The following is a 72,089-nucleotide window of genomic DNA, read 5'->3' as shown; positions in this document are numbered from 1 at the left end:
AAAAAATGACGATATGATTGAAGGTCGGCTACTGCTTCGGCTGGCGTGAGTCCATATTCCTGATGGACTTCAATAAAGACGCGTTGGAGTTGTTCTGGAGATGTCGGCAGTCCTTCGGATGCGAGAAGCATTCTTATACTGGTTGGTGTCATTCCTTCTACGCATACAGATGATGGTTGGTCCTTCATGTATGCGAGATATAGGCGTGTAATATGCATTACTTTTGGATCGCGGAGTCTAGCCTTCAAAAAGCGATCGTCGCCATTCGATGATTGCTGCGTAAGTCGGACGATTGGTGGACGCATGGGGTCAAGTTCAAATTGGCTGTCTTGCGGTGCTGATTGTATGCTGGCGTTGCTGGCAGGAGCCGGTGCAGAATTTTCATTGTTAGTTGCATTTTTTTCTGTCCGATATGGGTTGATAGTTTCGCCTTTTTGGAAATTTATAAATTTTGATGTTATGTCTGAATTCGGCGGCCCAGCAAATTGAACGCGTGCAGCTGCCAGGAGGTCTTTGTCCGAGGGTAGTGGTTGTTTTGGCATTTCAGCAATTTGAGTTTTCTTTGAGTTGCAGGCGAAATGGTTTATTCCGTGTTTATAGGTGTTGTTACTTATGCTGATAGGGTTTGAGTTTCCCTGCTGACGTTTGCGTTGCTGCATACGTTTACGAGCGGCCTTTTCTGCTTGCTTTTCCTGCATGCGTCTTTTACGCTGTCTGGCGTCATATTCAGTCCAGTCGCGTTTCCATACTTTTTTATTGCCAATTAGGCGCCAGCCTGATGTGAAATTTGGAGTACGGTGTTCTTCTGAGTCCGATTCTGGAAGTGGCAATGAAAGGCGAAGTTCTTCAGCCAGACTGGGATGATTGTCTGTTTTTGGCTGGAGTAAATTCGATTATTTGAGCGCTTTTAATTCATTGATTAGTTCCTGCGCCGTTGTACTGCAGTTTGTTTTCTTATTTTGTATAGCTTCTAATTGGTGTTCCATATTGTCAATTTTTGATTCTATATTAGTAAATGCTTTTTCCAGGTGCTGTTGTATGTTCTTTGTGTGCTGCCGATTTTCTTTGCTAATGTCCGATATGTCCGATATGGAGTCATGGCCAAGTTCGCCGAACAGCGTCGAAATGCGATTTATGGTTTTTGCCGACGCATTGTTTGTGTTGATATTTACTTTTTTAATTTCCGTCTTCAATTCAGAAAGCAGTGTATTGATACTGTCCAGTGTGTCGTGCGTTACAGTCAGTTTAGTAAGTTGACTGATTATTGAATGATTTGATTTGATTTGTGATTCAATACTTTCTGTTAAAATTTTCTGGTGCTGGATGAGCTTCTTCAGTTGGAGTTGGTCCATGAATTGTTCCTGGCATTCTATGCATAAGGGCAGCATAAATGAACGCAGTAGTTCTTCTTGGTTTCTACGGGTTCCTACGCAGGCAGCGTGGAAGTGCCTTTTGCATATTCCTTCGCATTTCCACAGGAAACGGTTGTCGGTCGAAGTACAGTTGGTTATGCCACACTTTTCCATAGCACTGATTAAAAATTGTTACGCGGCGAGTACGAATTGTCGAGAAATGGTTAGATACACGCGGTAGCGCGACGGTCAAAGATTGTTTATAAATAAATAAATTGTTGCTTACGTGCACTCGCGACGCCGTCAAGGTGTAAAAAAAAAATACAAGTTAATTGCAGAGCGAAATGAAAACGCGTCCGCGCCCGATGACTGTTCGTGGCGAAAAAAAAGGGACAGCTGTCACATTTTTTCGTAAATCGCGGTTCAACCTAACCGAAATTTCAGCTTAAAATATTACCGAGCTATCACTAACGGATATTTTGTGCCAAAATTTCAGTTAGATGAACCGATATTTACGACAAAATATGACAGCTGTCATTATTTTCTAACTGAGCACTCAATGGTGCAGTTCTCGTCAAAAACTACCGAGACCAGGTAATAAATTTTAAGGGATCAGAGCTTATTAATGTTCCTCGTGATTCTGATGCAGATTGACTGGATATGATGTTTCCCTATGGAGGTATTCTTGGAGGTTTTCGAATAAATTAAGTTAATCTAGGGGGGGGGGTCCACTATAGGAAATGGGACAACTATATGTCAAATTCGACGCGATGTAAACTACATCAGAATGCTGCGTTGATGAGAGTGCACTTATTGCAATAATTTTTTTAATAGAGTAAAACTACCTTGGATGGTCTACATCACATACAGTTTGACTGTTATTTATTAAAACGTAAAAATCGCGAAAGTTCGAGATAATGATCTCTGAAGCTGCACAACCGATTTAAACAAAATTAGTTTTAAAAGAACGGGCTACCTAAAAAACTCTTAACTTTTGATTTTTATAAAGATTGGATATGTGGTTCAAAAGTTATGGAAAGAAACGTGTTCTGGAGACTATTTAATCTCACTCATTTTCTCAGAGATGGCTGGACCGATTTTCATAAAATCAGTGTCATATAGAAAGTCTAGTTGCTCCGTAAGACTCTATTGATTTTTTTTGCAATCGGACTTTTACTTTGCCTGTTGTGGTCAAGAATGTGAAATCCAGCTATGAAAAGAAATATATTCCGAAGACTACTTAAGCTCTCTCACTTTCCTCTGAGATGGCTGAACCGATTTTCACAAATATAGTGTCTAATGAAAGGTCTAGTTGCTACATAACACCCTATCGAATTTTAATGTAATCGGACTGTAACTTCGTTTGTAATGTATCAAAATGTGAAAATCACGAAACTTCATTATCTCAGAAACTACACAACCGATTTGAACAATACTGATATCAGATAAACGGTAGTTAAGGGTTAACTGATGAATTTTATAATGAATGGACACGTGGTTCAAAAGTTGTGAAAAGGAAGTTAGATTTGAAATAGAAAAAAAATCCTACTATAAATAATCGAATCTAAAATGATGTTTTATCGAATGATAGTCAAGTTTATATATAATAGAGTGGGGTGTTGTTATGTGGATAAAATGAAACTTGATAGTACAAATCCAGAACCAAGTTTTTGTTTGTTATATTTGGGGCTCCAAACAATCCTAAATAAATTGGAAGTCGATTTGTTTTGTCTCTGCTTGGCGCATTGCGTTTCAAATTTGTATGAAAATTTGTATGGGGAAACCTACTTTTTTGCATTTTCATTTCTAGAGACCTGAAAATGGCTTAAGCCATAAGTTTTATGACTTTAAAAGGTAAGTATTTTGATACTAAACAACTTTACCAAAGACTCTAAGGAGTTAGGATGTAATTTTGTCGAATTGAATGCAGAAAATATTTTTTTCTGCCGACACTACCACTGTATCGGTGTCAGTCAGATTTTCATCAGAAGTTACCTCTGAAATATGGTGTAGATCCTATCTGCGCCTAGAATATTGACCTACATTTGTTTGCTTGGTCCAACTGAGTGTTCAGACTCGTTACGACATGAAACTTATGATGGCAATTCTTTGAACAGTCCTAACTTTTTTAGGGACATCCTAACTCTTCTGTGTCTTCGGCTAAGTTGTTAAGCACCTAAATTACTATACTTTAACGCAATGTATTCAAGCATTACTGAGCTTTCTAGAAAGGAAAATGCAAAGAAGTAAGTTTCCCCCTACAAATTTCCATACAAATTTGAAATTCAATGCGCCAAGCGGAGACAAAGCCAACCGACTTGCAATAAGTTTAGGATCGTGTGGGATTCCAAATGGAATCAAAAAAACTTGGTTCTGGAAAATCGATCAATTTGCCCCACCCTTATAATCGAGTCCACCCTAAATATGTGTACAGTGACGTTCTGATTGTACGACGTTCGAAAAAAAAAATTGCGTCATATATAACATACTTATTTCATGTTATTTGCATGTGTTAATGAATGTTCATATGTGTTTGAATGTTATGTTTTAAATGTTCGGTATAGTTTCACTGCTGGCTACCAATTTGTTGTTTAGAGTGATAAATAAATCCAGCAATTATTATCAAGGTGTTTTTTTTTCTGAAAATTGAAGCGTTCGTGTAAATCTATTTAAACAAATAACAAGTTAGAATGAGAAAGGCTGGGTCTCACCGCTAGGTGGATTAAACTGGGTTTTCTCATAATTTTCAGATAAAACTCTTCAAAAGACCTATAAATTCATTTAGTCAAGTATTGAAATATTGCAAAGCGGGACTCATGACGAAAATTTACATAAGAAAAATCCTTGATATTGTATCGGGGGGCTGAAATATTGGCATTTTTATATGTGATAAAAGCTAAGCATATTTACAAAATGCCTCCAAGCTAAACATATTTATTAATAGTATATATATTAATTTAGCTAATTTATGAGGTCAATTAAAGGAAATGCTAATTTTTTTCTTAAGAAAGCATTCCACTGAGGAGTATTATGCGGTTGGTTTTGGGAGGGGAGAGGGGTTTATTCAGCTGTTTATGGCAATATGTACTCATAACCACAAACTTGTGAAAATGTTGTATATTATTTACGTTCTGTTTGGTCACTAGATTGTTTATTATCTGTGTTTAGGGTTAAAAAGTATTTTTTTTTTTCATCAAATTTCAGTTGCACATGTCAGTCAGCTTCCAATAACTGTCCCAGTAGAAGTAATATCATATAAATCAGTTGACTTTGGCATCTTCTTAAACCAAACTCGGCTGCAATAAACATTCTCCACTCATCCGAAATGTCACAGCACCGTCAAACTGGCGAATACAGAACACACAACACGTTCAAATAAAAATGAGTAATAACAAACAACATGCCGGCCTGCGTGTCAAAAAGTGCCTCCACTCCATTCACGCGGATTAATCCCCTTCTGGGTGACAAACTTCTCTTTGCTATCGGTTAAGCGCTGCACAGACGACGACAGAAAAGAAACGCTGCTTTTTCATTCCTCTGCGAAGGTGGATGTATATTTTTTGGATAAATTCCAACATGTATCTTCGTCTGTACAACGCTTCCGTGCTGGAGGATGTCGCTATGCATATCAACGCGATCGACGCCGGTCCTTCTACCAGCGGCAGCGTTGTTCGTGCGATCGCGGTTACTAACAAGTGTCAACGTTAATCTTCTCAACTGCTTCGCACCCTGGCATTCAGCTGCAAGCTTGTCGATTGTTCGCTGTCTGTTTGCTGTAGATGCATCGAATCCGCAGGTTTCCGAGTCAGACCGAACGCACATGTTCACCGATGGGTTCTAGGAAATACGACCCCTGTCAAGTCAACGATTTTTGTGTCATCATTTGGCGGCGGCGGCGTAGGAAGTAACAAGCGCATCCGATCCAGAGGAAAGTGGCACGAATGACGACAGTCTGTCTCGGAAGAACGGTCGTCATTTATGCGTATGGTGTTTCCTCGGTTTCCCAGCTAAGCTGTCTATGGGTTTTTGTGGCACATTAGTTTCCACCAGCTGATGGCGAGACCGAGCAAAACAAAGCGGAGAATTGCGTTTCTCAACGGAAAACTTATGGCATATCCAATTACCTAATCGTTTTGTAAGAGTCTTGTGATTGTTTTCGTTCAGTTTTACAAAACAGAGGGAGTTCAGAGGGAGAAAAAATAGGATTTCGACTGTTTATTTAGCACTGAACTAACAAACTCTCATGTATCGGTTCGGTAACTTGTTCTGGGGAAATTTATGACAATGCAACCGTTGTCGGCCTGTTAGCGAAGAGAAAGTATTGGGTTGACACTTCCTGCTAGAGACGGGTCGGTTAATGTGATAAATCTTCGCTAAACTGCGTAGGAATAATCTACAGGCCAATAGTTGTGATGGTGTTTGATGTAATTTTAACTTAGTTTGACTAAATAAGTTCTTTTTAAGATAGTACAAGTACGCAGAATGAACTGACAAATACATTGTACAATGTACTTCTGATATATTATTAGTAGTAATAAAATGAAAATAAAACTTTATATAGAACTTACGCTGTGTTATTTAAAATTTTCAAACGATTGACGTTAGCAAATTTTTCAAAACTGCATTTCACGGCTGTCTCTTACTTGTTTTTTTTGATACACTCATCAAAATCAAAAATAAAAAAAAAATCCCATCAAAAAATTTCTTCCGTAGATTGACTAACTTTCGTTATAATAGAACCGTGAGAGTATAATTTCACCTGCATTATCTTAAAGTAAGAATCGAGAAAATCGTTTATTGCACTGTGGAAAGCAATAATTTATAGTGCCGCTCGTCCGATTGACATAATAGTCATGCATGTGGCTGAAGCTATCGAACATCACTTCCATAAATCATCACGATACGGGTGCTGACCAATTAGGACAGTCGCCTGGGACAGTCCCCCGAGTTCGGCTGGAGAGCACGTGTGTGGCGTGCGGACTTCGGGCCACCGCCCATGATTGATGACAAATCGTCTCCTGCGGATCGAAGCGTTGAAACACGGAAGAGCGAGCGAGAGAGGATGTCGTATAATTTAATAATAATCGTTAAATAAAAGTTAATGATAAATGCTTTATTGATTGGGCTCCCCTCCGAATCTACCCTTTATACGGGCTCCGCATCCCCCCGCACGGGTTCCGATCGAACATCAATCGAGACAACATTGATCGAAAAATTATGATGCGGTGATGACCGTGACGATCGCACACCGTGCCCCCGCGCCTGGCGGGTGATCGGTCCTGTCGCAGTCGGCCAGTCGTTGGCGATCAACAAAACGATTGACTGAATTTTAATCGCACACTGGCCACAGCTCGGCTAATGAAATAGGTTGTTGTTTGGGACGCTACACGGACGATCCGTCCGTGTAGCGTGTGTGATATGATACCTTCTGGATCTGAGGGTTGTAAAATATGTATTGCTGCGGAATAAAAGATTAATCGAATCAAGAGCTTGTGGGTTTTACCCACAACAAGGCGTAAACAACGCGACGGTGTCTGCTTCTAAGATGCAGAAGAGGCGTAAGTTGCGAGCCATGTTTATGTTTTGTTTATAAAAAAAATCACAGGAGGGTTGTGTGCAAAGCCACGACCGCAAGGTTGAAGTAGAATACTTTTACACAGCTCTACTTACGGCTGTACATTAACCTACGGCCGGCGAATCGGTTCGCGCCGCTTTTCGCGTTTAGCCTGGCCTAATGCGCACGGCCAACACAATAGAAAGGTGTTTTCATATGAAAATTAGACATGGCATTACTGGAGTAAGTGTTGGCAAATGCATCTACCGCTAATACCGCCGCTATCGTAAGAGAGCGCGTCGTTTCCTGTGGGGAATAATATCAACAACAAAAAATGACGCGCGTCTAAGAACACCTGAACTGTTTCGCCATGCCGCTTCCATTTACTTCCTTATAACATCGGCCTCATGGAAGTACCGGCTGCACCTACCGCTGAGGCTGTTACCATACTGCTACTGGCACCCTAAGCTATTGACTCTTCAAATTAAGTGTTTTATTTGTCCTCAAAAGAACAATTGTTCAATCCCATATCGGATATGATGCAATCGCATCTGTGTAATATTACCGACAGTAATATTCTTCTGAACAAAATGATCCAACTTTTCCATTAGAGAAAGTGCTGGCTGATGTACCGCAAAAATCTCGCCCGATCGCTTGCGTTGGCGTTCAGCCTGACAGAGGCCTGAGACGTGGTGACCAACCACAGGGCACGTGATTTGTTTAATTTGAAGGCAGCCACAGGCGCAACCCGCTGCTATCTTTTGTTACTGCTGAGTGCTGATATCTGCTGCTACTGCTGTCAACGTTGTGGACGGTCCATCCAGCTCACCATCCGACTGATGAATGTAGCTAGTTTTCTCAAAAAAACTCTTTTATAGCCGAAAGGTGCTACGAAATAGGCCACGCCTTTCTTTTCAGTTGTACCATTTTCTAATGTTCTTTAGACGAATTATTCCACAATTCGCATTTGATTTTTGTATCCAGCGAATAAACACCGATGGTGCTCTCACACACGCAACGATTCAACCCCTAACCGTAATGCGGCTTATAACATCAAGCGATTTCGTTTGCTCGCTGTTGCGTGTTGCATCATGTTGCAACTTCGCAGGTGCGAGACGACGAAATTCTGTTCCTGCTGATTGATTGAATCGATTTCATATTAGCTCTGCATAGTCGAACTAACTGCTTCTAACGTTGCGTTCTAACAGGGTAGTTTGTTATTCAAAGTCGGTTATGTTGATCGCAGCCTTTGCGCTGTTCCTACAGTGGGGGGTTTACTAAATAAAGTAAAAATTAGACAACTACAACAGAATTTGATTGCATCCCGCACAGAATGTCTGCTTGTGTTGATGCCAGAAAACTATTAACCTTCAATTACTTGTTTAGTTGCCTTGAAAAAGGCATTTTGCGGTTCATAATCGGTTGCTGATCGCAACCTTTGAGCTGTCCTAACAGTGGGGGAATTAAGATGCACGGACAACATGCACTGTATGAATTAGACGGGCGCGACAGATTTAAATTGCTAGGATCCAACACAGAATGCTTGCTTGCGTTGTCAAAAATTATTAACTTGCAATGACTTGTTTATTTGCCTTGAAAAGGCATTTTGATGTTTAAAATTGGATTTCCTGATGGCAATCTTCATGCTGCCCCAACACGGGGGGAATAATGGCAGTCTGGCGAGATACGCTGAGAAGAACCGCGTTGCTCCTGAGACGTGGTGACCAACCACAGGGCTGAGCTGCTGCTAAGGCAGGACGACTGCTGTTGTCGCTGTCTAGAACTATTACGAGCGGCTTCGACTGAAACAGGCTCTTATATAGGCCAAATAGCATGTTTTCAATTGCAAGGTATATGATTCTGTCGACCGTGCTTGGGAAGCAATCCTATAATGACCAATCAGAGGTCGAATTTTTCGTTTTGACAAAGCTTGACTATTTTCAATAGTACAATAGTGTGAATAATAAAATTGCAATTATCTTCATTTGGGAAGAATCTTAGAAGATTTTCCAATCTATTGCTGCAAGAACGAAGGAAATCCATCTAATACTAACCGATTTATCAGCATTCGAAATTGGACATATTTTTCACTTTTTTCGGTTTTAGATTTTTATTTCACATCCCTATGTAGCCGAACTTCCTGAGAGAAGTATTCTACTTCAAAAAATTCAAAATCGTGATGCAGTTTGTTGTTTGCAGTGAAAGATGTGTAACGATTCAATTTATGCTATTTGATGTTTATTTTTGATCTTTATCGAAAGTTCTGTCAAAAATGTATTTTCGAAAGTAACATTTTAGTGGAGTATTATGAGAGATAACACGTGTTTTAGAAGACGTTTCCGTTGTTTTTGCAATTCAAAAGTAGAAAGAAAGGGAAATCTGTGCATAAACATAAACGTTTGATGACCATTAGACTAGTTCAACCTTTCCAAACCAAGCAAATCGCCTGGGCAAGCTACATATCGATTGTCTACCGAACGAACATCACTCTAGTGTTATTTTTCTTTTCAACCGAATAAATAGTCAATTTCAATTGCTATTCTAGCATTTCAATAAATGAATGTATGCTAAACAAGCGGAAACTCTAGGGAATAAGTAATCACTCTTGCAACTCTATTTTATGCAGACATCGATAGACCTGCGGATGTCCTACATTCGACTGCACGAACGGTTAACATCGGACTGCATCAGAATGTCTAAACGTGGCAGCATATTTTGTGGAATAGAATCCATAACAACAACAGTAACCAAAACAGGATGAGGTGCTCCGAATTTTTCCACTGGGCGTCCGATTGAGGTAAAATTATTCAACCGGATTTTAGAAAACAAATCGGTGTGTGGCAGAATAAAATGTGCATCATTTATGAATTGAAAACTAGTTTGCATAGTGCTGCTGCCCAACTCAGTAGAGATCAAAATAAGAGTACAGTGCCCAAAATGAGTAGTAAACATATAGATACTACCGTGGAATTGCACGATGAAGGAAGTAAAGAAATGGTTTTAATGTATGCCAATTCCAATAAACAACTTAAACATTAGTTCACATGAAGTGATTGCAAAAAAATCATACATATTTCACGTGAGAGATTTTTGACGGTCCACCTATTTAAATTCTAAAACAAATCAATGGACCGTGGACATTTCAAAAACCCACTGAAGCCTCTCCAAAACTGTTCACGTGAAAAGTGGTTGGTTCTTTATCGACCATCACGGATTTGATTTAATACGCCCTCTGTTGATGAAAAAACTATTTTCAATTGAAATTTATTTACACGGTTTAGGTTTAGATATTGAGAACGTCGCTTTTTTGAGTCGTATGTATATTCGGAATTTTTTTTTAACTGTTTTGCTATCATTTTCCTCGATTTTTAACAACCTATAATGAAAAAGATCTGTAATTTCTTATAGAAGACGCGAGTGCACTTTGACAATTCCATCTCCAAAATTAAATGAATATGTGAGTGAAAAACAAAATTTCTAATTTTTCAACATCCCACGAATAGTTTGAAACCGACTGACTTCCCAACACTTACGGCTGGCAAAGCTTGCGGCAGAGCAGGCCCTATTGCTGGTATCGCAGGGTCGGCTAGCTACCGGGTAACCAAGGATTACGCGGATAAAGTACAAAAACCAAGAACTTTCACTTTTCTTATTATATTTCGTGTAAGGGTGGCGTGTGGGTGTGTAATCACAATTGATGGTGTGGCGTGTAATATTTACTCACTACTTTTGCTGCTTAGGCTGCGCAGGAGTCCTCTCGACTGCGCAACCCGATTCCGAACGGGTACGAGGCGGCAAGCGGATGGCGGATAGCGGGAACCCAGTTATCTCGAACGTTGATCTCAAATGTTGCAGGCGTTCTTCCCTCCTTGACGCAATCGGCCTGACCGCGGCTGACCGCAATGGCCAGCACCGAGAGGGGACCCTCCTTAACGATTAGGACATATTGTCCGAGGGTGTCGATGCTCCTTTACGGGTTAGGCGCGGAACCTTTCCAAGTTCGCGGGCCGAACCGTGTGCTGCGCAGTTCTCCTGTAGCTGCGGGCCAATCTGCAAACGCACTACCGATAGCCCCAAGGGGGGGGGGGGGTTCCAATCGTTGGTCTAACTCACTGCTGAACAGCACACGGACGCCTGGTGTATAAAAAAAGCTCCCGAGTCTGCAAGTCCACTTCCTTTTATAGTCAGACAGTCCGCCAGTTCCCTCCAATAGTTTTGCGCTTAATTTAACTCTTCATTTTTGAAGCAGTTTGCGCCATACTTGGTCCCGCCTCATCGACCAAACAGCGATTTGTATTGTTGCAGCGGTAGTTGTCCCTAACTTATGTGCTTATGTTCTGTATTGGAGAGAAACGTGAAGGCTCGAAACACACGAATAAATAATGACATCAAATAAAAACTAAGAATTGTAACCAACGGTTACAAGTTTTTACCTTCGCCGAGATTATTTTTAATTTATATTCTAAATCATATTTAACTATGCTGTTAGGAATTGTCACACTATTTTTCACAGCCATGTTGCCATATAAGTTTTTTTTATTTCGACACAAAACATTTATGTCACGTTCAAGTAAATTTATATTTCGAAATGGAATGAAAAACAATTACTCTGTTTTATTATCATTCCGGCTCTTTTTTTATCGCAGACCGATAGCTCATTTAAAAAGTGCAATTTTGACTAATTTCGTATGACAAACTTGAGATCCTTGAGTAGTACAGAAACTTTGTCGAAGAGAGCATTTCTAAGAATCAAAGGTAATTTCATAATTGAGCTGAGAATGTGCCCGGTTATGACTCTGCATTTGCTTGATGAGAAACAGAGAAACGTTGAATGAGAAATAAGGAATACAAAATGAGACTTGAGACACAAAGAATGAGAGCAGATATATGAGAAATGCGAAATTGCAAATGAGAAATGGGAAAAAGAAACAAGACACAAGACACAAGAAATGAGGATTGAAGAATGAGAAATAAAATATGTTATGTAAGAAACAAGAAAAGTGAAATAAGTTTTGAGAAATTGTAATAAGGAATGAGCAATAAAAAATATATAAAATAAGAAATTAAAAAAGTTACGTGAAGAAATTATAAATGAGAAATAAATAATGCGAAATAAGAAACCGGCAATAAGAAAAGTGAAGTGAGTTATGAGAAATCGGAATAAAAAATGATGAATGAGCAATGAGAAATTAGAAATGGGGAATGATAAAAGATGAATAAAATGAAAAATAAAAAATATGATAAAGAGAAATAAAAATCAGAATTGATAAATGAGAAATGATATATTAATATAAGCTAGAAAAAAACGAGAAAAAAAACGATTTTGTTTCTCAAAATTGTGACATCAGAAATGGAAAACCGGAATGAGATACGGAAAATGCGAAATGAGGAATGAAGAATTAGAAAAAAAAAATTAGAATTGAGAAATGGAAATTAAGTAAGTAAACATGAGATTGATTTTATTTCTCGAAAATGAAAAATTATATATGAGAAGTCGGAACAACAAACAAATAAAAGAAATAAAAAGAAGAAAAAATGAAACATCGGAAATGTGAAAAAAAGATAAATTAGAAATTAGGAATGAGAAATGAAAAATTAAGAATTAGAGACAGGCTTTGTTTTGCTCATCTTCATCTTAAAGAGGAAACAGTTTTCTTCCGTCTTAACAAATATGAGCTTACATTCAATGTGCATCACACCATCTGCTGTAGAGAGAGCGCACAGTAATAGTTTCTCTGACGATAAAAATGCTTCTAATTTGACAGAGCAAAAACCCAGTGAAACTCTTGTAAATTGCTCATCCGCGCACGCAAGAAAAGTGAAATAAACTGCTCGGCGATCAACTGAGCATTGCGTTACCGTTCTCATCGCTCTGGAGTGCGGCAAAAACAGTATAAAATCGAACTTTCTGCAGAATACGCACCCATGGTGAGTTGTGCATCTTTCTATAATATTAAATTCGAAACGGTTAGAATGTGGCTTCAATGTAAACCTAAATGGCCAACTTTTCTTCTAGTAAAGGAGAAGCTAACAAAAACTACTCCCTCTTAAACTGAGAGAGCAAACAAATGTTTACCCCTGACACGCGATGATTAAGAGTGAAAAGAAACTCTGCGACTTAAATACTCTACGCCTAAATGTGGATAATTACTCACTCTGTGTGAGAGAAAGTCTAGTTCTTCAAGGGGTTTGGCAGGTAGAAAAGAAAATTTGAGCAAAAATCAAAAGAACGGAAGAAGCCTGATTAGAAATGCCTAATAAGAAATGAGAAATCAGAAATAAGAAATAAAAGATAAGATATAAAAACCTAAATTAATCCACCTACGGTCAGACCCAGCCTTTCTCATTCAAACTTTTATTTGTAAAAATAGATTTACATGAACGCTTCAATCCAATAAATGTATATTCACTCTTTAGGTTCTAAAATATTGATGTTGTAATCTATACATATAAAAATGTAGTCCGGTCTGTCAGTCTGTTTGATCCATATAGGCTCGAAAACTACCAACCGAACGACGTGAAAATTTTTATGTAGGGGTTTTTGGTCCCGATAAAGGTTCCTATGATAGTTTGAGACCCCTCCCTCTTCTGGAAAGGAGGGGTCCAATACAAATGAAACATACATTTCTGCACAACTCAAGAACAAACCAAGCAAATGAGAACAAGAACAAACCAAGCAAATTTGGCCTGTGGATGTTTTAAAAGGTAATAAATATGTCCATAATGGTTCAACGCCCCTCCCTCTTATGGAAGCACATGTTTCTGCACACATTTCTGCACGCGAACTAATTAACTAAATGGAACCATATTTGGCAGGTGAATGTTTTTAGTGGTAACAAATATGTTCCATAATCGAGCTCAGGCAACATTTTGGATTGTAAGATGGCAACTTCCGGTTTCTGGAAAACAGCCAAAAATGGACTATTTCCACCCAATATAATAATATCCGGATAAAGAAAGATACACAGGAGCTAAATTCGACCACAGATACAATTTTGAATTCTGAGATGGCGACTTCCGGTTTCGGAAAAAACAGCGGCAAACGACCAAATACCACCCAATATGGGTATTTTCGGAATCGTAATGATGCACTGGAACAACAAATCGACTTCAGACACCATTATGAATTGTAGGATGGCAACTTGTGGTTTCTGGAAAACAGCCAAAAATGGCCGATTTCCGTCTAACATGAGTATCTCCGGATCTATAATGATACACAGCAGCTTAAATCGACCACAGACCCCATTTTGGATTCTAGGTTGGCGACTTCCGGTTCCTGGGAAACAGCGCAAAAAGATGATCGAATTACACCCAATATGGGTGTTTCTTCAACCAGAATGACGCTCAGAGGCCAGAAATTATTTTAAATACCATTTTGAAATCCAAGATGGCGACTTCCGGTTTGTGAAAAACAGCCTAAAATTTTGAATTGCTAAATGGCAACTTATAGGAAACAGTCGAAAATGACCAAATAATACTCAACATGGATATTTCCGTAATCGAGATGATGCATAGAAACCTAACATTGACCCAACAAAGACGACCACTGTTAGTTTCTGGAAAACAACCAAAATAACTAAATACCTCCCAATATGAGTATTTCCGGTGTCAGATTGATGCCAGAAAATTTGCTGAAAATGACCGAATATCACCCAATATGAATATATTCAGAATTAGGGCGCCAAAAGCCAAAAGTCGAAGATTTTGTCATTTCGATAAAACCAATCATTTCAAACGATTTGTCTTTTGACCTTGATCATATTCTATGGCCGATTCGTCGTGCATTTGCAGACATTAAACACATCGCAAGGAATCATTTAAATTATGTTGAGACCACATATATCAATCAAAGCAGGGATAGTTTTGAATAGCCTTTGAATTTCTTTTCTTTCCATAACTTTTGAGCCACATATCAAATTGTTATGAAGTTTGTTATTTGTAAGTTTGAGAAATGACTTGTTCGTATGACACTAGTTATGTTCAAATAAGTCATGTAATCTTTGAAATAATAGGCTTTCGTTGTTTTATTAACAATTTAATACATTACGGTGGCTTAAGTTCAATTATAATCAAATGAAATGGGAACGTATAGGGCAGCCAAACTTTGAAACCACGTGTTCAATCATAATTCATCAGTTAACCCTTAACTAGCCCGCTCATCTGATATCAATATTGATCAAATCGGTTGTGTAGTTTCTGAGATAATGAAGTTTCGTGATTTTCACATTTCGGTACTTTACAGACGAAGTTTCGATTACAGTAAAATTCAATAGGGTGTTACGAGGCAGCTTGACTTATTAGTTGACACTAATTTTGTAGAAATCGGGTCAGCCATCACTGAGAAAAGTGAGTAAGTTCAAGTAGTCTTCGGAATATGTTCCTTTTCATAGCTGGATTTCACATTTTTAAACATAACAGGAAAAGTAATAGTCTGATTGCAAAACAAATCAATAGGGTCTTATGGGGCAACTAGACCTTCCATTTGACACTGATTTAATGAAAATCAGTTCAGCCATCTCTGAGAAACATGAGTTAGATTAAGTAGTCTTCAAAACACGTTTCTTGTTATAACTTCTGAACCACAAGTTCAATCTTTATGAAATTCAAAAGTTAAGGGTATTTTAGGTAGCCCGTTCATTTGAAATCAATCTTGTTTAAATCGGTTGTGTAGTTTTTGAGATAATGATGTTTCATGATTTTTACATTTTGAACCATAACCTCTAATCTAATAATCCGATTACAATGAAATTTAATAGGGTCTTATAGCACAACGAGACCTTTCATTTGCAATTAATTTCGTGAAAATCGGTCCTGCCATCTCTGAGAAAAGTAAGTGAGAATAAAAATCTGCACATACACACACATACACACACACACACACACATACATACATACATACATACATACATAAGTTACGAACGCGATTGAGAAGCTAAAAGCCCAACAACAACAAATCGCAGCAACCCTGGCTGCGATGGAAGTTTAACAACAACAATAACAACAACAACAACGTGCTACGATTATTCGCACTCCGCGAGTTGTATCGAGAGCAAGTACAGTTGAAGCCACCTGTAATTCTTGCGTTAAATGCTTTGCCACGCCAACCAACCCGGCGCGATCATCAATAACAAAACCTTCCACTCTGCAGCAGAACTCAGCGTACTACCTATCGATGCGATAGCACCGAGAGTGCCGATTTAGCAGAATGGGCATAATGACCCTTGGACAGCTACGACGACGACGACGGCGACGACGACAATCGCGAGCAGTGTAGCATTTTATAAGTAAAATAAATCATTATTGTTTTAACTCGTAAACGTAGCAGGTCGTCCTCACGTCAATCCGAACATTAATTGTTGCAAGCTTATAACTGGCGAAGTCGGTTTAAGAACTGTGTTTGATTTCGTTCACGTGTGTTTGTTCCTGTCAGCAGTGCTTCTCCGAGGGAATATCGGAATCGCCAAGGACGCCATCGACGGTTTATCGAAGGATTGAGGACAAACCCGTAGAGACGACACCAAACACAATCACTACCTCCAACTCAGACGAGAGAACATCGTCTTTTTGTAAGTAATTTTTTTTTAACTAAAACTAGTTTTACCCTAATCGGTGCTAGAATTAAGACCGAGTGTGTATCAATTGCGCGTGTGCGGTTGTGAATAAATAAATCAGCCAGAAATAGTAACGAAAGTTTCTAATTTTTCTAAAATTTAATTTCATCAAAAAAGTTAATGCTAACACGCAAAATGTCTGAAATGGCAGAAAAAATAAGTGAACTCGAGCGCCTGGTCGAACAACAGTCTTTGCAACTCGAAAGGCTGCAGAATGCGTCGCAAAGATCAATACCTGTCTCGCAACCGAGAGACAATTTCGATCTCACCAGGGTTCCGGACGTGATTAAAATGATCCCGGAATACAGCGGTGTCGAAAAAGAATTGCCAGCGTGGCTGGACTCCGTAGAGAGAAAACTCGAGTGCGCAAAACGATTAGTGCCGGCAGACAAAACTCCTTTAATGTTGCCAATTTGGGAATCAGTTATTAGGGACAAAATAAGCGGAAAAGCTAATGAGGCTTTATTATTAAGCAACACAGATTGCACTTGGGACGCGATTAAAAAGAAATTAAAAGATCGTTTTGGAGACAAACAAGACTTATCCACTCTTTTAAACAAAATCCCTTATTTGCAACAGAAAAATCTTAGTGTAGAAAATTTTTATCACCAGTGTGATGCAGTATTATCCGGAATTAGAGCGAAAGTTATGCTTGATGATAAATTGAAAACTTGTGCGGTGAGCATCATGGAAACTTATGAGACCATGGTAACAAATGCCTATGTCGACGGACTGGACGATTCAATATCGTCATTAACGAGAACAAGTAGACCTACCAGCCTGTATTCTGCCTATCAGAATGCGTTAGACCAAGACAATGCTTACAAGAGACGAAAAGAAAGGACCAGGAAATCAAATTATATGAATCCGAGTAATGCTCGATATCAACCAAATTTGACGCAAAACCAATACGGGGCAGCAAGACGTCAAGTTGTAGCAAATAGGCCATATTTCCAACAACAACCACCAGTTAATAACGTCCCCGTACCGAAATTATTTAACCCAAATAATCAGTCCGGATCACGGTTCCCTCCCATTAAGCAGGAAAAAGCACTTCCTCCCAATTTTCGTCAGACTAAATCAAACTATTATAATAATAACCCACAAATAAATATGCATTGCGAATATTTTAATCCACAACATGAAGAATACACAGAAGAAGGAAATAAACCAGAGTATCTCGGAGAAGAGCTAAATTTTCCTCCGGAATTAGAGCAACAAGAGATAGAATGAGTTTTCTTCCTTACCTGGAGATTCTCTCCAAGTCCAGTCCTCCGCTTAAGCTTCTGATCGATACAGGAGCTAACCAAAACTATATTTCCCCAGAGTTCGTACCCCTAAAATCAGTGCGACTGGGTCCCTCTCACAAAGTTAAAAATTTAATTGGCTCTTACAATATAGAACAGTACACACTCTTCAACCCTTTTTCTAAACAATGTAAGGACGTTGCCTGTCAAAAATTCTACTTATTCAAATTCCACAGGTTCTTTGACGGCCTAATTGGTATGCAAACCCTACACGAGTTAGGATGCATCGTGGACGCATCAACTAATAGTATCATATTGGACAACACCGTCATACCTCTAAAAAAAAAGTTTCCCGATTCGTTACAGTTGAATTTTCAAGAATCATCACATACTATTCAACAAATCCCTATGCCTGATAACTCAGGAGATTTCTTCGTTGAAAATGACTTGAGAATTAATCCCAATATTTTTGTTCCGTCTGGATTATACAGCATCGAGCAAGGTAAAGCGAACTTGCTTTTTGTCAATGTGAACCGGGAACCCACAATAGCAACCATCGACTATGGAAGCATATTGGCCGAGGTAAACAATTTCGAGAGAGTAACTTTTCCATCTAAATATCCTTCCGAAGCAACCAAAGTAATTTGGCGGATTGAAGACGAGGTGCGATCTGATCACTTGAACGTAGAGGAACGCTCTAAATTAATCCAGATACTCCGAAAATTTCCCAAGGTTTTCTATAAAGAAAACGATAGCCTTTCCTTCACCAATATCGTTAAACATTCGATAAATACTTGCGATGAAATACCAATATATACTAAAAATTATAGATACCCTTTCATACACAAGGAAGAAGTGCAGAAACAAATCAGCAAAATGCTTAGCCAAGGCATCATCAGACCGAGTACATCGCCGTGGGCTTCCCCCATATGGATTGTACCGAAAAAGGCCGATGCATCAGGCAAGCAAAAGTGGCGGCTGGTCGTCGACTATAGGAAGTTGAATGCCAAAACTGTAGACGATAAATATCCTCTGCCGAATATTACAGAAATATTGGATAAATTGGGCAAGTGCCAATATTTTAGTACATTAGACCTAGCCTCTGGCTTCCATCAAATTGAAGTGAACCCCAGAGATGTACCGAAAACTGCATTTCAAGTTGAACATGGCTTATACGAATACCTGCGTATGCCATTCGGTCTTAAGAACGCACCGGCTACCTTCCAGCGTGTTATGGACCATGTGCTCAGAGAGCTTATTGGAAAATGTTGTCTAATTTACATGGACGACATTATTGTTTTTTCAACCTCCCTCCAGGAGCACATAGAGAATTTAGAAAAAATTCTAAAAGCTATTGAAAAGGTGAATCTTAAATTACAACTTGACAAATGCGAGTTTCTCAAGAAAGAAGTCGCTTTTTTAGGCCACATAGTCACAGACCAGGGTGTTAAACCAAACCCCGATAAAATTGAAAGTATTAAAAAATGGCCCTTGCCAAAAAATCAAAAAGAACTCAAAGGATTTCTTGGAATTCTGGGATACTATCGGAGGTTTATCCGCGATTTTGCCAAGATTACTAAGCCCCTTACAGCTCAACTACGTAAAGGAGAAGTGGTCGAGCATACACCAGTATTCGTTAAAACTTTTGAGAAGTGCAAGGAATTGCTCACGCAAAGCGACATCCTCCAATATCCTGATTTCAATTTACCTTTCGTCTTAACCACAGATGCAAGTAATTTTGCCCTCGGAGCAGTTCTATCCCAAGGCAGTGTAGGAAGAGACAGACCAGTTGCTTTTGCGTCTAGAACACTAACTAAGACCGAAGAGAGGTACTCCGCCATAGAAAAAGAGCTTCTGGCGATTGTCTGGGCGACGCAGTACTTCCGACCCTACTTGTTTGGAAGGAAATTTACCTTATATACAGATCACCAGCCACTAACCTATGCACTGAACCTGAAGTCGCCTAACACCAGGTTGGTTAAGTGGAGATTGAGGCTTCTAGAATACGATTTCGAAATCAAGCATCGCCCAGGGAAGCAAAACGTGGTAGCTGATGCCCTTTCCAGAATTACCCACGAGGTTAACGCGAACGAAGAGGATTCTACGGACGAGAATTCCTTGTATTCCGCCAACTCAGGTCCGCCAAACCTCATTGAATGTACTGAGCGACCATTAAATTTTTTTCATAACCAAATTATTCTCAAAATAGGAGAGGATGAGTCAGAAGTATTCGAAACTGTTTTCCCAAAGGTTTATCGTCGAACAATAACTAAACTTCACTTCGAAGTCCCTGCCCTAATTAAGATATTCAAAGACTACATGGATACAAAAAAACAAAATTGCATAATGTGTCCCGAAACAATGTTAACTTCAGTTCAAGAAGTCTATAGAGATTACTTCAGTAGATACAGAATATTTCGAGCAAAAATATCTCGGAGCATATTAATCGATATCCCTGACGAAGTTGAACAAAACCTACTAATTGAACAAACCCATGAAACTTCACATCGGGGAATCAAAGAAAATCAAGCAGAAATTCTGAGAAGGTATTATTTTCCCAGAATGAAAGCAAAAATTAGAAAATATGTGCTTTTGTGTGAGACGTGTAACAAAATGAAATACGAAAGGAAGCCCTATCGCATCCGACTAGGGGAGACGCCTATTCCTAAGAAACCATTGGAAATTGTCCATATGGACGTTTTCATATCACAGCCGTGTATATTTCTCTCAGCTGTCGATAAATTCTCAAGGTTTGGAACTTTAATCCCTGTTAAATCCAGGTCTATTCCGGATATAAGAAGAGCGCTTATCAAATACCTGTCACTTTATGGGCAACCAGGTTTAATCGTTTCCGATAATGAACCAGCCTTAAAATCAATTGAAGTTCGTGGAATGCTAAATGACTTGAACATCCAACAGTATTTCACACCAGTGAATAATAGCGAGACAAATGGTATAGTTGAACGTTTTCATTCAACTTTGATCGAAATCTTTCGGTGTAATAGGCCGAAGTATGACTATCTCTCTCTTAAAGAAATGTTCCAACTAGCCTGCACGCTGTACAATAATGCTATCCATTCGTCTATCAATTTGAAACCACGTGAAGCATTTTTTGGAGTCAAAGACGGAGAGGAGAGACCTCTCGACCAAATTGAGTTAATAAGAGTCCGTAATGAATTTTATGATAAAATTACTGCCACTAACAAAGAAACACAGGTTAAACAGCACATGTATCACAATGCTACAAGAGAAGACCCACCAGTTCTCGAAGAAGATCAACCTATTCTCGTTAAGTGCCAAGGTATCAAATCGAAACGGAGGGATCGATTCGAACTGAAAATTGTAGATAACGATGGACACCAAACGCTCCACGACCAGGACGGGAAAAAGATTCATAAATCAAACCTACACCGGATTAGGAATTAATATTCTCTATTCTTCTTTTCAGACATTGAAACCGCAAACCAGTTACGATATACCGTTCTCACTCTATATCATACAACTGGCTAACATAAAAGATGAAAAGATATCACACAGATCATCTCACTTCAATGGTAGACAAACCTAACTCTCTGGAACGGAATAATAATAATAAAAAAAAAAATGTTTGTGCCCTATAATAAAACCTTCTCCTCTTACCATTTTAGGTTAAAAAGTAAACTTTCCATTGGCAGCTTGCCACCCTACGTCTAAGTACTTTTACACGTCTGTTACATCGAGCCTAATACAACTCTCACCTTCAGGTACCTTTGAATGCCTAGATATAGAAAAAAAAGTAAATTACCATTGTATGTAGATTTAATAAACAAAACGAATGACTAACTCCAACTAACACTAATTATAATATTGAAGGCAAATTTATGATCGTATCCTTTAATTTAATCAATCAAAATTAGACGCTCACGAACGAAAGCAATTATACGTTTTAAATTACAGGAAAATGCTACGAAGCTTACTGAAAACATGGTTCCTCTTGTCGATTCCAGTATACTGTAGTTCAGAATTAGATATTGTTAACCTTCATAATAACCCAATCGTTCTTATCAAACAAAACAACTGTAAATTACAAACCGGAACCATTAAAATTATTCATCCAATCAATCTACATCAAATCGAAGAGAGCATAGAACTACTGACTACAAAATTTTATACACAACTAACCCCAACTAACCCAATGAACGAGGTTGTTAAATATCGGATCAAGAAGCTGTATTCATCCCTCTACGCGTTGAAACCGCAACAAGCGCATCGACACAAGAGATGGGACTCATTAGGCGCTGCGTGGAAGTGGATTGCCGGATCGCCCGATGCACAAGATCTACAGATCATTAACTCTACAATGAATGATATCATCGATCAAAATAACCAGCAATACAGAGTTAACGAAAACATCAACAACCGGATTTCGAAACTAACGCAAGCAATCAATCAAATAGCCAGCGCTCTAAACCCCCAGAATGGATTGGACGTTATGCAAGCAATTACCACAATGTTGAACATGGACGTCATTAATGAACTCCTCGACAATATCCAGGAAGCAATCACCCTCAGCAGAATTTCCGTTATTAACAACAAAATTTTATCAACACGAGAAATAAACGTGATCAAAACCGCTCTTCAAGACCAAGGAGTGAAGATAAATTTTCCGGACGAAGCCCTACAGTTTGTTACTCCAAAAATTGCCGTGAAAGAAGGAGACTTGTTGTACATACTCCATGTTCCAGAATTGGAAAACGCAACATCTACAATTGTGAGGATATACCCGCTGATCGTAAATAATCAAATGATAAAATCGTACCCAAGCCACATTATACGGCGTGGGCCAAAACTTTTCGAAACAGATAAGCCCGAAGACTTCGTACAGAGATCATTCCACACTAAAGAATTCGAAGATAAATGTATTAGACCACTAATACTGGGAAAACAATCACATTGTACCTCAGTTCACAAAAATGAAACTACCCAACAGCTAATAAACGAAAACACCTTATTAATTTCAAACGCTAAAAATCACACACTAGAATCCAATTGTGGACCCGATAATAGAACCATCACTGGCAATTTCATCATCAAGTTCGCGAACTGTACGATTAAATTCAATAACCATAAATTTCATAATTCGGAAACCATGGTGGATACAGAAATCCTGCATGGAGCATTCCACAATATTTTGATCAATTGGACCATTCAAAACCAACCTAATATAAAGGAAATCCACGACACAGCCATCAACAATAGAAGGAAGTTAGACCACGTTTATTTGCAACAAAGTAGCCTTCGCTTCAATCTATGGATAACGTTTGGAGGAATATCTCTTTCGACAGCGATTTGCTTCATTATAATAATCCTTATTCTGAGAAACATCAATCCTTGCCTAATGTTCAATTTTAGGAAAAAGCAGCAACCAAATGTCGACCCGGGACGGCTCGAACTTGAGGAGGGGGTAGTTACGAACGCGATTGAGAAGCTAAAAGCCCAACAACAACAAATCGCAGCAACCCTGGCTGCGATGGAAGTTTAACAACAACAATAACAACAACAACAACGTGCTACGATTATTCGCACTCCGCGAGTTGTATCGAGAGCAAGTACAGTTGAAGCCACCTGTAATTCTTGCGTTAAATGCTTTGCCACGCCAACCAACCCGGCGCGATCATCAATAACAAAACCTTCCACTCTGCAGCAGAACTCAGCGTACTACCTATCGATGCGATAGCACCGAGAGTGCCGATTTAGCAGAATGGGCATAATAATAAGCAACGAATTCGAATGAGAAATCAGGAATGTATAACAAGAAAATAACAAAGGAGAAATTAAATCGGGATATCATAGATGAGAGATAAGATATATGAAATGAGGAACAACAAAGAGGAAGGGTGAATGGAGTAATGAGAAATTAAAAAATGCAAAATGAGCAATGAGAAACCAGTAATAAGAAATAAAAAATAAGCTATGAAAAATGAGGAAAGGATATTTGACATAAATAAGAGCAATAAAAAATAAAAACGAGAAAAGAAAAATGATAAAGCAGGAATAAGAAATAAAATAAGAAAGGAAAATTTAAAATTAAAGATATTAGAAATTAGAACTGAGAAATTTAAAATTATAAATGAAAAATAAAGAAATGAGAAATGAGATATCAGGAATAAGTAATACAAAATAAGTAATTAGAAATGAGAAATGAAAATGAGAAATAAAACCAGGAAAAAAGAAAAGAGGAACAGCGTTGTTAAACTCGCTCGCAAAAAGCATGCGATACTCCAAGTGGCGTTCTCGCCGCTACCGAAATCTCACACTAGAGATACTCCTGTCGTACTGTTTCTCATTCTCTTTTCCTTTTTTCATTTCACACTACCGAGCGTTGATGCTTGCGAGTTTTCTCATAGGCCGACACGCACTCTCGCTCGCGTACTTTCCCACTCGCGTGTACCTCCCTTTCTCGCGAGCACAACCGTCAAGACGCATTATGACGATACGGAGTGACAAGGTACGACAAAGCGGAGTGGCGAAAAAAATATTTCGATGGGTAGGCAGGGATGCCACATATACAGATTTTTCAGTACTTATACAGATTTTTGCGTATTTTTTATGCAGATATCTGTATATACAGATTACAGATTTTCTGGAAATAGTACAGAACTATACAGATTTTTTTTTTGATTTTCGTGGATCGCGAAACAAACTTTTCGATATAGTTGAAATTCGAAAAAGAACTCAAATGCTATTGAGCGTATTGGAGGTTTCATTATATTTATATGTTACGCATAAACGTGTGCATAATTGTGTTTTTTATTTTAAGGGATATGTCCAGTACATATGCAGATATTTATACAGATTGAAATACCACCAAGGTGATTTTCTGAGATTCGAAATACAGTTGAAATTGTGGCATCACTGCGAGTAGGTGGTCAAATATCATACACGTTCAAGCATGCGATTCTATATAGATTTATCACCCCACTTTCGCTCGTCGGTGCACGATGCAAAACTGCTTGGCATCAGTTTAGCGATGGACAAGCCGCATGCGTGAGTCGGTGAACAAAGCATTTTCGTTTTCGGGCACATTTTTTCAAGCACTCCTAGTTAAGTACTCTTATTCGAGTACTCGCGTATTTGGCGTGAGTAAAAAAGCAAAAGAGAATTCGCGAGCGGCTGTATGCTGGCTGCTGCTCTGGCAAATGCATGGATAATAAAGAGTTTCTCGAAAGTGTGTGTGCGAACGACTGGAGAAGCGTAGCACACATCTCAGTCTCGAGCAGAAAGGAGTGGATATGTTTTGCTTCTCGCTCGTTTAGCAACGCTGAAGAGGAATCAGAGATAAAAAATGAAAATGAGAAACGAATGCGAATGAGAAATTAAGAGAATGAATAATAAGAAAAGACAGATGAGAAATAATACCTAGAAATCAAAAATGAGAAATAATATATGAGGAATGAGAAACCAGGTATAAAAATGGTGAATGGAGTTATAAGAAATTGCAATAACAAATCAAGAATAAACAGTGAGAAATGAGTGATAAGAAATAAAAAATAAACTATGAAAAATGACAAATGAAATATGGCGTCGTACACAAATTAGGTAACGCATGAAGGGGGGAGGAGGGTTGAGTCTACTTTACTTATTGTTACGTAGGGGGGAGGGGGGTAGTAGAGACAGTTACGTAACTTTGATGTTTGCTCGAAATTGAAAAATTTCGGAGGAGGGTCAGACTGATCAGCGTTACGTAAATTTAGGAGGTGGGAAGGGGGTCTAAAATCTAGATTTTAGCGTTACGTAATTTGTGTACGACGCCTATTTAACATGAGAATGTGAAATTAAAAATAAGAAAGAAAAAATGAGAAACTGAAACTGAAAAATGAAAACTAAGAACTGAGAAAAGAAAAATTAAACACAGGAACGAATTTGTTTCTTGAAAATAAAAATCGGAACCAGATATGAAAGATTCAGAATGAGGAATGAACAACAAGAAAAAAAAACTGAGTTTTGAAAAACGAGAAAAGAAAAATCAGGAATACACAATAAGAAAACCTAAATTAATTCACCTAGCGGTCAGACCAAGCCTTTCTCATTCAAATTTGTTATTTGTAAAAATAGATTTACATGAACGCTTCAATCCAATAAATGTGTATTCATTTTTTTGGTTTTAAAATAATGATGTGATAATAGAAGTATAAAATATGAAATTTGACGCAATGTAAATGCTCAAGAAATAGCGAAATAAAAGAAATGACTCTTAATTTAGAATAATTCAATCACGAGCGATACCGGGAACATTCAAATGGTACGTTACCACATATAAATTATATTGTGGCCACATATATTGATCAAAGCAGGTATAGTTTTAACCCTCTAGTGCCCAACGCCGCCATTTGGCGGGCTTCAGTCGAAGCTCCGAAAAGTTTTAATAAATACTTAATGGTTGGTAATACTTAATAATGGTTTATAATGATTTTATCGAAGTCCGTTTAGAAATTAATTTGGGCACTAGAGAGTTAAATAGCTTTTGAATTTCTTTTCTTTTCATAACTTCAGAACCACACATCAAATTGTTATGAAGTTTGTTATTTGTAAGTTTGAGAGATGACTCGTTCGTATGACACTAGTTATGTTCAAATAAGTCGTGTAATCTTTGAGATAATAGAATTTCGTTGTTTTATTAACAATTCAATATATAACGGATGCTTAAGTTCGATTATAATCAAATGAAATGGGAACGTATAGGGCAGCCGAACTATGAAACCACGTGTTTAATCATAATTCATCAGTCAACCCTTAACTAGCCCGTTCATCTGATAATACTATTGATCAAATCGGTTTTGTTGTTACTGAGATAATGAAGTTTCGTGATTTTCACATTTCGGTACATTACAGACGAAGTTACAGTTCGATTACAGTAAAATTCGATAGGATGTTATGAGTCAGCTAGACCTATCATTTGACACTAATTTCGTGAAAATCGGTTCAGCCATCTCTGAGAAAAGTGATGAGTGAGTTTTTGTATTCTTCGGAATATGTTTCTTTTCATTGCTAAATTTCACATTTTTAAACATAACAGGCAAAGTAATAGTCCGATTGAAAAAAAATCAATAGGTTCTTATAGGGTAACTAGACCTTTCATATGACACTGATTTTGTGGAAATCGGTCCAGCCATCTCTGAGAAACATGAGTGAAATTAAACAGTCTTCAGAAGACGTTTCTTTTCATAACCTGATTTTTACATTTTGATACATAACCTCTAAACTAAAAATCCGATTACAATGAAATTTAATAGGGTCTTATGGGGCAACTAGAACTTTCATTTGCATATAATTTTATTAAAATCGGTCCTGCCATCTCTGAGAAAAGTAAGCGAAAATAAAAATCTGCACATACACACACACACACACACACACACACACACACACATACATACATACATACATACATACATATATACAGAAAATGCTCAGCTCGTCGAACTGAGTCGAGTGATATATGCCATTCGGCCCTTTGGAGCACTTTCATATCTTCGGTTTTGCAAGTGATTACTATACCTTTCTAGGAGAAAGGCAAAAAGTTAAAAAAATTAATAATTAGGAGTAAAATATTCGTGCTGAAGAAATAGCGAAATAAAAGAAATGACTTTGAATTTCGTACACTTCAATCACGACCAATACCGGGAACGTACGAATAGCACAATACCACATTTAAATTTGTTGAGGCCATATGTTTTGATCAAAGCAGTTACAGTTTTAAATAGTCTTTGAATTTCATTTCTTTTCATAACTTTTGAACCACATATCAAATTGCTATGAAATTTCTTACTTGTGAGTTCCAGAGACAACCCGGGGGAACCTATAGGAAAGCCAAACTTTTCATTTGACACTAAGATTGTTAAATTTAGTCCAGCCATTTTTGGGAAAACGAGTGAATTTGAAAAGTCACCGGAACATGTTTATTTTCACAATTTTTGAACCACGTGTTTAATCACTATAAAATTCATCAATGACCCTTTAACTATCCCGTTCATTTGATACCAATATTGTTCAAATCGGTTGTGTACTTTCTGAGATAATAAAGTTTCGTGATTTTCATATTTTGATACATTACAGACAAAGTAAGAGACCGATTACATTGAAATTCAATAGGGTGTTATGAGGCAGCTAGACCTTTCATTTGACACTAATTTCGTGGAAATCGGTTCAGCCATCTCTGAGAAAAGTGAGTGAGTTTAAGTAGTCTTCGGAATATGTTTCTTTTCAAAGCTGGATTTCACATTTTTAAACATAACAGGCAAAGTAATAGTCCAATTGCAAAAAAAAATCAATGGGGTCTTATGGGGTAACTAGACCTTCCAAATGACACTGATTTTGTGGAAATCGATCCAGCCATCTCTGAGAAACATGAGTGAGATCAAACTCTCTCCAGAACACGTTTCTTTAAATAACTTCTGAACCACACGTTCAGTCTTCATGAAACTCAAAAGTTAATGGTTTTTTAAGAAGCACGTACATTTTAAACCAATTTTGTTAAAATCGGTTGAGTAGTTTCTGAGTTAATGATATTTCGTGATTTTCACATTTTTAAACATAACCTCTAAACTAAAAATCCGATTGCAATTAAATTTAATAGGGTCTTATGGGGCAACTAGACCTTTCATTTTCAATTGATTTCATGAAGATCGGTCCAGCCATCTCTGAGAAAATCGAGTGAGATTTGGAGAGCGTTACATACACACACATACACACACACATACACACACACATACACACACACATACACACACACACATACAGAAAATGCTCAGCTCGTCAAACTATGTCGATTGATATACGAGATTCGATCCTTTGGAGCACTTTTATACCTTTGTTTTTTCCAGTGATTGCTATACCATTCTAGGAGAAAGGCAAAATGGAAAAAACAAGAAATTATAAATAATGAATGAGAAATAAATAACGCGAAATGACAAACGGGAAATAAGTAAAGTGAAATGAGAAAAGGGAATGTGGGATGATAAAAGACGAACAGAAAGAAAAAAATTAAGGAAATAAGAAAAATTGAATGAAAAAGAAGAAACGTGAATTGAGAATTGAGATATAAAATACAAGAAATGATAAGCGAAAAATGAGACATGAGAACGATATAGTTTATCAAAAATGAGAAATTGGAACGAGAACACACTTCACAAATAAACTTTAGAATAAGGTATTAAAAAGCAGGAACGAATTATAGTGAAAATGAGATGTGGAAAAAAAAAGAAATGAGAAAAACAAAATGTGAAATGAGAAATAGAAGAAGTGAAATGAGAAATAAAAAATAGAAACAAAATGAAAAAAAAATATAAGTAATGGAAAACCAGCATGTGATTAAAAATTAGAGATGAGAAATTGAAAATTTGAAATGAAAAATGAAAAACGATATGAGGAACGAAAAAGGAGAATCAAGATGAGCAAAACCAAAGATGACTAGAACAAGATAACTGACTTCCAGCTTTTTCCAGCTTTACATTTGCCCACGACACCTTTACAACGGTTACTGCTGCCATCTGATCATTTAAATGCGCATAAAACTAATTATCAGCAAAATCGTTTTATCGTGCATAAACCGCCAGATGAAAATGAAAACTAGATGGCACCACCATATAAGGATATTGAAAATTAGATGGCAAGACCATACAAGGATATTGAATAAAAAAGCTTCACCTTTCGCCACCTTGCCGTCATCATCAAATCACCAGTATACAAGTTAGTTCGACTTTCGTTCACGCTCAGCGACAATCGTGTCCAAGGAATACTGAAAAAGTCAGGCATCTTGTTCTAGTCATCTTCGGCAAAACGAAGCTGGATGAGAAATCAGGAAAGAATAATAAGAAAGATTAATGAGAAATAAAAATCTGGAAATCATGAATAAAAGATAAAATATGCGAAATGAGAAACGTGAAATAAGAAAAGCGAATGAAATTTTTAGACACATGAATAAAAATTTAGGAACGAGTAATGAAAAATAAAAAACAAAGATGAGGAATGGGATATTTGTCATGCGAGTGTGAAAATAAAAAGGTGAACGAGTAGAAAAAGAAATGAGAAATGAAAATTAAGTAAAAAGAAATAAAAATATGAACATTAGAAAGTATTTCTTTCTCAAAAATGAGCAGTCAAGAATGAGAAGTCGAAACGAAAACCGAAAAATGAATACAATGAGAAATGAGGAATCAGGAATGGATTATAAAACAAGCAAAACGGCGTTATGAAAACCAAGAAATGACAAATAAAATACGTGAAATGAGGAAAGAAAAAAACATGAGTTAAATGAGTTATGAGAAACCGAAAGATATGAAACATAAAATAATAGAAATGCGAAACAAAAATGTGAAATTAGAAATTAGAAATGAGAAACGAGGGATGAGGAATAAGAAATAAAAATTGAGAAATAAGCAATGGGAAACAGAGAGGAGAAATAAGAAACACTACCGAGAAAAGAAAAATGTGGAAACACATATGAAAAATGAGAATGAGAAACAAATATGAATTAGATATGAGAAATCAAGAATGAAGGATAATAAAAGTAAAATTAGATATGAAAAACAAGAAATAAGGAATGAAAGAGGAGGAATAAGAAACGAGAAACAAAAAAAGAGAAAATAAGAGAAACTAGACTGAGATATATGGAATCAGACATAAAAAAAAGAGAATTAAAACGAATGCGAAAGAGATATGAGAAATCAGGAATGAATAATTTGAAGAGAAATTATGAACAAAAAAACCTAGAACCCATGAATAAGAGATAGAAAATGCGAAATGAAGCATGAGATATGAAAAATCAGGAATCAAAAGGAAAAGAAAAAATTAAATATGAGAAACAAGAAATAGGAAATAAATATATTAAATTAGAAACGAGAAATAGGTAAAAATTAAATAAGTTATAAGAAATCCAAATGAGAATTAAGGAATAAAAAAGATTGATGAAACGAAAAATGCAAAAAAGAACCAAACCAATGAGAAACAAAAATGAGAAATTAGAAATATGAAATGGAAAAATAAAAATAAAAAAAGATATATGAGAATGATAACGTAAAATGTAGAATGTGATAAGAGGGATTAACAATAAACAATAAAAAAGGCGAAAAATTAGAAATGAGAAAAAAACCGAAAATTGAGAAAAAAAAGGAAACGGAATTGAGGAATGAGATTTGAGAACTGAGATTGAGAAACTAAAAATGCGAATGAGAAAACAAGCATGAATAATGAGAAAAACAAAATGAGAAATTGAAAGAAAATATGAGGAATGAGAAATGAGCAATAAGAAATAAGCAAATTAAAAAAATTGATGGATACAATGAAACAGAAAATAACACAGACGAAATAAGAAACAGAACTGAGAAATTGGAAATGAGAACATAGAACTGAGAATGAGGAACTAAAGATTCGAATTAGGAATGAGAAATGCCTGAATAATAAAAAAGTAAAATAAGAAATTGAAATAAAAAAAGAGGGAATGAGAAATGAGCAATCAGAAATGAGTTATTAGAAATAAGCAATGAAATAAATTAATGTAGAATACAACGAAAAATAAAACAGAAATGGAAAATTAAAAGTGAGGAATAAGAATAAGTATGAGAAATGCGAAATGAAAAAGAAAACCCAAGAAATGAGAAATGAAAAATAAAAAAAAAGATATGGGAAACGAAAAATAAAACATGAGAATGATTTAGTTTTTCAAAAACGAGAAATCGGAACGAGAAATCGGAACGAGAAGCGAAAAAGGCAGAATCTGGAATGAGAAAAGAGAAATCAAGAATAAATTACAAGAAAAGAAAACAGAGGTATGAAAAATTAAAAAAGGAGAATAAAAAATAAGAAATAAAAAACGATAAATAAAACCGAGAAACGATAAATCCGAATTAGAAACGAAAAATTGTGTGGAATGAGAAATGAGAAATCTGGAATGAATACAAAGAAAAGAGAAATGAGTAATACGGAACAGGAAATGTGAAATCGAAAGTGAAAAAATGAGAGATCATGAATTAGGAATGAGAAAGGAGCAGTGCGAATTCGAACGCCAACAGAAGTTAATTGAAAGCACCCTCGTGGGATCAATGTAAACTTCATGAGCAGAGTTGCCGATAAGTTATTTGAATAAACTGTAAGAATGTAATAAAAACTGGAAGAAGGCAGGATCTCAAACAGATGATTAACATAGCGTACACATAAGTTAATTTACGCTTAAAAATACGTGTGAGAAGAATGTTCTGTAAATCTGTCATTGAATCGGGTATCAGTTTTAAATACAGAGACTAAAAAAGACTACAATGTTGTCATCACACTCTAATCAGAACACTTTCGCTTCTAACTACCATTTTGCTTATTATAGACTACTTTTGTTTAACTTTTTCCCCTAAATAAATGAAAGCTTAGCAACTCTTATTTTGGGTATAAAACTATATCTAAATAACCGTACGCACGTATTTTTTTCAAAATCATCCTTTACAAAAAATTTTTAACTTGTTTTTTCACATGGTGAAAAATTATAAAACTATCGTCGAGAAATTAACGACTTGGTCTTTCGCGATTCAAAACTTCCACCTTGCCAATTAAAAAGATGTACGCTGCTTATATTCTTGCGGTGAAATCACACCAGCTATCAGGACAGAACAAACGGCATAACCGATTGACCCACCGTAACAATCCTGTTTATCACTGTCACAGTCGGACAGTGCGCACACTGTGATAACAATGAAGCGATAACCACGGAGCTCAGAGCATCATCCGCGTTGGGGAAGGTGCTACAAATGATTAATACTTTCTCTTCAAGTCGCACATCAACCGCATTTCCAAATCGGACGCGTAAAGAAGCAGCTGCAAGACTGCAAGATAATAATCATACGCACCCTTTTGCAAACATCAATCACAATCACGCCTCGAATGAATGCCCGGTTTTGGAAGCTGACAGTGAAAAGATTGACTACCGCACGTTAAGGATCACGGCTCGCGTATGTTTGTTAAATGGTGTCCGTCCGACCTAAATTTACTTTTGAATTGATCATTGTACCTTTCAAGGATTCTACTGCGCACTGCATACGACTCTTGACCCTCCGACAACACACGCGACATGTGCTGTTAGCTCCGACCGAGACTGAATCGCAAAACTCGTTAACCGTGCATGTTAAAGGGCACGCGCATCGATTCCTTATGCATATCTGCGAAATGGTACAAGTTTGGGTGCAATAACTGATTCAATCTAATTAATCTTTTCGGTCATTTAAAATATTTTCCCAGAAAGTGTTTGGCCGAAAAAAAAAAATAAAAACGGCCAGCAAACTGAGAGGCCCTTATTGCACAAAAAACTTTTCTGCAGCGTTATAACCGTGTCTATATTATTTATGATATAAACGGTGCAGGATTAGCGAGCGCCCTGTCGACCGATGATGATGATGCGATGCACGGTGCCCGCTAATGCTTACCCGTCAACTATAAATAATCTGCTTGCGGTCTGATGCGCATCAACGTTAAGGTGGAGCCGCACACTTGCGTCGGTGGTTGTGGCTGCTTGTTTAAGCGAACACCGACCGAACTGAACCCCAACACCCGACAGGAGGTGTGAAACTCATGGAAAAATTAAGCTCTTCTCGCACTTTAGGCTGTCAATTACTGGAGCGATTTTTTTCCCTTCTTTCCGCAGATTACGGCAAGCGGGGTTCGCCCTCAATGGATTCGATAAATTTACCGGCAATCGGCTTTTTTTCGCGCTCTCCAGTAAGAAAGGGAAAGGCTTCGGGAAATACGTGAGTGTCGAACCATTGGACGGCGCGGAAAGCTCTCGCTCAAAGGAAATGAGTTATGGAAGTGGTGATTAAGATTTTGTGAATATTTATCACTAATATATGGGCTCGATTTTTTGCGGCAATTTATGTTGTGAAAACGTACGGAACGACGCTGTTTATCCTAAGGGCACCGCTGGGGTGCTGAACATTGCCAGTCCATCAATAACGTGGAAACAATGGCTACAAACGTTGCTGGTTTGGAAAACAAAAAAATACAACAAGGTTATTAAGGTAAGTTTATAGGCATATAATATATTCTGTTTTCTATTAGCGTTTTCGCGATCCTAGTTTGAAAATTATTATACAAATATTTAAAAGATAAATTTAGCGAAAAAATCATCGTCGGAGTGTATTCCAGTAATAGTAAGTAATACAGGTCGTATGCAATCAATTATATGATCACTCAGTGATGTTATAATTGTTTATCTTCGTTATTTTTCTTCATAAATTGTTTATCTTCCTGAAGTCATAAAAAAATTAGACGAACAGAACAGTATTTGAAAGAATATAAAATATTCTACTCTGCTATTTTAAATTTAAATTCGAGTTGGAGAAGATCATTTCAAAAGGTTTTAGTTTTCTCAGCGGAGAAAAATACATAGAAGGTGTCGGTGTCATCATGCGTTTAGCGCAGTTTTATCACAATCTACTGAAGTGTATTCCAATTGCCTTAGCAGCCTGATTCCTTAATCGTATTCATATGTGAATCATGAAACCCCATCTCTTCGGATGATCACATCTCAAGTTTCCACATATTCAGCAGAATTCTAATCTCAATGGCATACACTGTGGATCGAAATCTGATAGCAAATTAACCGGTAACTAAACCTGGCAAGCTAACGATTACCTAAACAAGCGATAGCACATCTCGATGCAGTTATCAGGTCCGTGCAAATATTTGCCCAACAAAAGAACATTTGCTCCGTGTCGGTTAAGCAGATGAGTTTTGTGGATCTTTTGTTTTCGTTACAGCTTCATTTCTGGCAGCTGGCAGGAGAAAAAACAAACCTAAATGGGTCACATTGTCTCTCGAGTGTGGCTTACCGAGCACCTTACGACTCCGGTACCGGGAAATTCCCGTAGCAAACCGTAGATAGGGTCCACTCATTCCGGGTTCGTCGCTTATCTTAATCCTTGATCAAACTTTACTGCTGCTGACATGCGTGTTTTTTGAGCATAATTTCCCTGGTGCGCAAGGGATTTTCGAAGCCTCAGAACAAAAGAGCCAACATTTTGATACTGTGAAGAAACGTGATGTCACTGCGTCAGGTTTCCGTTGCCTTTGCTGTGCTGGCATCGTTTGGTCCCCAGAGATTGAGAACACTGATAGAGGTAATCTTTTTCCCAGTGCTAGCGAGTGCTTCGCTGTGGGATGCTTCAACAGAATTCTTGTTGGTTTGTTTGTTTGCTTTCCGACCGTATTGATCTGTGCATACGAATAGTTTGCTAAAAAGGTCTAAATATTTTGTAAACATCTTCACTAGAAGAAGGGAAAGCACCAGACTATGGGACGTCCGACAAGTGATGCTCTGAAATGATAACCAGTTTACTGAAGCAACATTTTTGCTGAGCCTGGAAAATAAGGAATCTAACAAATTACCCGCCATATGAAATACCAATTAGAGCACATTCAAAATCATCGATTTTTTTTGTATCACTGTGCCTTTTGCACCGTCCAACCCTAAGGTGTCGACGCGCTCGGTTACTTGCACCTTTCGATTCACCTTTCCTATATTGCTAATACCACAAAGTATGCGATCGCCACGGTTTCTACCGGCGCATCACGAATAGCCATCGGTTAATAATCGATCATTTCAGCCCAAACGCTGCCGAAAGTGAGAAAAACTTATGATTGAAATCGCAGATCGTTGAATCAAGTGTGAACGGACAATTTGCAGCCACATCGAGCGGTGCTGAGTGATCCCATCACGAAGCCCAATTTGTAATTAGACCGTCCCACTTCGTCTGACAGTCTGGCTGGCTGAGCGGACAATCCTATCGAGTACCGGATGCTTTATGGGTTACGAGCTGGGCTTTCGATTTCGTTTCATGGTCGGTCGATATCAGCATCACCATCATCATCAGCTGCTGCCTGGTTCCATTAATGCCGCTGGGGCTCGAAATCAGCACGTAATGAATTTGCCTTAAGCTTCCTTTTTCTCCCCTCTACCACCAATCAGCCAGGATAGCAAGTTAAAAAAGATCCTTATTACCAGTAAAAAAGATCACACTTCCATGGGAAGCGGCATTCGCCTCAGATCTGGATGCATCCAGCTCACACAGACACGGCAGTGGTGAAGAACATTATTTTTTACCCGATATCCAACCAATAAGGTTAGGTTTTTATAACAAAACACAAAAAACGCTCGGGGCCACTTGCGTTTCTATTGCCGAAAATCACCAAGCACAGGGATCAGGCGAAAAATTGAACGATGGGCATTAGCAGTAATCGTTGTTATTCTCAGTAGTATCGTATGTAGTCAAAAAAGCTGCCTTATATGTATATAGTTTAATTTTGGCTTTATATTATTGTTTTTTTAGTCATCCAGATCATGATGAAGTTTATTGTTAGCGTCTCACAGGATTTGAAGAATAACATCACTGCTAATATAAAATTCAACCAACGTTTTTAAGAAAATTTCCGAAATCAAATTGCATCCAAAAAAATATTTGGCAAAGTTCACCCATTCTACCGATCGTCTTTAAATTTCCAGGGAGTAAAGTAAAACAATTTATTTAACTTTTACCGTGTTTATTATATTTAACAAGAACCTTCCTCTTCACACTACTCTTAAGATATTCTACAACGTACGAAAACCCAGGTTTTCTTTAAAAATGTTTGCTTCTTTATGACCTTGTTGTTCTTCTCAATTGGCCGCATTTGCTGTGTATTCGAGGGATTGAGATGCTTTGTCACGAAATTGACGTTCTTAGCCTTGTACCACTGAAGCATTTTTCAAGAGTTGGTACAACGCATTTTAGTGTCCTGCTACATAATATCAAATCAATGACACCCATCGAGAAGGCTTTCCAGGGTGAGCTACGTGTCGTCTGCTGGCGGAGCATGCACAGTTAGAAAACAGTGCCAAATTTATGTCGAATCGCATATAAAGAATTACCTCAATCGCTTATGATAGCAAATTCCATAATAATTCACGCAATTTTAAATGATATTGCACTTGCACATAATTTTCAACATAAAATCGTGGTTTACGTTAGAAGCAACTGAAATTTAAATAAGAAAATAATGTACGTGATGTGTAACCTTCTTTGCACTTCCGTAGCCAACTTAGGGTAGTTTGGGGTAATTTGGAGCCCTAAGGAAACTCCTAGTACTTCATAACCTGTTTTTTCTATCCCATAAACGTAATGTATTATAGTTACGGTGCTCCCACAGACCGTTATTATGAAAAATGCACCAAAGAATCTGAGTACACCATTCGATTTATTATGACGTCCAGAATCTCCGGTCAAAATTTCAAAATCATCGTACGGTACATTTTCAGGGTGGCGACTCAATTTTCAAAAATAAATTCCCTGATATTCCCTGATTTTCCCTGATGTTCCAAATTTGTTTCCCTGAATATTTAAATTTATTTTTAACTGATTTAAATTACGACTATCATATGTTTTACCACCAAAATCTTAAAGCTAAAATGGATCAGACTTAAACTGGTTCCTGCAAAAATTCTCACCAGTAATGAAAACAATTCGGCTTCGCCTTTGATAACTTGAATTTTGAACACAAATATTTTTTGTTGAGAAACACGTCCAGTTTGATAAAATTAAAAATAACTATTACACTGGTCGACGAAAGTTAAGAAAAAGTTGTCCTAGAGCTCAAATAAGTTCCCTAGAAATATCATAGCTTTTTAACCTGTTCGTTTGGTGTTCCTGGTGAATGCAGAAAAAATGCAGAAAAGGCCGCAGAGAAGAGTAATGGCTAGCCGTGTTCATCGTTTTTCCGTTTACTTGCGGGAAAGTTTTATTGAAGTCTCTGAAGACTTATTGAGGCGTTTCCGAAACGTCTAGGGGCACCAAAGTTCACAGGACAGTGTTATCAATCAACTATTAGCTTTGACAAAAAAATCAGTCAGATTTGGAATTCTGGTTGGATCAGTTGAATAATTGTTTTAAAATCTTGACTTTAAAAATCAGAAAATAAGAAATTAACAATTTCTTATTCAAACCTTCATGCTAAACACTATTGCTTTTACTATGCAAAAAAGAGCAGCTCCACTTGACTAAACTTCAGATTTATTAGCGCGTATCATCATAAATTGATTAGTCGACCACTTAAAACCTCAGCAGGTTTCTTATTCGGCTTAAAAATTTTAGTATTTTTGGCATTTTACCATAATTTGGCAAAATATTCATTTTGGAACTATTTCTGAGAATTTCATAAGAATAACTTTAATTAAAATGTTTAAAATCCCATCGTCATGATACTTTTGGAAATATTATAATGATCGATTTATTCTTATTTAAGTTAGTTTCAATCAATTCTGCTGGTGAAATTCCGGGGTAGAAATTTGATAACATTAACGTGTGACTTCGTCTTTAATTAGACTCACTATATTTCGAGTTATGAACACATTCAAACTACTGAGCAAGTATTTGAGTCTTCAGTTAATTGATTGCAAGAAATTAATCAATTAATTTTTGATTACTGGAATATGACAATGGCGATAGTGAAGCTTACTCAGGCGATGTTAGAAGGTGCGTCAATAGTTCTGAAGCAATTGTGAACGTGATAATGATAAAGTGCAAGAAACCGAAGAAACAATCTCGTTTAACCACTGTTTTTTACAAAAAAAAACATAGTAATCAGCATAAAATGCGCGCACTACTTGATGACTTGTGAGTAATTTGGATACTTTTCAAAATAAATTTAAAGTCACTATTTCTTAATATTTTGGTCACTAAATCACTACTGTTGCATTGTCTAACCGTCTAAGCCCTGTACAAGGTATCATCAGTTCCCTGCAATTCATTCTCAAAAAGTTTATCTGTACAACAAAAAGTTCCAGTGCTACAATGCTTTTATCCATTCCCCGCGGGAATTCAACTGAAATATAAACTTTGATTGCAGTTTAACAAATATACTTATATATTATACTTTTCAAGGATGGAACGGTTGGAGAACAGATTGATCTTTAATTTATTTAATTTTTATTAGAGTTTGTGCAAATTGTGCCTGTTATTGCTAAGTAAGAATAGTTTGAAGGTCATTTATCGAGGGAAACCCTATCACTCCGCGGAAATAGGGTTAAATAAAGCCTATGCTAAAATTGATACGGTCTTCTGGAAAATTATTTTTCAGGAAAATTCTACTACCTGGAACAAAGACTTAGTTTGCTGAGTCAAGTACGAGTGCATAGTTTCAGTCAATTAAAAATGATCGATTATTTTTTGCATATTTTCGATTCATTTGGCATTGAATGGTACTTTCGTTTTCGCATCGGAAAGAGCAAATTGAGTAACCTAATTATTATTGAGTGTTGATGTAGGGTTGCTGCAAGGCGTCCACATCGAATGCTCTGAAATAAATTAAATTCAAAACAAACTTAGTAAAAAACTCCCAAACCTCTGAAATTTTCCCTGATGACTTTTTAAATTCCCTGATATTCTCTGATTTCCCTGATCGGTCTCCCGGTTTTTCCTGGTAGTCGCCACCCTGATTTTTGAGTAATGCCCTACTGTCGTAAAGTACAAAAAAGTGATATAAAAACGACGAAATACTTATTGTAAAGCACGTTTTTCAACCACCATTTTATGAAATAACTTCCAAAGTAGTTTCTACACATTCCAAGGGTTATATTTCAAGACATTAACAATTGGTGCAAAGATTTATTTAAAAATCCCACAGTGCACAGTGGTCTAAACTCGAAAAATTGTGATCGTTCTAGATTTGGCAGTGAAAAACTGATTTTATGTACTCAATGTCTCCAGCAAAATTGTTTCATAAAACAAGACCTTACTTTTGGCGTTTTTAGTTTTTCGATCAATCCACCAAAAAAAAAATTTTTTTCTAATTTTCAATATACCAGATTGCTTTCTTCAGCAAAGTTGTGGAAAAGTTTAAAATAAGATCAATTGCTGAATACTGCGATGTCCTATCTGTACGTTGAACACGACAAAATAGAGTTTTTTTGTGACACACCTCTTCTTAAAATCAGTTTTTTGTCTATAATTTTGTCTGTAGTGGTCAAAGCAATGCAAAACGTTCTAAAATTTTATTCATTCAACTAAGATTCTCTCAAGACTTTATAAAATTTATTGTTTTGACAATCATAGGAAAAGTTATAGACAAAAAAACTGATTTTAAGGAGGGGTGTTCCACAAACTCTATTTTGTCGTGTCCAACGTACAGATAGTACATACAGATAGTAAGTACAGATCGCAGTATTCAGCAAATGTTTTTCTTTTAAAATTTTGCACAACTTTGCTGAAGGAAGCAATCTGGTATATTGAAAATTGTAAAGAATTAATTTTTTATCTAACTGTTAGGTGGATTGATCGAAAAACTATAAACGCCAAAAGTAAGGCCTTGTTCTATGAAACATTTTCCTGAAGACATTGAGTATATTGTAACGCGGACGATTGTCACGCGTGCGGTGATTCTCGTTCTGAAGGAACTCAAACGGTTGACTTAAATGCGCCACCCCCGGAGGGGATCAACCGTCGTGTTGTATTTGCCCGGCAAGAGATCTCCTTTCAGGGCGGATTCAGTAAAAGAACCCGAGCTGTGAATCGCGGAAGGTATGGCCAACAACAACCAACTTAAACGGCTATCTGAAAATTCAACGCCAGTGGAAAAACGCAGAAGAGGTCTTTGAAACAACCCGTCGCTCGGCCAGTTAGCAAAAATCCACCACCCACTACTTTATCATCACGGGGAACAGACTCCAATCAAACTAACCGTTTCGGTCGGTAAGGTGGGTGGAGGGGATTGAGATTCCCAAGCAATCCTTACTTGGAGTAAAAAAGAAGAAAACGAACGAACCGCAACTGGACAAGCGACGTGAAGTTCCTAACAGACCGAACCAATCAACAGGGGTAGCTTCTCATATTCGCCAAAATGATCTCAACTGATTTGTGGATTTACATTATCGGTAACATCGGTACATAGTGCACTTGTTTATTTTTAGCTAGTTTTTAAATGGTTTATTTGACACGGCACGATACAATTTATGTTTAACTGAGCCAAGTACATTTTTTTTAAATTCTAAATTAGCAGGGAAAAGAGGGAGGCCTTTTCTTTATTCTCGCGGCCGACAACGAGCTAGTGGGGATTTAAGGTGAGAGGAGGGGAGTTACAATTTTGATTTTAACTATATTGAGTTATACGATTTATTTATTTGTACATGGCTAAGCAGTGATGTTCTATTTGAGCAGTTTGGACTGAGGTGTCTGCGTGAACATAAAGATGCCGAGTCTTCGGTTGAGTGTCTCCAGCTTAGTGTATCATCTTCTTTCAGCGTGTAGCGGGAATGGTAATCTAACAAATAGATAGAAGAGTTTCATATTTTAATACCAGCGTGTTTTATGAACACGTATAGCTGTATCATGTACTGGAGATCACCGCTTCCCAGAATGTCTCTAACGGGTACGTTCGGTTGTTTTCCTCGGGCCCGAAGGGAATCTATAAGCTCAGACCTAACACCACAGTATTCGGTACACGACCAAACAACATGCTCGATGTCATGGTAGCAATCGCCACAAACGCAGTGATTACTGTCTACAAGCCCTATACGAAAGAGATGCGTGTTTAACGTATAGTGATTGGACATAAGTCTGGACATCACGCGAATGAAGTCCCGACCTACATCCAACCCCTTGAACCATGCTTTCGTCGATACCTTAGGAAAAATGGAATGTAGCCACCGTCCCAGTTCATCTGAGTTCCATGATGATTGCCAACTTATTTTTAGCTAATTTACACGCATCTTTACCTTCGGCCTTTGCCGACCTCTCCTCCAATCTACCTACTGTCTCATCTCTCACTTCTTTCCCCCTCTCTATCTACTGACCTATCGTGTGCGGTTTTAGTTCTATTGATTTCTAATCGGGCCTCTTCGTTCGAACGGGTTTTTTTTTATTTTTTTTTTTAAACTCTAATATTTATTTAGGCCCAACCGCGAAGCATAACGGGGCCGAATATCTTTTGGAGTAGGGAAAAGCCAGCTTGAGTAGAGCCTGTATCCCGACTGCTTCTCCTCAAACAGGCATAAAAACCCTCTCATCTTTTCTCTTTCAAAAATACAATTTAAAAATACATGTCATTTAAGCCTACGTCTAACATTAACATCAAAGTTTTTCTCTTTATAACTAAATACTAATCCTTACTACTATTCGTTAAGGGTGATGGTTCCTTATCTCTTTGAAATCAAAACTTATATCTAAGTTCGGTGGATCATGTCTCTCAAAAAGAAGCGATGATTCATGTTTCTATAAAAAAGATGAACGAAAGAAAGAAGAAGAAAAAACAGAATTAGTGTGAAACTTTTTAAGATTGTTGTGTTGGGAGAAATTAGGAGAGGAAGCATAAAGATAATCAAATTCGATACTTGATATCTCTTAAAATGTCGTAAATGGGTATTACAAGCGCGGGGTTGCGGCTAGCAAGCACATCCCGTACTTGCATTGTAAACGTCACTTTCTGTTTCCGGAGAGAATCTATAAGCTTGGCCCTTGCTCTGTGGTACTTAGGGCATACGAAGACTATGTGGTCAATATCTTCGTACCCTCCACATTCGCACAGATTACTATCGACTAAGTTTATTCCATAGAGGTGTGCGTTTGCAACATAGTGATTGGACATTAGGCGCGAAATAACTCGAATGAAATCACGAGTTAAATCTATCCCTTTGAACCAAGCTTTTGTAGACACTTTGGGCGAGATCGAGTGCATCCATCGCCCAAGGTCGTCTTTATCCCACTTTTCCTGCCAGTTTTCCAGAGCCAGTTGTCGGGGCAGATGAAAATACTCGGTATAGGTGATCGGTCTATCAAATATATCTCCTTCTATGGCACCCCTTTTTGCTAATAAATCAGCTTCTTCATTGCCTGGGATTGAGCAATGAGAGGGGACCCACACAAAGCAGATAATGAAAGACTGATCAACCAGTACTTCTAATATCCGTCTAATTTCCGGAAGGGAATAGGACGGGTGCTTGACCGGTTTAATCGATCGGAGAGCTTCGATAGAACTGAGGCTGTCCGAGAAAATGAAGTAATTGTCTGGTGTCTTGAGCTCGATAATTCGCAGCGAATTGTGTATGGCAGCTAATTCAGCTACGTATATGGAGCAGGGCTGTGCCAGTTTGCGAGATATGCGATGATCTGTGTTGAAAACGCCATATCCGGATTGTCCATCCATCACAGATCCGTCCGTGAAAAAGGAATTCTGTTTTGGGAGGTGGCCAAATTTTGCCGAAAATATTGATGGCACAACTGTTGGTTTGAGGTGATCGGGAATTCCATGGATTTCTTTTTTCATCGTCAAATCAAATACAACAGAAGAATTGTTGAGCGATGTTGAAATCTCACGGGATGGAGCAACAACCGAAGGGTTTATCTCCATGGACATGAACCGCTGGTATACTGACATACAGGGTTTCTGAACAACTTCCAAACATTTCTCATAGTTCGCAATAAGCATTGGATTTGCTATTTCCGATCTAATGAGGAAACGAAAAGCCAACTCAAACAGCCTCTCTTTGAGTGGTAGTATTCCAGCTATGACCTCTAGGGACATGGTATGTGTCGACTGCATGCAGCCTAGAGCGATACGCAAACAACGGTATTGTATCCTCTCGAGTTTCAGCATGTGTGAAGCTGCGACACCTCTGAAGCATATGCTGCCGTATTCTATTACGGGCAGAATCGTGGTTTGATAGAGTCGTATCAAATCCTCTGAATGGGCTCCCCATGATGTTCCTGTTACCATTCGAAGGAAATTGATCCTTGGTTGGCATCTTTGCTTCAGGTAATTGACATGTTTTTCCCATGTGCACTTAGAGTCATACCATACTCCGAGATATTTGAAGCTAGGTGACTGAGTGATGGGTCTTCCGGACAGAACTAGCTCAAAACGAGGTGGTGGTCGCTTTTTTGAAAAGACTACCATCTCCGTTTTTTCAAGCGAGAACTCGATTCCAAGACAACTGGCCCAAACGGTCAGATTGTCGAGCGTGTTTTGCAGCCTGTTCTTCATGTCTGCGGCTAGAGACGCCGTGACTGAAACTACACAGTCGTCAGCTAACTGGCGCATCGTGCAGCCGTCCGTCAAGCATGTGTCGATGTCACTGATGTAGAAGTTGTACAACAGCGGACTCAGACAAGAGCCTTGGGGGAGACCCATGTAGCTTGTTCGTGTTATTGTTGAAGAACCGTGGTTGAAAAGTAAATGCTTTTAAGACAGCAGGTTGATCAAAAAATTTGTCAATATAGGGGAGAATCCTCTTTGATGCAGTTTCTCGGAGAGAATTTCGATTGAAACTGAATCAAATGCGCCTGTGATATCCAGGAAAACCGATGTCATTTGTTGTTTGCTACCAAGAGCCATTTCCGCTTCTGTGGCTAGCGATGCCAGGCAATTGTTAGGGCCCTTGCCCCTACGAAAGCCGAACTGGGTCTCTGATAGTTGGTTAGTTGACGCTGCCCAGTTGTCAAGTCTACGAAGGATCATTTTTTCAAGCAATTTGCGTATGCATGAGAGCATCGCAATCGGCCTATACGAGCGGTGATCTGCGGCAGGTTTATCTGGCTTTTTGATTGCGATAATCTTAACCTGTCTCCAAGCTTTCGGGATCATATTGTTCCTGATTAAACTTATTAAACAGTTTAAGAAATCGTATCTTGGCCGAGTCCGGCCGGTTTTTCATCAAATTAAATTTGATCCTCTCCGGTCCTGGAGCCTTGTTCTTGCAAGACGCGAGGGCAATTGAAAACTCCAACATGGTAAATTCTGGTTCTTCAAAAGCCGTTGTATCGCTGAATTTTTGCTGTGATGGGACAGCGTCTGGGCATACCTTTTCTGCGAAATCATAGATCCAACGTTCAGAGTATTTATTTGCCTCATTACTGTCGGACCTATTCCGCATTTTTCGAGCCGTATTCCAGAGATAGCTCATAGAAGCATCTCTGGGTAACGTGCTTATGAAACTTTGCCAGTATGATCTTTTTTTCAGTTTGTGCAGCTTAGACTGTTTTATTTCCAGCTTCCTAAACTGATCATAAAGCTCAATTGAACCACCATCCCTGAATGCTATGTATGATGCTTTTAGAGCTTTTTTCATCTCGGTGCATTCTTTGTCCCACCATTACTTGTTGGGACGAATTTTCAATTTGTTCTCAGGGGCAGGTCTCTTCTGAGATTGCAATGCGCTATCTAGCACTAATGTTGCAAGGAAGTTGTATTCGTCGGATGGAGAAAGCTCATCCGTTGTTTCGAGACCCTGGGATATTGTGTACGAGAATTTTTCCCAATCAATGTTCCGGGTAAGATCATACTCTACTTCGACTGTGGTAGCAGAATGGAGCCTGCTCATAATCGAAATACTGATTGGCAAATGGTCGCTACCGTGAGGATCTTGAATAATCTCCCATTTGCAGTCCAAAGCCATTGAGGAGGAACACATCGACAAGTCTAATGTGCTCTCTCGTATTGGAGGCCTTGCAATTCTCGTAGCTAACCCAGGTATGTTCAATAAGGTCATATCGAAGTCATCGAGAAAGCTTTCAATAAGAACAGCGTGGCTATCATCCCTGGATGCGCCCCACGCCGTACCGTGAGAATTGAAATCTCCCAGGATGAGGCGTGGAGTCGGAAGCAGTTCCGTTATTTGTGACAGCTGCAACCGGTTAATAACCGCTCTAGGCGGAATGTAGACTGATGCGACAGTGAGGCCCTCCCCAGCAATTGTTATATGGCAAGCAACAATTTCTATTGCATCAATTGCTGGGAGAGGAATACGGAAGAATGGGTAGCATTTTTTGATACCAAGGAGCACTCCGCCATAAGAGTTTCCTCGGTCTAAACGGATTATATTGAAGTCTTGAACGGCTAGTGTCGTATCAGTTGACAACCATGTTTCAGATAGCGCGAAAATATCGCATTTGCTATCGTGAAGCAGGAGTTTAAATTTATCTAATTTGGGAATCAAGCTTCTACAGTTCCATTGTATGATCCTTGTTGTCGATTCGTCACTTCGGCTGTCTGAATTAGACATCGAAGGATACGAACGCGAGGAGGGGCCATTTGGTGCTTAGTTGCTTACCCAACATGCAAATTATTGGAAGCCAAGCCGAAATCATACTCTTGAGGGAATCAGATAGACCAAAAGTGGTAAATATCCATTCAACGATCATTTTGAATGAGATACGTCCATCAGTGGTCGGTATTTCAGATTCCGATGACTGTGTTTTGGCGGAAGCAGATTGTTTTCCTGGTAATTTGGGAAACTCTTTATCGAAATTGCTAGCCTCGGCATTAAGTTTGAATCCTGGAGGTGACGATTTTGCGTTGTTTTGCTTAGGAGGGGTTCCTCTTGGAGTGTCTGTAAGCGTCTTTTTCTGCTCCTTTCTAGGAAGTTTAGGAGAGGACGCGTTGGGCCGTTTTCGCACTGCTCCGCTTGACGGAAGCGGTTGATATGTCTTTTCATCATCATTGGATTCGTCATTTTCCAAGCTGGAGTATGGATTTTCCTGTTGCTGTAAGGCAGTCTTTAGCATCTGTGCAAATGACTGCTTACAGCGTTGCTTGGTCGCTTTTTTCAACGCTTCTAAGCGTGATTTATATGTTGGGCACGCTTCTGTTTTATGTGGTTCACCTCCACATAGACAGCATTTTACGTCCCGTTCGCTACAAGTGTGGTTTATCTCGGAGATTTCACCACACTTGGAGCACTTAGATTTCTTATTGCAGTGGGTTTTCGTGTGCCCTAACTGCAAACAGTTCGTACACGTCATGACTTTCGGAAAAAAAGTCTTACGGGTAGTCGAAGCTTGTGGAGCTCGACAAAATCCGGGAGTACTTTTCCCTCAAAAGTGACTCTAAACGAGTCATTTGGGGAATATTTGCCCGTATTATCCTTGGAATACATTCTCCTGCATTCAAGGATGGGTTATTTCATTATATCATCTTCTTTACATGCGCATGTTATTAAAAAGGGTTTGAGTACTCACTGACCGTAGACTTTTGTAGTGCTCGGGAGCATACCTCGATGACTGACGACGGTGCGACGAAACAATGGCGACGGTGCGACGAAACGATGGCGTCGCTGGTAATTGCGATGACGCCGACGAGGGACGTGGTAAATTTCGTACCTGTCGATATGTTGAAAACGCTTGAAGAATCGACGGGGTTCGGACTGAACCGTGGATGACTGTTAGCCAATTCTAAGCCGTGGCGGGCAAAGCGATCCTGGTTTCGCTAGAAGTGGTTGACAAAGCAGCACGTTCCACGTGCATCGATAGACCCGTTTTCTATGGTTCACTTAGCGGTGGTGGGAATTGTTCGCTAATAGACAAAAAGCCGTTTGAACGGCTGTTCAAACGCGTTAGGGCGCGGTACGAAATTATTTTTTTGAATCAATTTTACCTTATATTCTCAGGCCTTTCACGCACACGATACCGCACAAATTATCCTAGGCACTAAATTCTGTCTCCTATTTACGGGGGGAAAAACATCACTGCTACTGGCTAGACTGTAAAAACTTCACTCACTTTACCTAATTATTTTATATCACTCGACAACGCGCGGATCCAACACTCCACTTACATTCGCGAACCAGGTTAAATAAAGCTGGACGCTGCGAAAATCCCTCAGTTAAATAGTGAGCTATCTTCGGGAAATTTGAACCGGAAGTACGTTATCTAGCCGAAACAGGACAACGACCTTTCCAAACGACAGGTTCTCCCAAAAACCAATTCGTTGTTAATCCGGACTGGCATCTCTTTTTCGTTCAAGCCGTTTAAATTGAGCCATCTCAGATTCTGCCGACTACTAAGAATTCCCCTACTAAGAGAGATCTTGCCCGACGGAGAGAATACCGTGGAGAGACGGAATAAAGATTAACCGAGTATCCTCTGGTTAAGTGTTCACGCAGCAGGGACTTTCATAGAAGCTATGCGAACTGCAGCAGAGAGCCGCATAAGCTTTGTACGTTCGCTCGAAAAGGTGCGTGTCTGATATATTTGCATACTTGCGTCTTGTGCCATTCTTATCTAGATATTCGATTTGAAGTTGGTGTAATAATTATCACCACAATAGTGAACCAGAATACAACGAAGATTTTGGTGAACAATACGGATAACAAATCATACTAGAATAATAATTCCTAACATTGAAATAACTCTAATCATGCAGTTGTACAATATCTATATAAGTCAAAATGTGACCATGTTACAATATAAAATAAATTTTTCACAGTCAAATCTGTAGAAACTATTTTGGAAGTTATTTCATTAAATGGTGGTTGAAAAACGTGCCTTACAAATAGTATTTCGTCATTTTTATATCACTTTTTTGTACTTTACGACCTTCAAAAGGGCATTACTCAAAAATGTACCATACGATGATTTTGAAATTTTGACCAGAGATTCTGGACGTTATAACGAATCGAATGGTGTACTCAGATTCTTTGGTACATTTTTTTATAATAACGGTCTGTGGGAGCACCGTGATAGTAATATTGAGCTGTTTTCTATGTTTTTATACGAAAAAATCATTATATTGAGGTCAAAAGAACAAAAAAATAACTAAAATAAAAGTAATGATTTTTGGACATAAAAAATCGTTTGGGATGAAATAGACAGCTAATGGGGTAATATGGAAAGGGCTTGGGGTGATGTGGACAGAGTAAAAAATGTGAGTTTTATAATATCAATGGTTGCTTAATATACAGTAGAAGGTGGTATTAGGCATACGGAATGATAATTGAAATTCCTAAGCATTGCACAGTGATTCTACCATAGGCTAAAAAAATAATTATAATTTATCCTTCTTCAATTATTAAAACGTAAACCTGATTATGCGTTCGTGTGTCGTCCTCGCGTTTGTGTGTGTGTGTGTTTGTGTATTAATGTGTGTGTATGTGTGTGTGTGTGTGTGTGTGCGTGTGTGTGTGTGTGTAAGCGTGTGTGTTTCAGTGTGTGTGTCAGTGTCAGTTTGTGTGTATGCGTGTGTCAGCGTGTGTGTGTCAGTTTGCGTGTGGCAGTGTGTGTGTCAATGTATGTGATATATTTCTTTTCCCAAAATTTCATGAGAATCGAATGATATATGTACCAATTTTTGGCAGCACTTTGAATGTTTCTGTGTCAGACAATTTCAATGATTTTTATGTTCGAAAATCACAATTTTAGGCTTAACCTCGAATACCTGTAACTCAATCAATTGTGATCTGATTTTAGATCAACAAGTTTCGTTTTGAAAGGACACTTGTGTATTTTTTTTATTTTCCAACGGTTACCAAAAATACAAGCAGTTTTGAAATCAAGTTCAAAACATTTTGCCGGAAGGCCAAAACTCATGAACCTAAGAACCCATGTGTACCGTACAGTCTTCTGAAACAGTTCGGAAAGATCGGACAATCAACAGCGTAAGGGAAATTTACCGTACTTTTCGAATTTTTGGGTCCCGGTTTGCATATCGTCGCTCCAAATTCGTTAATCCCAAATTCGTGAAACGAGAAAATGTATAACGAATGTATTTCGACGAACGATTTCTTATTTTTCCTTGAAAGGCCTTCAATTTTCCATTAAATCTTTTAATCGCTCAAACGGCTCAAAAAGTACAAATTTTTGAAAAATGATTGTCGATTTTTGGCAACCCAAATTCAAAAAGAACCAAACAAAAAAGTACGGGTATAAAATTTTTCAATAAAAAACAAATATTCCAATGTTGAGCATGATCTGAACAAAAAATATATCTAATAATAAGAAAGGTTTAACGGCATTTTAGGTGAATAACATTTTCTGACATCAGAAATGGGTTCAGCACCCCAAAATCGGCCACTAGTAGTGAATTCAGCACCCGATCTCGCACGATCGAATGTTGATTGCTATCCTTATTTGACCTAATCTGATAAGCGCGATAGCACGATAAGAGTAAATTATAGCGAGTTATATTGTGGATCACGTTTGAGTTGCCAGTAAATCTTACTTATCGAATCTTAAACATGCCGGCCGCCTTGAAACCAGTTGGGTTTCAATTACGTTTGCTCTTTTACTTTAAATGACAATTAGTTTTCTGACTTCTACTTAGATTCGAATAATACTTTAACAATTTGCGTTTGATTGGAATTTTTACTTTGTTGTTTTCTGTTACTCAAGCAATGGAGTCGGCACCGAGCCCGCTCGATGCGCCTTCAGCTTTTCCTTTGGGTGGTATGAAATTTGTTGCCTTCTAGCGGGAACGATTTCGGATAATGATGCTTGCGATGAATCTAGATGAAACCTCTTCGTGGTTGGTGTGGTGTTGTGTACTTCTATGCTGGACTTCAATTGATGAACTCGGAATGACTTCCTTCATTTCGTCGTGTAGCTCGTTGTGCATGATAGTCAGGTGTGTGTATTGGTTGTTTGCTTCCTCGAAATAAAACGGATGTAGTATACAGACGAGATTTTTTGTAAAACCGGAACAACTTACCACACAGGGCTTTAACGGCGCCTGTATATTTGCGATGATGATGCCTGTGTGATGTGTAGGAGAGTGCCTTCAATGCGGTGGTTATTGAACTTTGCCTGTGGTCTCGATGATGCCAATCGACGTGACAGGTTGATCAGACCCAACGTCAATGAACTGATCGAGGCCTGCTGGAGATGATGCCATGGGTGCCCTCCAGGAGAAAAAACGTGATGCGTAACTCTAAACTAATACGATGTGATTAGTTGACTTTTTTAAACAAAGCGGTGACCCTTGTGGTCAATGCAGACGCCCTTCGCGCCGAAATCCATGCTTGCTACCAAACCATAACACACCGGACCCTTCCAGTAGACTTCTACTATAACTGACATGCATCATGCAGACACGAGACGAGTACGTGTATCTTGAACGACGGTGGAATCATGGGTGGCGGAGTGAAGTTGACTCTAACGATGAATTCTGACCCGGAATGCCGGGCAGAATGGCCTATGGGGTATAAACATTCTTTGAGCTTTTTGGAGTATAAAATAAAACAAAAACTTAACTGGACTGCGGAGGCGCTCATTGATGAGGCCTCCGCACCGTTGCAGCAGCGGGTTTAGTGGCCGTCTGCTGTTGATTGCTGGATGTTGTCTCGGATTGGAAGGACGCAAATTTTCGATATTCCCCTGTCGAAACAACCGTCCTTGGTACGTACAGTGACCACCCTGATGTTGCCATCTGTACCGGCGAAGATCTTGGTTACACGTGCTAACTTCCATTTGAGTGGTGGTGCATTATCATCCTTGAGCAGGACCATCGTTCCTACTGCTACATTGTCGCGTTTTTTAGTCCACTTGGTGCGATTGTGAAGATCAGATAAATACTGTGTGCTCCATTTTTTCCACAGTTGCTGTGTTACACTCTGGGCTCGTTGCCACATTGACAGTCGGTTAATAGGGATGTCTTGTAGATCAGGCTCTGGAATTGCGGTGAGTGGACGATGCACTAAGAAGTGCCCAGGCGTAAGTGCCTCGAAGTCATTAGGATCGCTGCTAACCGGTGTCAATGGACGCGAGTTTAACACTGCCTCGATCTGTGCAAGTGCTGTTTGCATCTCATCGATGTTAAGAGTTCTCAGTCCGATGGTTTTTCTGAAGTGATTTTTAAATGACTTCACTTGCGCCTCCCAAAGTCCACCAAAGTTTGGTGAGCGAGGAGGAATGAACCGAAAATCGATATCGTCCTTTACTGCTTGCTTTGTGATTGAATCTTGAAATTGCTGGCTACGAAACAAATGGTAAAGCTCGGCCAACTCTCTCTTGGCACCAACAAATGTAGTAGCGTTGTCGCACATTATAAGTTGAGGTTTTCCGCGCCGAGCGACAAACCGTTTCAGCGCTGCAAGAAACGCCTCAGTAGTCAGGTCAGTTACGAGTTCTAAATGGACTGCCTTCACAGTTAGACAGACAAATATTGCCACATAGCATTTCACTGGCCTGGCACGACGGTTAGGATAGCTGATCATGAATGGGCCACAGTAGTCTACTCCAACTTTTAAGAATGGCGATGACGGTGTTACTCGTTCTGGTGGGAGATCAGCCATAAGCTGTTCTAAGATCCTTGGTTTGTTCTTGAAGCAGTCGACATACTCATGGATGATTCTCCTGGCTAAGCTGTGAATAGCAGTTGGCCAAAATCTTTCTCGGACAGATGCAACTAACAATTGTTGTCCGGCGTGAAACAAACGTAAACGGTAGTGCCGCATGACTAACGTAGCTGATGGATGATGGTGGTGTAAGATGAATGGATGCTTTCTAGACTCTGGAACGGACGCGTGGGATAGTCGCCCGCCGACACACATCACATTGTTATTTGACATTTGCGGATGCAGGCTTCGAAGTGAAGAACCTTCTTGAACATGGCCATGCTTTTCCAAGCATCGTAGCTCAGCTGAATAACATTCCTGCTGGGACAAGCGCACTAGTGCAAGTGTGGCTTGCTCTATCCCTCCGTACGTAAGATTTCCCAACCTTCTCTGTTGTCGGTGACAGACTTGAGAATAATGCCTGAAGCGCAATAGCCACGCTACCAATCGGACGAGCTCTGTGTACGACGATCTGAGGCTGAAAATTTCACTCGGTGGAAATACTTGAGTTGGGAATGCGGACGTAGCTCGTTCTTCTAGAAGCTCAGGCTCGATCTCTGCAGGGGGCCCTCCACGTCTTGAGGCCAACAATTTGAAGCTTGATACAACCAACGCGGGCCCTCAAACCAAAGCCGTTGGTACTGCAACTGGACAGGTGACATTCCCCGCGAGATTAAGTCTGCTGGCTTCTCGATACCTGGTACATGATACCAAGCGCCATCTTTAGTGAGATGTTGAATCTCGGATACGCGATTCGCAATTAAAATTTGCCATCTGGAGGGCTGTGATGCCAGCCAGTGTTTGACAATCATGGAGTCTGTCCAAAAGAACGAGGTTTTAACTGGTGCAATTCGTAAAAACTTCTCGTACAGGTGGCTGAGCAGGAGGGCGGAAGATAATTCTAAACGCGGGATGCTTATTTTCTCTTTCTTTGCTTTGAGGTTTTCCAGTGGTGCAACTCTGGACTTTGACGAAATGAGGCAAACCGAGACGGTTCCATCTGATGATATGCACCGTATATACAAACATGCTCCGTATGCCACTTCGGAAGCATCGCAGAAACCATGCAACTGGATTTGAGCCCAATCACGGCTGCAACCGATCCAACGCGGTACGGATAAAGATTCTAACGCCAACAAATTTTGTTTGTATTCGCGCCATATTGCCTGAAGCTGCTCATCCAATGGATCATCCCAATCGCACTTCAATCGCCACAATTGCTGAATAAATATCTTCGCCTGCACTACTACTGGTCCTACCAGTCCTAATGGATCAAAAAGGCATGCAGCATCGGAATGAACACTTCGCTTGGTGATAGCTGATGCGGTGGACCTCCACTGCGGAAAAGTGAAACAAAAACTATCCGCACACGTGTCCCATCGAAGCCCCAACGTCTTAACCGTGGAATCAGAGGAGTTGAATTCCAGAGCGGATCGATCATCACGTAGGTGCTTCGGAAGATTCGCCAGTAATCTAGTAGCATTTGAGTTCCACTTCGTGAGAGTGAATCCAGCAGAATTTGTTACTTCCGTCACCTCTGAAATCAGCTGATTTGCTTCCTTGATACTGTCAGCTCCCGATAGCATGTCATCGACATAAAAGTCCTTTCGAATTACTCGGGAAGCGAGTGGATGTGACGATTGGCAATGTTCTCCCAGCTTCGTAAGACATTTTGTAGGCGCACTAGCAGTTCCGTATGTGACAGTGGTGAGTTGATATGATTTTAAGGGTTGATCTGCAGAATCTCTCCATAAAATCCTTTGTAGATGTTGATCTGGCGGTTGAACTCGTACCATTCGGTACATTTTGGCCACATCGGCAACGAGATCAAAGCGATGGAAGCGGATACGGGAAATAATCGAGAACAAGTCGTCCTGAACGACTGGCCCTACCATCAGCGCATCGCTCAAAGAGACACCGGTTGACGTGTGACATGAACCGTCAAAAACTACACGGAGCTTCGTCGTTGTACTCTCCGGCTTTATTACTGCATGGTGAGGCAAATAGTATACAGGCCCCTGGCATAGTTCATCGTCCACTTCTTTCATATGTCCCAATAGCAGGTATTCATGGATGAATTCAACAAACATCGCCTTCAATTTTGGATTAGCGTCGAGTTTTCTCTCCAAACTAGCAAACCGCTTTTGTGCAATGCCTTTCGATTCTCCTAGCTTCACAATCTCTAACTCCCGTTTTGGCAGTGTTACTGTAAATTTCCCTTCAGCATCGCGTGTGGTTGTGCGCTCGAACAGTTCTTCGCATGCAGTCTCTTCAAGTGAATGAGTGCTGCTGACCTTGCAGGCTCCCAAAACTTAGCGATTAACTCTTGGAGATCCACAGTGGAACTAACGTAGGTAGCCGTTAATGGACTAGGAGCTTGATCAGATACTCGTCCGGAGATCACCCACCCAAAAACAGTTTCTTGCAATGTTGGGCCACTTTCGCTTAACCTTTTTTTGCCTGCTTCGAGTAAGTCATAATATACTTCAGCACCAATTATCATATCAATCGGTCCCGGTTTACCATACGATGGATCAGCTAGCACAAGGTCGCTAGACAGATGGCTTAAATTGATCTCGACTGGATTAAACGGCATCGTTCTTGTAATCCGTGGTAGCACGTAGAACTGTATATTCTCAGAAAATGACGATATCGACGGTAGGCGCGGTTGAATGTTGGCATTAACGTACTTGTTTGACGTAAAGCTGCCGTTACCAATACCTTGTACCTTCAGAAAGGTAGGTGACTCTCGAAATTTCAACCTTTTCGCGAAATTGTTAGTCATATAGCAAAGTTCTGAACAGGAATCTAACAATGTTCTAGCAAACGAAAAATTTCCATACTGATCAGCGACACGAACAATCGCTGTGGACATGAGTACTTGTCGTGGAGCTGATTGAATGACGGTTTTGAGAGTAGCTGTCGTATGTTGGTCTGTAATGGGTTTCGCGTGCGTGGTTTGATAATCTGTGCGTGTTACGGGATATGAGGTTGAAGGTTTTTGTTGGGAAATTGTTTGAGGTGTTGTGTTTTGTGTCTGACCTTGTGGTTTCTGCTGTGTTCGTACTGGTTGAGGCCCTATGGTCTGTTGTCTACCTTGCGTTTGCGAAGCGGAATTGTTAGCCGGTTTCAGAAGGTTTATCCTGCCTTCGTAATGCAGAAGAGTATGGTGCCGTCTGCCGCACCGATTGCAGGAGCCTCTGGAACACCCTTCAGCGAAATGACCTGGGTTTAAACAATTTCGGCAAAGCCGTTTTTCGTTGACATCTTTCACTCTTTGCGACACTGACATGGCTCTAAATTTATCACATTGGAACACTAGGTGGTAGGAGTCTCCACAAAACACGCACCTTTTGGCCATCTCTACAGCTGCATGCGTAGCAGACAGGCGTGGCCGTCGTGAGTCGTCTATGTTTGGATTAACTGGCACAATCGATTGCAAAACTGCACATTGGTCACGGAGGAACTCTATAAGGACTTTATACTTCGGTACCTCTTTCGAGTTGTGGTGGGTTTCCCATTGACGCAGCGTTACCATATCTAGACGCGAACAAACCATATGAGCAAGAATTGTTGACCAATCAGCAGGATTTTCTCCAATTTTGGTTAGCATCTGCAAATTCCTATCAAATTCGTTGATCAAGTGATTAAGGGCATCCAAATTTTCCTTCCGCATTGGTTCATTGGCGAAAATGGCATCCAAGTGCGCTTTTACAATAAGCTTTTTATTTTCAAACCTTTTCTCCAACTGTCGCCAAGCCACTTCGTAGTTGTCAGCGGTAAGCTCAATGGAACTGATTTCTCGAAACGCGTCATTAGCAACTGAGGACCGCGAATAAGTGAATTTGTCGACATCGTCAAGCTGATGATTGTTGTGTATTAAACTCCGGAACGTGTCTCGAAATGTAACCCAATCCTTTGTCTTGCCAGTAAATGATGGGAGCTTGATATCAGGCAGCTTAACCTTCGACATGGCTGGTTGAACTGCAGCAGGTTCAGCTTCGGGAACAGAACGTCTGAGCGGAACCTCCGTCTTGGGTCGCAGAGCAATAAGCGTGGCCTTGACTTCGAAGTATTCTTCTTCAACAAGTCGAATCGCTTTCTCATACTCCTCCTCACGCTGAATTGCCAACGCTTGCAAGCGCTCATTCCGTTGATCAGCAGGTTCCTTTGTGTCTATCTTTGCATCTTCCTCGTCGATACTCAATTCGATCTTGCGACGAACAGCATAGAATTTCCGCATTGCATTTTCTAGGGTCTCCAATCGAACCTCAATTTGCTTTTCATACAATTCCTTACGGAACGCTTGGGCAAACTTTGCTATCGCCTTGATGGATGACCGCAGCTGCCGCTCCTGCTTCTTCAGCTCCTTCACATCATCCATTTTACACTTCACTTCACTAGATCACCAGTTTGCAGTAATGCTGATCAATGTCACAGAAAAAGAATGTTAGAAATGAAACTGTGTTTAGTTTATTAGAGTTCACTTTCACTTGCTGCTGTTTGAACGATTAAGTATAAAAGCAGAACTGCAAACTCTTATAATTTATAATAGGTCACACTTTTCAGCTTATATTTGCTGGTTGACTCGACCGACTCGAATAACCGGGTATTCACGCTCGCGTTTGACAAGAAACCAATAGGGGGATTGACAGCAGCAGTGGACCCACAAATTTCGAAATAACCGACAAAGCCAGACAATCCGCCAAACAAGGGACTCACACTCAAACCAACCATCAAAATCCCAATGAAAGAAAGACGCTCATGCGTTTGAAAATATCAATTTTTATTTCGCACAGTATCCACTCAACCCAAACCAACATTTAATGGCAACTCATGCAATGGATAGCCGTATAACATGCAGAATACTTCCCAGCAGATTGACGAACGAGCAGTAGTCGCAACTCCTTACAACGCGGCAACTCCACCAGCAGTCGATTTCATCTAAACGTGTTTCCCACGCGGGCAGCAAACAGCGATGGCGATTAGTAGCCACATGCAATGATGTCCAGCACACAATAGCTTTTGTTGCTCGAGCACAATGGGTTGTTACCGGCCACGTGCCGCTCACACTTTTATCACTTTCAGAAGAGTCTTTCGTTCACTTAATTCTTAGGTGTCCGTCCAACCAGGCAATCCGGAACGAATCCGGTTCGAAGGACCAAATTTTCCTGATTGGGCGTACCTTGACACTTCGATAGTCTCACTGGAGGCCACTAGCCCAAGTCTTCAGATTACCTACAGAGCACTAAACTCGCAACGCGGTCTTCGGACACATCCGTAGTAAGATGTATATCACAATTCGGCGCAGAAAATCACTTTATTTGTAACTTAAGAACTTCTCTTTATTAATTATATACTTCCAATTTATTCTCGACTCTTCAGCGCGATAGATCAACGCTCCAACTATAACTGAACTGGTACAAGTGGGGAACGACAATATATGCCACTAGTGGTGAATTCAGCACCCGATCTCGCACGATCGAATGTTGATTGCTATCCTTATTTGACCTAATCTGATAAGCGCGATAGCACGATAAGAGTAAATTATAGCGAGAGAGAAATATTGTGGATCACGTTTGAGTTGCCAGTAAATCTTACTTATCGAATCTTAAACATGTACAAATAATTTATGCCGGATTGCCTGCAATACTTTTTACAGTTCACCCTTTGTACACCACCGTCTGTTCGTCCGTTTTTTTGTATGCCCGCGGCATCAGTCCAACAAAAGAATTTACTGCAAACTCACCTGACCATATCACCCCAAAAAACACTGTCCATTTTACCCCCTTTCAAAAAACGAAACTTTTTCCACTATTTCTTCCACTATGTTATCGTTATCTTTTATCAAAATGTAGCCGTTTACTAGACAAACACGGCTGGAAAAACTGACAAGACTAAAAACATTGATGAAGTTCTTAAAAAATCTTAAATACACGAGCGTAAAACTTATAGCAACATCAACTTTCGATGTTTCCTTTGTTTACATTGACACTGCGGTGCATCTATCACAGCAAACCATGGAGTTTTTATGTTAGGTAAGGTTTCGAAGTTCAAGGAAAGGATGAAGTAGTACCTACATGGAACCCAAAAAAAGTATTATTTTCCAAGATAAAGCACCTGTCCATTTCACCCCAGGGGTCCAAATTACCCCAAACAACCCTACCGATTAATTGAGTTCGGATGTAATAAGGATAATGAGTCATTTATTTATATATAATGTTTCATAAATATTTCAAACTCACCCTACCGATTAATTGAGTTCGGATGTAATAAGGATAATGAGTCATTTATTTATATATAATGTTTCATAAATATTTCAAACTCATAAATGTTTCATAAATATTTCAAACTCAAACATTTCAATTCGTAGTATTTCAACCTCACTTTTCACATGCAATAAAACAACCTACAGTAATGAATAAACAAAAAAAACTGTTCAAGCACTTATGTTTTCTTACATTTTTTGTAATTTTCTGGTACTATTTTAGACAACTTTATTTTTTTTTTTTCAAGGTTGTTATTAAATTTGATTCCATCATAATACATATATTAATTTCTGTACTGTTTTTTTATTAAAAATGGAACAACTCTCAAGTCATTGATCTGCTCCAAACGGAAGTTTCCCTTTCAATCTTGACAAAATGCCATTTTTTTACTATTTTTCTTATCATATAATCAATATGTTCATTGGACTCCTAAATATTCTGTAATTTTTTTATCAACTGTCCGTTTCGTTTTTGAAACATTCCATTACCTTGTTGATCTCTAACCAATTAGTTATTTCCGTCTTTTATTTTTTGTAATGCTTCTTTTGGATACTTTGACCCAAAAAATGTTACCATATTATCCGCGAAGAGATTCAGTTAACAAGATCCCATCGCTGATTTCACATCGTTTGAACGAAAAACAGTGACCCGAGCACGCTTCCTTGCGGTACACCAAGTGGAATATTCAACGACGACGGTTTTTTTTTTTCATCTCTAACAAACAATTTCATTTATTTCCATTTTGTTCAGCCTCTAACATATCAAGTCATGTTTTTTTACGCGGGGGATGAGTTCCAAATTTTAATGGAACCGCGAAAAAGACTACATTGAGGTGAAAAAATAACGTAGAAAATCGTCCCAAAACGTTTGAACTTTGACTCAACATGATAGTGGCCAGCCGCAAGGTCAAATTTCAAAATCATAAATTTTTTGTATTCACACCAAAAATTGTGATTTTTTTTTATATCTATATATGATTACTTGTGTCCTAAAACGGGAAACGTGATTGGAATGATGTCGATATATTGTACCGTTTTTAAGTTATTGCAAAAAGCAACGCGTAAAAAACCTGACTGCGAAGTGATCAGATTTTTAGAATATTTACTAGTCCGAACACCTCAGTCTCAAATGTATCAGAAATTTTCTTATCAGGATAACAATAGATTGCCTCCAAGATCAGAAAAACTCTCCAGTCTGAAGAGACTCATTACAACTTGCAGTAGGTACCTACTCAACCACTACATCCCAAGAAAATTTCAACACTTGACCGTTTACGCTATTTTATTATGAAGAACTCTTCAGCTGATTTACAATCTTCTTGAGACTTTCCATGGTAACTGGCTCAAAAATATTTCAACTTTCATGAAAGTTTTCCTGCACCAAGTCATCCTGAAGGTTTTCAATACTTTCGTGAATTTCTTGTACACTATCCACAAAGCATTCATTTAACTTTTCAGATATTCCATTTTTTACTCAGTGCCTTGATTTAGTTGTCGCAGACTAGTTTCAGAGTTACAAAAACGTGATTAAAATTATTTTGATCTAAAAAAAATTATTATAGAATTATAGTGTCTTCAGCAAAGTTGTTTCAATAATTATTCTGTATACTTAAAAGTGAGAAACGAGTTCTACTTTTCTCATTTTTACATAAAAAATCCGCTTTGTTCTGCAGAGTTGTGACAAGTTTCATTAGAAAAACTTTGCCGGAGACACTGTACTACTATCTGCTCATTTAAATTGACTTCTCTATAGACTATCCCTTTAAATAAATATAACTGTTTTAATATTTGTTTTCTATAATTTTTCAATGTACTACAATGTTGTTTACAAAACATACAATTTCACTGAATAATTAATGTTTATAACTTATATTTGTTTAAAAGAATTTAAACTTGACTTGATTTTGATTACCTGCAAGACAACGTGAAGGAAAATTGGCAAAATATCTTTAACGAGGAACTGGGAACGACAACATTCACAGAAACCGTTACACACCCTCACTACATTACGTTCAGCAAAATATTAAATCCGGTTCAAAATTAGGGATTCGAATATGACAGAACAATCATTGTCGAATTAAAATCAATCAAAATCAAATAATTCTTAAGCTGCCACATGAACAAAAGCATTATTGTATCCCGGATGGGATTTTGTTATAAAACTAAATTTTATAATCTAGTAGTTCTGGTAAAATAATTAACATACATCTATAGCTTAATCGGTCAATTATCCGCTCTCAGAAATTGAATGAAACCATGGAAAAATAATACATATAGCGTATTCACACCAACACGTGTTCCAAACCAACCAGACGGGCCATGCGAGAGCAAGCGGCCCCGGATCGGGCAACATTTGAATTGAAGAAAATATCATTATACATGCATCCATGCGGCATGCAGGATCTCACCTCACGAACCGGCTTTCTTTGCTCCAGGCCATATGCGGTTGCGATCTTTTTCGAAATCTCTTCGTTAACAGTTGTCACATTAGTAAGTGACAAAAGGTGAACTTCTGTCATCGACGCGGATCGGTAAACATTGTGTCTGGCGACCGCCGCATCCATTGGTATTGATTATTTAAATTTTATACACTAATTACGCGGTGAACCTCGGAGACTGAGCCGCCGGCGCACGTGATATACACCAGAGGAGCTGCAGCCAGTACGAATTTCCAATGTTAATCGAAACCGTATATTTATCGGGGCCTTGGTGGCAGGAAATGGATGCTTATCAGGAGACATTTTCCACCCGATAAATTATCGACAGTCGGTTGGTTGTAATCAAGTTAGCGGTATTTAACCACCCGTTTTGAGGTGTAATTTGTCCTCCGGACATGCTTTTCGACTGTCACCACGAGGTGTGAAAACGATAAACGCAATTTCTGTCGGTAAATTGACTGGTCTTGCACGGAATACCGTTCCGTTGGGCGATAATTGTGATGTAACTGCTTGAATTGTAGTCCAGGGCTCATTGCCAGCACAAAGGAAACTTGTTTTTAATTTTGCGTGCAAGGTGATAATATTTATGTGCATGCAAACCAAAGAAAATTTTTTAAACTAAGATCTTTGCCCGCTTCAACCACACGTTTGGAATTGTGAAGGACCCGAGCTGCACAATAAGCACGTATGTCCTCTGCTTATCGGGTGGATCGATTTCGTGCGTCTTAAGTGAAACATCATGTAATTGTATTCATTATTGGTATCCGTTCATCCCCTTCGCAAATCAATAGAGCCTTAAACCCATTCAGACTAAAGTCCCTTTTGAATGCTTCCAACTGATCAGGCAGCCACATCGCATCACCGGGAAGCTTATTCTCTGTGTGTTGCATTGCAACTGTCCTTTTGTCACCAGACGTCAAAGCACCAGAAAGGTGCAGCGCGCAGATCGTTCGTTCTGAGAAAGTTAAGTCATGTGTGAAACTCAAGGAAATTGGAAAATGAAGAACGCCGGCCAAGTTCGAACTGGCTTTCATTTATTCAGAAACACACACACGGAGGTCAAACAGAACAGAAAATAAATCACTCCTGGGATTTGTTTCTTTATGCTCCGTGCAGGGTTCGAAAGAAAAGGAATGCATGGAGGGATTTGCTCGGTTCTTTGACTTGTTTGTAAATAGTGAATCCGTACACACCACCACAAATCACTTTGTGCCCGGTGAACGTCGCTGCCACCGCTGTTGCTGCTGCTGTCCCTGGCTGGTATGGTTAGCCAAAAGGGCGCATTGTGTTCCGTGTGGTGCCCTATTAATTGTCCTTCCCTGGTGACGTCGTCCAGCGACAATCGACAGTGAGTCGAAAGGTGTTGTGCCACCACAAGGCTGATGGAAGGTAGGAGTATTGTGCGAGGCGCAGCGCGGGAAACAATAAAAAATGGAAGACCATCGATCTCAACGTGATGTATTATGTTATAAACTTTGTTTGCTAACTTCTTAAAATCGTTATACACAACGAGAAGTAGAGAGAGAAGATCGGGTTTTCATAAGCGAAGTCTGTAGATTATCTCGTTCGAAGTGTGATCCATTCAAAAAAAAAACAGCGAAGTCCCATAAGTCATTAAAGCGTAGTTTACGGATTCGACAGGTCTCATGCATCAGTCGGTTCAGTGTAATGAGCTTTACTAGTTCTATTTCATTTAAAAGAAACTGAATATAATTTGTTTTTGTCATTAAGGGGTTATATACCTTTTTAGTTTTCAAAAAACCGAAATTTTTTTTATTGCATTATCTTCAAATACAACATCTTGAGAACATTTTCACAAATTTTCATGAAGATCTGAGCAATAGGGAGACAGTTAGAGCGATTTGCAGCGCATAAAAATTGACATCCGCATCAACATCTGCATCCGTAATCACATATCCGCTAGAGATGGTCGGGTTTCGGGTGTTGAAACCTGAAACCCGAGCCCGACCCGTACCCGACGGGTTCGGGTCGGGTTCGGGTTTGAAAATTTTTGAAAGTGTTTTGAAAGTATGAAATGGTGACGTAGGACCAAATATATATATGTGGTAAGAGAGAAATTCAAAACCAACTCTTCTATTGGCGATTTTGGGGTCCTGAAAAGGACCGGTTTTGCTTGTTGGTAGTCCTGAAAAGGACAGGTTTCAATTTTTGATAGTCCTGGAAAAAAAAATGAGTTTGTGATGTAAAAAACATACTTTCAATTCCAAGTTACTGGGGATTTATTTATTTACTGATTTGAACGGTAAAGTTGAAGTGATTGAGGAATTTGGTTCAACGATACATCAATATGAAAACGGGAAGTACCTACTGATAAATAATTCTTGAAAATTCTTGCTACACAGATGCAATGTATGTTGTATTAATGTCTTGTTAGAACAGATGATATTATATAACGACTGTAATTGACAGATGTAAATTTTCTATATAAATATAATATTAGAAACTTACAAGAGGCACAGTTTTTTGTATGTAGTCATCACGTCTACTTAGAAATAAGTGATTCTCAATTCAAGAACGCTAAGCCGTTCAAGGTTGTCTTGAAAGGTCTCACCAATGATCAAACCGTTGATGAGATCAAACTTACTTTAACAGAATTACTTGGCATAGCCCCTACCCAAGTAATTCTAATGAAACAAAAATCACGAGGCGAAAACAGTCAGAGAACTGGAATTTCCCTTGTTAATTATTTAATTCATTTTAACCGCAATGAGGTTAAAAACTTGAAATTTTTTGAAAAAGCACATGCTTTGTATAATGTGCGTGTAAAGTGGGAAATTTATAGGAAGTATGGCGGAGGTGAAAAGCATATCACCCAATGCCGTACTTGCCAACGTTATGGCCATGGTTCCAAATTCTGTAACATGGACCAAAAATGTCTTAATTGTGGAGACTCTTCTCACAAAAAGGACACATGTCCTGTGAAAGAGAGTAAAAATTTTCGCTGTGCGAATTGTAACGGCAACCATATGTCAAATTTTTATCAATGCCCAGTCCGTTTAGCAATTGTTAAGGCAAGGCAAGGTAAACAAAATTCAATTTCTCAATTAAAACCAACTTCAAAACAAAATTCTCCAAGCGTACCAGTGACGCATAGTTTACCTACTCCTTTGCATACCCGTTTAACTTATGCACAGGTTACAGGTAGTTCGAACATTATACCGCCTAGTGTTGGTAGTTCGAAAATGACCGTTGATATGGGTAAGCAAAACACGCTAGAAAATAATTGTACACCTGTTACTCCAGCTAATATTGCTGCCGAAAATATTTTTTCTAATGTCAACTGCCTGGGGCCTATTACGGCAGGTAAACTTTCTTTTTTGCAACAGGCAATGTTCGATCTTATGAACGCCATGTTGCAGGCAAAATCAATGTTTGAAGCCATTCAAATAGGCACAAATTTTACTATTAAAGTTGTTTCTGATTTGAAATTTAGCAATGATTTTGAATAAAACAATTAAAATATTAAATTGGAATGCTCGCTCATTGAAGGCCAATGAGAATGAGCTTTTTAATTTTTTAACAGTAAATAATGTGCATATTGCAATTATTACTGAAACATTTTTGAAACCTAACATAAAATTAAAATATGATCCCAATTACGTGGCTCATAGATATGATAGGATTCAGGGTTCCGGCGGTGGAGTTGCAATTGTTATTCATCGCCGAATCAAACATCGTGCTCTTCCCCATCTTGAGACGAAAGTTATTGAAACTTTGGGAATTGAAGTTCAAACTGAACTTGGGATTTTATTTATTGCCGCAGCATATTTACCATTTCAATGCACACGCGAGCTCAAAAATTATTTTAAAGGTGATTTACAAAAACTCACCAGAAATCGTTCGAAATTTTTCATAATCGGCGATTTTAACGCTAAACATCGTTCATGGAATAATTCTCAAAGTAATTCCAATGGCAAAATTTTATTCAATGATTGTTCTTCAGGATACTATTCTATTTTGTCTCCGAATAGTCCTACATGCTTTTCTTCTGAAAGAAACCCTTCAACAATTGATTTGGTGCTAACAGATCAAAGTCATGTATGTAGTGATTTGATCACACATGCTGACTTTGATTCTGACCATCTTCCAATAACTTTTTCTTTATCCCATGAAACAGTTTTAAACCCTATGAGCTCTGTTTTTAATTATAACAAGGCTAATTGGGAAAGATACAAAACTCATATTGAGAGAAATTTCAATAATGAGCTTGATTTGCAAAACGAAGTGAATATTGATTCCGCTTTGGAAGCATTAAAATGTGCAATTGTTGATGCCAGGAATTTTTCTGTTGCAAAGGCTCAAGTGAAATTTGATTCATCAATAATTGACGAAAATCTTCAACTTCTAATTCGTTTGAAAAATGTCCGCAGACGTCAATATCAACGTTCTCGTGACCCTGTTTTTAAAACTATTTATAAAGATTTACAGAAAGAGATTAAGCATAGATTTACTCTTCTGAGAAATCAAAATTTTGAGACTAAAGTTGAAAAATTGAAACCATATTCAAAACCATTTTGGAAGCTGTCGAAGATTCTTAAGAAACCTTCAAAGCCTATTCCAGTTTTAAAAGATGGTGAACGTTTTCTTGTATCCAATGAACAAAAGGCTCAAAGACTTGCTCAGCAGTTTGAGAGTGTTCATAACTCAAATTTGAATTTTGTGAGTCCAATTGAAAATGAAGTTACACGTCAATTTGATTTAATTTCTTCCCAGAATTTTTTACCTGCAGAAATAATTGAAACTAACTTGAATGAGATTAAATCAATTATTAAAAATTTCAAAAATATGAAAGCACCTGGTGACGATGGAATCTTTAATATACTAATCAAACATCTCCCTGAGAGCACAATGGAATTTTTAGTGAAAATTTTCAATTGCTGCTTCAAAATTGCATATTTTCCCAAATTATGGAAAAATGCAAAAATTACTCCCATTTTAAAACCGGATAAGAACCCAGCTGAAGTTTCAAGTTATCGACCAATCAGTTTGCTTTCTTCAAAGAGTAAACTGTTTGAGAGAATTATTCTTAACAGAATGATGTCACACATCAACGAGAATTCAATTTTTGCAAAGGAACAGTTTGGATTTCGCCATGGGCATTCCACAACTCATCAATTGCTCAGAGTTACTAATATGATACGAGCTAACAAATCTGAAGGTTATTCCACTGGAGCTGCTCTTTTAGACATAGAAAAAGCATTCGACAGTGTTTGGCATAAAGGTTTGATTGCGAAATTGCAAACTTTTAATTTTCCAATTTTCCTAATCAAAATTTTAAAAAATTATCTTACTGATCGAACTCTGCAGGTTGTCTATCAGAATTCAAAATCTGATAGATTTCCTGTCAGAGCAGGTGTACCTCAAGGTTCAGTCTTGGGTCCAGTCCTGTACAACATATTCACTTCAGATCTTCCTGATTTGCCTCCAGGATGCACAATGTCATTGTTCTGCGATGACACAAGCATTTCCGTAAAAGGAAAAAGTCTTCGTGTCATATGCAGTCGATTGCAGAAAAGTTTAGATATTTTTTCTTCCTACTTGCAAAAGTGGAAAATCTCTCCCAATGCTTCTAAAACTCAAATGATAATTTTTCCGCATAAGCCTAGGGCTTCTTTCCTCAAGCCAAACAATAATCACGTTGTCAAGGTGAATGGGGTTATTTTAAGTTGGTCCGACAAGGTTAAGTACTTGGGACTAATTTACGATAAAAAACTTATTTTCAAAGAGCACATTGAGAGTATACAAGCCAAGTGCATCAAATATACGAGATGTTTATATCCTCTCATTAACAGGAATTCTAAACTTTGTTTAAAGAACAAACTTTTGATTTACAAACAAATTTTTAGACCAGCAATGCTTTATGCTGTACCGATCTGGTCAAGTTGCTGTTCAACAAGGAAGAAAACGCTCCAAAGGTTTCAGAATAAAATTCTGAAAATGATTTTGAAGCGTCCTCCTTGGTTTGGTACACCCGAATTACATAGACTTACTGATGTTGAACCATTAGAAGCTATGTCAAATAAAATTATTAACAATTTTCGACAAAAATCGTTGCAATCCTCAATTGCTACGATAAGCTCTCTTTATAGCCAATAAGTTAGCAATTAAGTTAGTTGTAAGTTTACTTCCCCTTTTCTGACAAGTAGGTTTAAATCCCTACGAATGATAAGTCCTAATTGCGAAAGCAAACAAATCCTAACAATTAAAATTACAAATTTCTAACAGTGTTGAGAAGTCACCATTTGTGATTGGACACACATACTCATTATTTACTAATATTTATCATAAATACTTAAGCTACTAACAAATCCCCCCTTAAAAAAAAAAAGTGATTCTCAATAGCTTTTAACTGGATCTAATGTGTACGCAAGAATGGCCAAACACTGCTTGATAAGTTATTGGTGCTCGAACGCTGTAAAACAGGTATATTGATTATCCTTGCTTGGAAAACTCTGATGGTTCTTACGTATCGTTAGACTGTGATCGATACCGGTTTGAGTTTAAGGTAAAAAATGGAAATTTTCTGAGATGCAATGGTTTAGCTTTCATCCTCTGTATGCTCGCACTGACTTGACAGTAACGTGAACAATGGACGATGATATGAAAAATATGTAATGTATCTTTTAGTTGACAATTTTGATATGTTTCTTGCAAATATAATATCAATACAGGAACCTCCGAGCGTAGTTGGCTGCTTGGGATCTGTGACAAGATCAAATTTCATCCAATGCTTCATAAAATTCACCACCTCCATATTCTCCTCTTTTGAAATATCTATATTGAAATCGCCTGTCACTATTACCTGGGCATCGTCTCTTGAGTAATAAATCAGATTTCGCGTTAGAAACATTTTCACTAGTTTTAGCGACGTCTTTGGTGAAATGTACACGCAAAATACGATTGTTTTGATACCATCAATAATTATTTCGGCAGCGCACATATCACCATATCCTTCCGATTCCAAAAGCATGGGATCACGATTTTCATTGAGTTTTTGGATTTTGTGGAGTGAAGATATCACAGAATCGTTTTTTATAAAAATAGCTACTCCACCAGCACGTGTGTTTTCTCGTTTTTGATGAGAAATGCACTTATAACCTAGAAATAAAACATAACAACAATTTTGGAAAGAGTTAGAAACAAAACAACAAACCTTCAATCTCAAATACACCGTTGTTGCTCACCCACGTTTCGCTTAGCGCTAAAATGTCTGCCAGTTTAAGTATTGGATCAGTAAACACATCGTCTGAATGGGCGTTTAGACTTTGGATATTCAGACTAACCAAAACTAAAGAGCAAACAGAGCTGCTGATAAATTCAATGAGCTCATCTCCTAGGGTTACCAGTTTATGATTTTCAAGTCGTTTCATTTCTGTACGCAGCTCCTTCATTTTTGGGGTATTGCTTCCTTTTGCATGGTGAAACCTGAACGAATTCGTGGCATTTGTTAAATAAAGACCTTGCAATGAACTCACTCTCGACATCGCAGCATATACTAGCTGCTGTTCTTGACATTTGTCGTAATTAAAAACGATTTCGGTGAATGTCCCGCCTTGAGACTTGTGAATCGTGAGTGCGCAAGCACTTACAACGGGAAATTGTACTCGTTTACACTTGATCGCGTTACTTAGTTTGATATTTGCAGACCGCTTTGTGATAGGAGTCCAATCCTGTCGAAGTACACCAGGCTTTGAAAATACTATAGGTCTCGACTTAATTCGAAGTTAAGCACCAATCATATCTTTCTCGAACTTAAACCACAATCGACAAACTTGTTCTTCATCTTCTGATCGTTCAATAAACATCAGCTTACCAATCGCACCGTTCACAATGCCGTCCCCTACTTCTATATTCGTTGTTATCATATAGGACATTCCTATAACCAACCGTAACACATACGGAAGACAAGCAGTTTCAGCAACACTCATCCGGTACAGTTTAGTGCGAGCACTAGCAAGCTGGGCAGCATTTGTATGGCCAGTTATGACATCCTCCGCTGTGTGATCTAGTCCTTCCCGAAGGCTCAATGTTTTAAGGTTGAATTTTTCAACATCGATTTTTCGATGGTACAGTCGTATTGCGTTCGGCACATTGTTTTGACACCACTCAATTGTCCGAAATCTTCCTTCAACCATTTTGGTCTGATCCTCCGATAGTTGCTCACCGTTTCCAATTTTCGTAAGTATGGAGGAGAATGCACTATCACTCTGCCTCATGACTTGTCGCAAGGGATAGTATTCCAGCGATTGCCACAGGAACGCACCACCTATAGAGTTATTTACAGGTTTGAACGGGGCTCTGGCGTTCACTGGTGGTAGCTGACGGAAATCACCACACAATAAAATGTCTTTCCCGCCAAAGCCATCGTCGTAATTACCAGTGATGCTCTGCAAGCGTGTGTGAACGGTATTCAAAATATTTGCGCCGATCATACTGACTTCGTCAATTATGACTAGTTTAATGTTGGCAAACGAATTTCGATATAGCTGAAGAATTTCAAATCCAAGTTTCCCATGGTGCCTTTTATCCATAGTTATATGGAAAGCGGAATGTACAGTTGTGCCACCGATCGCCACCGCAGCCTTTCCGGTAGATGCACAAGCAACATACGCATTGTTCAGAGAGTTATGAGCTTGGCTGAAACGGTTGTAGGTCTCCATAACGATTCGCAGCGTAAATGTTTTGCCACAACCCGCGGGGCCAGTGAAGAACAATTGTAGTGATTTCCTGTTCTCATTGAAGCGGTGCAGACTGTCGATCACGTGAAGAACTAAAGCACGCTGCTCCGCATTAGTTTTACGCATTAAACTGCAGTAGTCCTGTTTACTCATAACTGTCGTACGTTGCTTGATAACCGCCGATAAAACATTAGTAGGTAGCAGGCTGATATCGTCATCGTTTGGCTGCATTGCGATGCTTCTCGTACATTCGTCAAACTTGACATTCACAGCGGTTTCTTGTGCGCCTGAATCATCCTCATCACACAAACGCAGATACTCATCAACAGTATGTTCAATATTGAGATCACAGTCATAATCCTTGCGCTTCGCTAGAATTTCTGCTTCGTGTAGGTCATAGAGTTGCAAAAATTTATTTCCATCAAGAATATCACACATTTCGTCCCGAAATGGCACAAAAAGCAGTACCATCTCTCTCTTGTATTCAGACAGCTTCTCCATTTTATAATTGCACCATTGCAGTACCCGAGAAATACGACGAACCTTGTAGGTGTTACCGCTGCGTTCTTTAGTATAGTATGCAGCAAAATCGGCGAGAAATAAATTATCTAAACCGGAGCGTGCCTCAAACTTTTGAATAATATTCATCGTCCAGATATCAGTAGAATTATCGTCGATTCCTTCTTCAGCCATAACAGCATTCCGCTTTCGTGATTTCGTACGCTCATGAGGCCACATCGTCGGAATGAATTGTGTTGCTCTGCTTGATTCTGACATCGGTTGCCGCAACAAGTACCAAGCAGCTTCTTGAGCCAACATCTCCACCGAGTTTAGCATCTTAATGCTCAATTTTTTCTGGAGCGCAGTATAATCTTGATCGGGAAGTTGTTCTTGCAGTGTGATCAGATCACGTTGAAGGCAACTCATACCACGATTAGTTTAATTAACGTACTCCAAAACGTAAGCAGCGCATGAAAATTCATCCAATATAAACTGCAAATCCATATTGGATAAGAGATTACGAGCTATCCATGGGTTAAACGGATTAGTCCATAGTTCGGTCATGGATCGTTTGAGCATAACGGTAGGTCGGCGGATAGTTGCTCGGATGGCATCGAGGTACCTGTCTATATTGCAGCGACACTCGACAAGGAATGCATCCAGCGTTTCGAATTCCTTCGTATCTAGTACCTCGTGCATTTTCTTCGCTTCTCGAATCAGCTGACTACGACGGCTATCGTCGGGAGCAATGGGAAGAAGGATCCGGGTTATGTCCATAGGCCAGTGAGGAATGTTAAATCTACAATGATTTTCATTTCGTTTGTAACATGTAAAGGTATGTTTGTGAACCTAAAATATAATCATCGAGTAAACGTATGGAATACAACACATAGACTGTCATTTTACTTGTAAACCATAGGATTCCGGTAAATCTTTCTTCCTGACGGAGCAAAGATGATCAATGAGTTGCACGGTGTTAGGCATAACTTCACCAACCGCTTCTCGAGGGTCGTTATTCAACCACAGTAAAATATGCGCATGTGGGCTTCCACGATGTTGGAATTCGATTCGCTTAAAAAAATCGACAACGTGATATTTCCCGAAAACGCTGAATTTTTGCGACGATAGCAGAAACATGATTGTATCTACGAATTTGTTGAAGTATATGCAACATGTAACAGGATCGTTGTTGACTAGCATTGCTCTTTGTAGTGCTGTCAGTTGTTGCATCGGATCTGTTAACTCGTTACCGTTGTATCCTTCTGAAAGTTTATTAAGTATCTTAAGAAGGTGTGGCCATTTTGTTTCGTTTGCACTGAGCTTAAGAAACATTGTTGGCTTTCCTAGTTGACGCATCATAGCAAACACATCCTTCTTTCTTTGTTGCCAGTACTGAACTGAGTTGGGTATAGATTTTAGAAACGATAAATTTCTTTCGATGCATTGTTCCATGAAATCTCTGTTCTGCAGATCAGCACGGGTAATATTTGCGGTGCCCGTACATTTGAAAGTACACTGCAATCCTTCTGAAACTCGCAGACGAAGAATTTTCATTGCCATATAAAGAAAATGTTGCGGTTTGGCTCCTCGTCTATCGCGGCGTCGAGTTTCACTCGAAGCTATCATGAAGTACGTTATACGAACGCCTGGCTTAAATTTGCGTGGGTGTCCAAAATGAATACCAGGATAGGCCAGCTCTTCTCCGTGCTCATCAAAGATTACAGGCATCGGCATTTTATTTTGCGCAGGAGCTATTTCGAGACATTGATCTTCGTTCCATAGCAGGGTTTCTTGCTGCCCAAGGATTAATTCTGTTTCGTTTTCCATGTCAATTGTTTCCAACTCCATCCTATTTTCCGATTCGTTAACCAATTCTTCGAGCTGTCGCTCATCCATGGCAATGCCATATCGGCGGTACAACGGTGTGTTTACTAAATAAGCAAGCCAAGCCTTAACTGTCGCTCTTTTGACAAATCCGGATAAATAGGATGACTTTTTTTTTTCTTCATCTATAATTTATTTGACACGGCACAAATACAATTCAATGTTTAACGGCGCCAATTATATCTGGTAGCTTACTTTCTAAAGTATCTTAATAACTAAAAGCAAATTTTTTATCCTCGCTGCCGACTACGAGCTGAAACTAAATCTAACTTAAAGCTAGAATGTTTTGCATTAAAGCACTGGTTTGTTGTTTGATGGTCCATTGCTATAGGTAAGCAGCTATAGGTAAGCAGCATATTGAATATGTTCCGCTGCTGGGCCAAGATATTACGGACTGGCATATTGGGTTGTCTCCCTCGGGCCTTGAGAGTATCGTGCGGGTCTGATTGCTGTTTTC

At 38.8% G+C, this 72,089-nt stretch overlaps 4 protein-coding genes across 5 annotated transcripts; 1 reads left to right on the top strand and 3 right to left on the bottom strand.

The window, feature by feature from the left end:
- Positions 1–19,915: 19,915 nt before the first annotated feature.
- Positions 19,916–23,511, top strand: LOC129724784 (uncharacterized). Of its 2 annotated transcripts, none has more exons than XM_055679946.1 (2): positions 19,916–21,507; positions 21,701–23,507. In XM_055679946.1, exon 2 carries the CDS (start codon positions 21,705–21,707, stop codon positions 23,283–23,285), a length of 1,581 nt encoding a protein of 526 aa, XP_055535921.1. In that variant the 5' UTR covers positions 19,916–21,507; positions 21,701–21,704; the 3' UTR covers positions 23,286–23,507. The 2 variants fall into 2 exon arrangements, 1 of the variants encoding a protein (XP_055535921.1); XR_008727964.1 differs by lacking the exon at positions 19,916–21,507 and having other exon boundaries at positions 21,568–23,352; positions 23,448–23,511.
- Positions 23,512–50,813: 27,302 nt separating this feature from the next.
- On the bottom strand, positions 50,814–52,076 carry LOC129719642 (uncharacterized). The gene has a single exon (XM_055671035.1). It carries the CDS (start codon positions 52,074–52,076, stop codon positions 50,814–50,816), a length of 1,263 nt encoding a protein of 420 aa, XP_055527010.1.
- A 302-nt stretch (positions 52,077–52,378) lies between these two features.
- LOC129719641 (uncharacterized) lies at positions 52,379–53,890 on the bottom strand. The gene has a single exon (XM_055671034.1). It carries the CDS (start codon positions 53,888–53,890, stop codon positions 52,379–52,381), a length of 1,512 nt encoding a protein of 503 aa, XP_055527009.1.
- Positions 53,891–54,045: 155 nt separating this feature from the next.
- Positions 54,046–56,226, bottom strand: LOC129719640 (uncharacterized). The gene has a single exon (XM_055671032.1). It carries the CDS (start codon positions 56,224–56,226, stop codon positions 54,046–54,048), a length of 2,181 nt encoding a protein of 726 aa, XP_055527007.1.
- Between the last annotated feature and the right edge of the window lie 15,863 nt (positions 56,227–72,089).

This window comes from Wyeomyia smithii, chromosome 2 (genome assembly GCF_029784165.1).
Source record: "Wyeomyia smithii strain HCP4-BCI-WySm-NY-G18 chromosome 2, ASM2978416v1, whole genome shotgun sequence".
In the NCBI taxonomy this organism is placed as follows: Eukaryota; Metazoa; Arthropoda; class Insecta; order Diptera; family Culicidae; genus Wyeomyia; species Wyeomyia smithii.
The sequence above is the reverse complement of the archived record's forward strand: the minus strand, read 5'-3'. Positions and strand labels throughout refer to the sequence as shown.

Excerpts from the sequence above, each read along its gene's own strand:
- LOC129724784 (XM_055679946.1), top strand. The coding sequence starts at position 21,705 with ATGCTACGAAGCTTACTGAAAACATGGTTCCTCTTGTCGATTCCAGTA.
- LOC129719640 (XM_055671032.1), bottom strand. The coding sequence starts at position 56,226 with ATGGATGATGTGAAGGAGCTGAAGAAGCAGGAGCGGCAGCTGCGGTCA.
- LOC129719642 (XM_055671035.1), bottom strand. The coding sequence starts at position 52,076 with ATGTCAAATAACAATGTGATGTGTGTCGGCGGGCGACTATCCCACGCG.
- LOC129719641 (XM_055671034.1), bottom strand. The coding sequence starts at position 53,890 with ATGAAAGAAGTGGACGATGAACTATGCCAGGGGCCTGTATACTATTTG.